The sequence below is a fragment of the Coffea arabica genome, chromosome 2e, assembly GCF_036785885.1.
Source record: "Coffea arabica cultivar ET-39 chromosome 2e, Coffea Arabica ET-39 HiFi, whole genome shotgun sequence".
NCBI classification, from domain to species: Eukaryota; Viridiplantae; Streptophyta; class Magnoliopsida; order Gentianales; family Rubiaceae; genus Coffea; species Coffea arabica.
In genome coordinates this window covers 69,669,947-69,730,894 of record NC_092313.1, presented here as the reverse complement: position 1 = coordinate 69,730,894, position 60,948 = coordinate 69,669,947, and the positions used below count along the sequence as shown (strand labels likewise).

The 60,948-nt window shown below is 35.4% G+C and overlaps 4 protein-coding genes, 1 long non-coding RNA gene and 2 pseudogenes across 11 annotated transcripts; 1 reads left to right on the top strand and 6 right to left on the bottom strand.

Moving 5' to 3' along the window:
- Positions 1–2,612: 2,612 nt before the first annotated feature.
- LOC140036443 (uncharacterized) lies at positions 2,613–3,855 on the bottom strand. The gene is made up of 3 exons (XM_072077860.1): positions 3,578–3,855; positions 3,304–3,496; positions 2,613–2,765 (listed from the first exon to the last, which is right to left on the bottom strand). The coding sequence occupies exons 1-3, from the start codon at positions 3,853–3,855 to the stop codon at positions 2,613–2,615; spliced, it is 624 nt and encodes a 207-aa protein (XP_071933961.1).
- A 4,409-nt stretch (positions 3,856–8,264) lies between these two features.
- LOC140037367 (uncharacterized) lies at positions 8,265–10,862 on the bottom strand. The gene is made up of 2 exons (XR_011841298.1): positions 10,622–10,862; positions 8,265–9,374 (listed from the first exon to the last, which is right to left on the bottom strand). It is a non-coding gene; the product is annotated as an uncharacterized lncRNA (long non-coding RNA).
- An 11,098-nt stretch (positions 10,863–21,960) lies between these two features.
- Positions 21,961–26,980, bottom strand: LOC113732802 (alpha-crystallin domain-containing protein 22.3-like). Of its 4 annotated transcripts, none has more exons than XM_027258788.2 (4): positions 26,621–26,980; positions 23,861–24,264; positions 22,591–22,899; positions 21,961–22,242 (listed from the first exon to the last, which is right to left on the bottom strand). In XM_027258788.2, the coding sequence occupies exons 1-3, from the start codon at positions 26,635–26,637 to the stop codon at positions 22,637–22,639; spliced, it is 684 nt and encodes a 227-aa protein (XP_027114589.1). In that variant the 5' UTR covers positions 26,638–26,980; the 3' UTR covers positions 21,961–22,242; positions 22,591–22,636. The 4 variants fall into 4 exon arrangements, with proteins under 4 accessions (XP_027114589.1, XP_071936941.1, XP_071936942.1 ...); XM_072080840.1 differs by lacking the exon at positions 26,621–26,980 and adding an exon at positions 26,097–26,168 and having other exon boundaries at positions 23,861–24,274; XM_072080841.1 differs by lacking the exon at positions 26,621–26,980 and adding an exon at positions 26,007–26,140.
- Positions 26,981–28,892: 1,912 nt separating this feature from the next.
- On the top strand, positions 28,893–30,600 carry LOC113729635 (increased DNA methylation 2-like; annotated as a pseudogene).
- Positions 30,601–35,244: 4,644 nt separating this feature from the next.
- LOC113732801 (nuclear transcription factor Y subunit C-2-like) lies at positions 35,245–42,322 on the bottom strand (annotated as a pseudogene).
- A 1,134-nt stretch (positions 42,323–43,456) lies between these two features.
- LOC113732800 (nuclear transcription factor Y subunit C-2) lies at positions 43,457–46,868 on the bottom strand. 3 transcript variants are annotated; one of them, XM_027258786.2, is made up of 3 exons: positions 46,454–46,868; positions 45,985–46,073; positions 43,457–44,742 (listed from the first exon to the last, which is right to left on the bottom strand). In XM_027258786.2, exon 3 carries the CDS (start codon positions 44,713–44,715, stop codon positions 43,933–43,935), a length of 783 nt encoding a protein of 260 aa, XP_027114587.1. In that variant the 5' UTR covers positions 44,716–44,742; positions 45,985–46,073; positions 46,454–46,868; the 3' UTR covers positions 43,457–43,932. The 3 variants fall into 3 exon arrangements, with proteins under 3 accessions (XP_027114587.1, XP_071936939.1, XP_027114586.1); XM_072080838.1 differs by lacking the exon at positions 45,985–46,073 and adding an exon at positions 44,837–44,968; XM_027258785.2 differs by lacking the exon at positions 45,985–46,073 and having other exon boundaries at positions 46,454–46,867.
- A 1,454-nt stretch (positions 46,869–48,322) lies between these two features.
- Positions 48,323–56,750, bottom strand: LOC113729405 (cation/calcium exchanger 5-like). Of its 2 annotated transcripts, XM_072080837.1 has the most exons (3): positions 55,909–56,750; positions 55,570–55,827; positions 48,323–49,499 (listed from the first exon to the last, which is right to left on the bottom strand). In XM_072080837.1, exons 1-3 carry the CDS (start codon positions 56,506–56,508, stop codon positions 48,735–48,737), a joined length of 1,623 nt encoding a protein of 540 aa, XP_071936938.1. In that variant the 5' UTR covers positions 56,509–56,750; the 3' UTR covers positions 48,323–48,734. The 2 variants fall into 2 exon arrangements, with proteins under 2 accessions (XP_071936938.1, XP_027109505.1); XM_027253704.2 differs by having other exon boundaries at positions 55,570–56,749.
- Positions 56,751–60,948: the final 4,198 nt, after the last annotated feature.

The window sequence follows — 60,948 nt, the reverse complement described above, 5'->3', positions numbered from 1 at the left end:
TTGACAGTATTGTTGAATGTTGAATTTGCTGGACTTTACCAGTTCTTGAAACTTTTGTGAGCTTTTGAGCCATGCATGAGCACATTATTCCTGTTTGCTCTATTTTTGTTTGATTGAGTGGGTATCACATATGGTATTGGCATTCTAGAACTTGCTATTTTGTACATGTCGAGACCACATTTTGTTGAACTGGATGCATTTGAAATGATAAGGGCATTTAGGATTTAACCTTCTTTAACTTTCTACAAACCATGCCTTCATCTTGTCTCCCCGTAGTGAACCTATTTGAGCTTTTATCCTTCGCTATTGTTTGATTAGCCGTGTTTGATAACCCATGACCTTTTTAGACTTTCTTGTTTAACCTTGTGTCGTCAAGAGATGTCTGAATTCCGTTGTTTGTGCAAGGCAAATGAATCTACGGTGGCAAGTGTTGTCGGAATAGAAGTTGTATGGTGCTCTATGCATCTGAGATAAAAAAAAAAAAAGGGGAAGGGGGAGAAGTCGGCAATGAGCTGGTGGGCAGAAGACTCCAGCCTGCAAGGCGTGGGCACGCCTTGCAAGACATTTGCTCAAAAAAAAAAAAAAAAAAAACTCCTGAGCAGAAGACTCTGGCTTACAGAGCATGCCCACGCCTTGCGAGCCATTTCGTCAAAAAAAAAAAAAAGACAAAAGATAAAAGAGAAAAGGGGAAGAGTTTCGGCACTTGCACAGTGGAAATGGCAAATGAAAATGCCTTGCCCGTGAAATTTCTCTGATGAAGCGTTGTGGTGATGTGGTGGATATTAGACATTCTCTTGACACACTACACCCTATTTTTACCTTCTTATCCCGCCTTTTACCTAAGCCCCGTTACAACCCTATTAAAGTCCCTTTGATTGGTGTATTCAGTTTACTTTTGAGTGGTAGAGATGTGATAGATGTGCAAGTCTATGGTAATGTTATTCCGTGATGTTGATTTGAGCGCTCCTTGTATCCATACACTCTCTTGTAGGTGACGAATATTCCTGTTTATACCTTTTGAATTACCACCTGTCCGGTGTATTCTAATTTTGGCAACATTGTCAGGGATCTAAGATACTTGTGTTAGTATAGATTACTATATGACCTCTGCTTTCTTGATTGTGTTTCTGAACTCCGAAATGCTTGAGGGCAAGCATTGTCTAGGTGTGGGGGGATTTGATAGAGCGGTTATTTGGCACATTTTGCACTGTTATTTTGTCCTAATTTTGGCTACTTACTGTGCTAAGTATTGAGGTTTTGCTCATATTTCATATTTGTATGAATTATAGGTGGTTGGTGTAAAAAATGCTTTCACGAGGCAAAATTTCAGAAGACTCTCTATTTTATGGCGTGATCACGCCAGAGAACAAAAGAAGTATATCAAAAGGACGGACCCGCGGGATTAACATGAGGAAACCAAAGGTGGTCCACGTGAACCAGACGCATGGGATCGGACCCCTGAGACATGGCCTTAACCTTTTGTGGATTTCTACTGCGGCGGCTACAAATAAGAAGAAGCCAGATTTACGTCGAATCAATACCTTAACTTTAGTTTTCTTTTCCCAGATCTGTCAGACGCTTTTTCCCTTTTTCTTTCTTCTCTTCGGTAGCAATTAGAATAGGCCAGACGGCTATTTTCCTTTTTGACTTTTACACTTGCTCTGGACAATTTCGGTTAGCCTTTTGCTTTGTAATTGCGGCTCCAAAACGAAGGTGGAGTCAGGGCATTCTCGGTTGTTTCTTCACTTAATTCACCTTCCCCAATTCTTCGGCAATTAATTGAATGAAATCAATCAACTCATGCGAGCTTGATACGATGAGGAGCGGCTAATTTTCTCCTCTATCCAAAGGTTGACGCGAGGGCGTGGTCCATAATATCTGTGAAATCTAATCGAATCTTCATTATTTCTTTCAATTTATTGCTATTCGTGCGTTTCCTGAATTAATTGTTCATGTGTATTTTATTAATTGAATATCAACGGCCGGGTATTTGATTTAATTTAATAGCCTACTGTCACATTAACTAAATTGAATCCGTAATTGTTCGTTTAGTTGATACCTAGTGACAACCACCATAATTGGCTTTATGTTGGGGAAACGTAAGATTTAGTTTAAATAAACCCTCTTAGCGTGTTTATTAGTTAGGGTTGTGTTTTTCTAGTTTTAATGCAATTGGATAATTAAATTCCTACGGTCGTACCTAGGGTTGTTTTCTGGTTAGAGAAGCAGTCAATGGTCGTACCTTGTCTGTCGAAAAAGTAAGGAAGAGCTGGTTGTCAGAGCTTGTTGATAACTATAACCAACCTAGTGACGAATGGATGAAATATCTTTGCATCGATGATCATTTAATTGGACCGTGCCTGAGCAGTTGATCCTTTGGGTAGAATTTTATTAATTGCTATTTTTAGTAAATTGTGCTTTATGAGTTAGTTTTGAATTTAGTTTGTTTTATTTCATCTTTATTTGCCTCCTATTGAAGACCCCTCACTTGTCTTGACTCGAAAGGAAACGAATTATCCCCAGTCCCTGTGGATTCGACCCTACTCACCGCTATATGTAAAATTTACATTTTTCTCGAGTAGGTATTTATTATTGTACAGGCTCGACACCTGTCACAATCTCTCAACATCCTGTTTCATAATTGCAATTTCCTGCAAAGATTTTGTGTATCCATTTCCTAAAGCTTTACTCACTTTCATTATTGCTTGCGACTTGGTTCTCTGGTAATTTGATCCTGCAGCTGTAAAAGACCTTGTCATAGCATCCTGTTCAAGAAGTAAGAGCTGTGTCGCGATGTTTACTGGCAATCTATTATTCTTGAAGGCATGTTTACGTACTTCTTGTGACTATTTATTGTAGTCAATGACTTTTGCATATATTGCTTCTCTCTTCTTCCATCAGGTTTGGAGATACTTGTATATAACTTTAAGGCAAATCTCAACCTGAATAACATGTCAGTCAAACATTCGCGAAAAATGAATAAGGGATCGAACATATTCTTGCTCTATTCCTCTGGATTTGCCTAAAATTTGGGCAAGCATTTTGAACAGACTAATTGAAATGTGAAAAGTGAACAATTTCACTTGACATGACATCTTTCTATGCATTTCTAGGGATCTTATGCCTATCATACTTGATAAGAGAACTACTCCTTTTTCCTTTCTCCCTAAATATAAGAAATCAGGCAGAGTTGCATACCTTGAAATACATATCTATAGCTCTGTAGAGGTTGTCATGATAGTACCTAGCATTATTTGGCAATACTTCAATAAGTAATTAGTAACTTGTTGCTAGAAGATTTACATCTCTTGCCCCTAGCACAAGAAACTCATCCACCCATCTTCCAATGACAGTCAAATTTGATGTCAAGTTGCTGGAAACTTCAGCAAAATAAACTTCCACAACTTTAGTCACAACATTGACATCTAAAAGAGTAGTTCTGTGCTTACCTAGAAGATCAGTTGCCTTGTAGCTCTTCGAAACTAAAGCTACTCTTCTTTAAAGTTGGCACAATAATTCGGAGCTTATTTTCAAAATATGACCAATCTTGACTAGATGAAGAAAAAAATTGCAGGACACTGAATTTTCCTCCACTGCTAATATCCTTATCAGATATTCAATTGTAACTCTATGCAGTTGGGTTTCAGAACTTTTTTGCCTCATAGTGCAATCTGCATCTTTGATTTTGGAAAGCCACTTTCTTGTCCAATGACCTATACAAGATCTCAAAAGCTCAGATACAATCTTTTTTCTTCTCATTGGTGCAACCACTTCAACAAACTGATATATACGAAGAGATGAAACATTTTCAAACCACCGATCCTCTGGCAAGTTCCTGCAAACATTCATCAACATTTCACCTTTGTCAAATCCATTTGAATTATTTTCTCTACAAGCCTTCCAGACAATTGTTGCTGAGCGCCGTCTTAAAATTTGTAAATCCCTGGCCCATGTGGAGATGGATTCTGTTGGAAATCAAAGACGAGCAAATTCGGGTTACCTCGCTCCGAAGCTTTGGTCACAACGAATTTTTCTGAGCCAATATTACAGCTGAATCACATGCTCGTAGTCGGGTGTGAATCACAGTGAAAATCACACACTTGCCACCACCCAAATCCTAGGCTGTATTTGTTCTTCTTTTAGAGGAGGAGAAAATTGAAAGAAATACTAGAAAACTCTCTGTTCTTCTAGCTTCTTCTATCGATTCTTATAGAGACATTTGTCAGTTTCTATTATTTCTTGAAACAGTGAGACGGTGGGGCGGTGGAACAGGTTTACCTGTTCTCCCATTTTCCTTCCCTTTTGTTTTGTTTGAAAGTATTGTTTTGTTTTTACTTTCAAGTAGAAACCGGGTCGGACAACCCATCATGGGTGCCCATCCATTTCTCTCACATTCTTCCACTCGCACATGATGGGATAAAGCCATCTAAAATCTCCTCAAACTCTATTTCCAAGAACACCACAACCTTCATACAGGAAAATGGGTCGTGCGACCTACGAGCATACTTGTACTTTGGGAGCCAAAAATCTATGCACCTGTTAGAGAGGACATAGCGGCTTCAACCCGAAAGAAAGTACAAGAATACATTATCTTGTTGTGCCCCAAACTTATTTTACCACACCATCATAGTATACCCAATCTCTCAAAGGTCATACTTGATATCCATCTTTCACAATGCATTCACAATTGTATTACACCTCAAATAGTAAATACAATTGGTCGACCAGTGAATACATGTGAACGGTGTAACCAAATCAGTCTTCCTATTGCACATATGTCACTTGGTAACACACAAATGACTTTCCCAGTCATGCCCGGAAAGTTGAATCAATCATAACCATAAGGAACATGCTAGAGTAGCAAACATTTATTTATCACCTTGTAACATTGTCAAAAGTCAGATAGGGCACAATTGAAGGAACTCATACAAGTGAGGAGGTAGAGATTTCTCAAATGAAAACTCACTCACTTTCCTTCTATGGTCGTCATAGCACATGTGGTATGAATCACATGTTATGGTGGGTAACTCTTTATAAACAGAGCATATGTCTTTACTTTTCAAATATATCACTATATGAATCTTGACTTTGGTCAAGGCGACATTTCTGTTATACAGTCATAAGCGACATGAAGTTGTCAGCTAATCAAAGAGTGTAGTTTAGTCTCATCTCAACTCGCTTCCATAGCGTCTGAGGTGGTCACTCATATGAGAAAGTCGACCAATGCTTGGAAATATATTCAATATCAGTGCTAACAAATATAAATAACAAATAACATATCTATTTCATAATAGATATGAAATATTTACATTACCAGTTCAAAAAATCATACAACATCTTATCATAATCTACGCAAGCCAAGAGTCTTGACATGATACAAGAAGACATCTCTAGGAATCGGCTTGGTAAGAGGATCTGCAACCATCTTATGCGTAGATATATGTTGCAAGATTATTTTCTTATGCGCTATAATATCTCTGACAAAATGATATTTAGTGTCTATATGTTTCGTTTTACCATGATATTTGGAATCTCTAGTATAGTCAATGGCTGCTTGACTATCGCAATTGATCACAATAGGCACAGAGGAATTGACACCAATCCACAAATTTTGTAAAAAGCTCTTTAGCCAAATATCCTCTTGTACAGCTGCAGTACATGCAACGAACTCAGCTTTCATGGTAGATAAGGCTATGCATGTTTGTTTCTTGCACCTCCAAGATATGGCGCCATTATTTAGCAAGAATACGTATCCTGACGTAGACTTCCATTCATCTAGATCCCCACTCCAATCTGCATCAGTGTAACCTACCAAATGTAGATTACCACCTTGATAGCACAAAACATAATTGGAGGTACCTTTAAGATATCTCAATATCCTTTTTACTGCTCGCCAATGAATTGGTCTAGGATTTGACTGATATCGACTTGCTATTCCAACCGCATAGCAGATGTCAGGACGAGTACACATCATGGCATATATTAAACTTCCCATAGCACTAGCATATGGAACTCTTTCCATATTTTTAATTTCTTCTGGAGTCTTAGGACACATTTCTTTATTAGGGAAATTACCTTTCATTACAAGTGTGTCAACAGGTTTGCAATTCTGCATATGAAATCGTTCGAAAATTTTCAACACACAAGGCTCCTGTGAGAAGGCAAGAAATTTCTTCGAACGATCTCTAAGTATTTTCACACCAAGAATATATGCTGTCTTGCCCATATCTTTTATTTTAAAATAGGAAGATAATCATTGTTTAATGGCAACTATAACATTTATGTTGTTTGCAGCCAATAGAATATCATCCACATATAGTGACAATATTGCAAAGTTATCTTCAAGCTGCTTTATATAGACACAATGATCCTCATCAATCATCGTAAACCCATAAAAAATTATGGCTTGATGAAATTTTAAGTACCATTGTCTAGATGACTGTTTAAGACCATATATTGATTTAAGGAGTTTGCAAACTTTGTTCTCCTGATCTTTAGTAATGAAACCTACAGGCTGTTGCATATAGATTTCTTCATCCAATTCTCCATTGAGAAAAGCAATTTTAACATCCATTTGGTGCAACTCAATGTCCAAATGGGTAACAATAGCTAAGATAAAGCGAATTGAGGCAAACCTTACAACAGGTGAAAAAGTTTCTTCATAATCAATACCCTCTTGTTGGATATATCCCTTAGCTACCAAACGTGCCTTGAATTTATCAATAGATCCATCTACCTTGCGTTTTATTTTGAGAACCCATTTGCTCCCAATAGCCTTACGCTCTGGAGACAGATCAACTAGATGCCAAACAAAATTTAATTTCATAGATTCCATTTCTTCTTCCATAACTTTCTTCCATTCTACTTTATCAATCGATGAAAGAGCTTCTTCAATAGTTTTAGGTTCTCTTTCATCATGTGGTGCAATCATAAAAGCTTCTCTTTCAATCTCAAAACGACGACGAGAAGTGCTCTTACGATTGCTTCTACGTAGTTGAATTTCCTGTGGAGTTGATTCATTTAATGAAATGTTACTCCCACTCGATTCAAGAGAATAAGGAATCTCCTTATGTCTCATATTAGAACTACTTGGGGTGCTGACATTATCAGGATCTTCCATTTCATATAAACCAAGATCCTTGTCAATTTCACCTCTAGTTGGAAATTCATTTTCCAAGAACTTGGCATCTCTTGATTCTATTTCAGTTACACTTCCATCCACGTGTTCACCGATGAACACATACCTTTTTAAATGTTCAGAGTATCTTATAAAGATACATTTCTTGCCTCTAGGACCCAATTTTCCATATATATGATTTGGATCATGAACATATGTTGCTGACCCCCACGGTCGCAATTTGCTTAGATCCGGCTTTCGCTTTGTCCAAAAATCATATGGAGTAGAAGTAACTAATTTAATTGGCACACGATTAAGTATATATGCGGCAGTCAACAAAGCATCTCCCCAATAGGAGATTGACAAATTTGTTTGTGTCATCATTGACCTAATCATGTCTAACAAAAGTCCTATTCCTCCTTTCAGCAACACCATTTTGTTGCAGAGTACAAGGAATGGTTAATTGCCTATTTATTCCTTTTTCATCACTAGATCTTTAAATTGATCTGACAGATATTCACATCCACTATCTGTTCTCAATGTTTTAATCGTTTGGTCTAATTGATTCTCAACTAAATTCAAATACCGTCTAACGCAATCTAATGCTTCTGACTTATGGAAAATCAAATAAATATGACCAAAACGAGTAAAATCATCAATAAAAGTGATGAAATAATAGGCTCCATGTTTTGCCTTGACGTTCATTGGACCACATATATCAAAATGGACTAGTTGCAGTGGAAGTTCTGTTCTAGTTCCTTTACCAAATGATTTTCTTGTTGCTTTTCCGGCCAAACAATACGCACATATTGACAAGTTTACTTTGGAGATATCACCCAAAAGTCCGTCTTTGGCTAGCATATTCATTCTTTCTTGTCCACTATGGCCAAGTCTAGCATGCCATGTATTTGCATCCACATTATGGCCATCAGAAGATGCAATCAAAGAAAAGCAGTGGTCATAATTTATATTTTCTTGTACCACATCTAGCACAAGAAAGTTATCCAAAAGGTGAGCGGAACCAATATATTGAGCACCAAGATATATATTTACATCATAACCATGAAGACTCATGCAAAAACCCAAATGCATAAGGACAGTAATTGAAACCAAGTTTCACCGAATATCTGGTGCGTATAACACATCATACAGGAATAAGGTTTGGCCATTTGTCAAAAATAATTTACAAGTGCCAATACCCTTAACTGCAACTTTGGCATTATTTCTTACATATACCCATTTTGTGTTTGATGGGATTCAGCGATACTCGACAAAAGGTCCTCTGTCTCTAGCTACATGGTCTGTGGCTCCTGAGTCTAGAATCCAAGGAGGATTCGTTTCAGCGAGCATTACAGTGGTAGAAACAAAACTATAGTTAAGAAGAGAATTGAACAATACCTTTTTAGGCTCAGTGCATTCACGAGCATAGTGACCTAATTTGTCACAATTATAACAAGATTGATTGCTCTTGCCATTCTTCTTACCACCGCGCTTACTTCTCTTGCGGTTGCCAGTCTGAGTTTTCTTATATTCTGGGATAGCTTTCTTGGACGACTTCCTTTTCTTGTTACGTTTGGAGTCAAAGGGCTTACTTTTGTTTGACTCAACAACATAAGTCTGTCTAAAAGATCTAACTGCCTCTAGACGCTCATCTTCCAACTCAACATGATGCCTTGCATCTTCAAATGCTTTGATGCTAATGTTGTGGGTCATGTTGACTTTCATATGCTCCCAACTCTGGGGAAGCGATCTAATGACAGCTTGTACTTGTTGCTCATTAGTCAATATATGTCCAGCAGACTTCAACTCAGTAATCATGTTTGACATTTCTCTCAGATGTTGCTTCATTGAGTGATGTTATTTTTTCACATAAATGTCAAACTTGATTGTAAGCTGTCTGACTTTAGTACATGAAGTCACTCCAAACTTTGCCTTCAAAGTGATCCACAATTCATGAGCTGTTGGATACTTCTCATACTCAACCATCAGATCATCTTGCATACTGCTCAGCAGCGTGATGTGCATTACTATTTTTCCTTTTCCAAGCTTGATAAGCCTCTAGATTCTGCTGATGGTGAGGAGTATCCCCATACTCTGGTTCACTCATGGTATGATGGAGAGCCTCCAAATATTCTTGCTCTTCAAGAGTATACTGAACCTTTTGATGCCAAACATCGAAATTGTCTCCGTTCAGTTTCTTCCATTTGTTTAATTCAGCCACAATATTTTTTGTCGCAATAGCCATTTCTTAATCAAGCTACACATAGACAAAGGCGCAAAAAAGAAAAATAAGTAGCACTGAAAACATATTATTCATTTGCAGTCAATATTACTGAAATAATATTTACTAGAGGTAATTAGTACAAGATTGAAAGTTCGCATAGCATCCAATCATCTCTTGTAAACTAAAACTTCTAAAGTAGTATTATTCCAATATTCATGCTAATTTTGGGTGGGAATTTTAACTCGATCAACCCATGGCTCCCACTTGAATAAAACATATACAGCAATGACATAAAATGCATACATCGACATACATTTAGTATGCATCAATATTCATGAGAATAAATAATGCAAAAAAATGCTTTTTCTTAAATAATAGCATGATTCAACATTTATTCTCAATTATTCATAAACAAAATTGAACTAGGCATCCCTAATTAAAACATTCCAAATAGAATGTACACATGATTTAAATATAAATCATACCAAGGAAAAATGAGGGACTTAAATTCAAGCCTTTATTCCAATTTTCTTTAATTTCATGAATATGCAAAAAAAAATTTTTGAAAGATTTTCAAGTGGAAACAAATAGTTCAAATTATCATATATTCCAAGAGAGCAAAAAATAAAAAAAAAATGTGGCGCAAGAATCACATTTTTCTGATTCATAGACGATTTTTTGCGAATTTCCAAAGAAAAACTCATTTTTGTTGCATTTTTCTGGTTTTTTATCAGCTAGTGCAGCCCCAGCCACACAACATGGTGTGTGTCTTCACGTGCATGTCATCTTCTGCATTAGTTCACATAAGTCGATGAAGATAACTATAAGCTATGCGACTAGGGACTCTAGAACTCAAATTTCTCATTGTCTGAGCATTCGTTTTGCACACATGATATAGCATTAGAAAGCTCTTTCAGAGTACTACATAAATATGTAATAAAACATATTAATTCTGCACACACAATTCACAGAAAATTCTCCGAAAATAGCTCCACAACACATATGTAAACTTCAAAAAACTCAACAACAAGAGAGAATTAAACCATGAAATTTTGCAGGTATATTCTGACCCACATGAGGAACATATTCCATGAATTTCATGGCCTGAAATTATGTGTGCCAAAATCGGCCATTAAAACTCATGCTCTAAGCTTTAACCAAAAAATCAGCACAAAACACTTCTCAGAGCATGGCTGAGCATGAATTCAACCTTAGAAGCTCTGATACCAATGTTGGAAATCAAAGACAAGAGCAAATTTTTCTGAGCCAGTGAATTTTACCTCGCTCTGAAGCTTTGGTTGCAGTGAATTTTTCTGAGCCAATATTACAGCTGAATCACATGCTCTTAGTCGGGTGTGAATCACAGTGGAAATCACACACTTGCCACCACCCAAATCCTAGGCTGTATTTGTTCTTCTTTTAGAGGAGGAGAAAACTGAAAGAAAGACTAGAAAGCTCTCTGTTCTTCTAGCTTCTTCTATCGGTTCTTATAGAGACATTTGTCAGTCTCTATTATTTCTTGAAACAGTGGGACGGTGGGGCAGTGGAACAGGTTTACCCATTCTCCCCTTTTCCTTTCCTTTTGTTTTGTTTGAAAGTATTGTTTTGTTTTTACTTTCAAGTAGAAACCGGGTCGGACAACCCATCATGGACGCCCACCCATTTCTCTCACAGATTCACAACTTTTCAAAATCTGAAATATGTCTTTCCAGGATGAAAGAATCATATAACTCAAAAAGGATTATGTTTCAAACATGACTTTTCCTTGTTGATGATCATCAGTCATTTCCAAGAAGTGTGCAGCATAGTATAAAGGAGAAATATTGGGTGCTATAAAACTGATTTTTCAACCATAAGAAAATTTTACCACTAATTCAAATACTTTAGCAACTTTAGGAAGATTATCTATACAGACAGTTGGATTATTTCCACTACTACTCTATATTGCTAATCTCTTTATATGTCTACTTCTTGGGACCATAGGAACCTGAAAGAATTTGATCATCATAATGAAGTTTTAACTCATTTAGAATTAAATCCACAAGTATATTGACATGAATTATTAGACATCATTTAAGTTTCAAAAATCACCTTATATAAGTGAAATGTTTCTTCTCCAACTTGTATTATCAAATCACTTGCTACTTCGGCCTTGATCAACCTGTGATGACCAGATAGAGAATAATCAACTAACACAGTCAATTATGATAAATAAGTAGCAATATTGTACAAATTACCAGCTTTTTGTTTCTTTTTTCCAAAGATTCTTCTACAATACTTGACTTAACAGGAAAAATTACGAAACGATTATATTTTTCAACCAATTTTGATCCACAAGATAGAATTTCTTTCTTTAAACTTTTAATTCGCATAGAAGCCATCCGAGAACTGAGGATGAAAAATTATACTAACTAGTTATTTCTTGAAGAACATAGCATCTAGGCACACTGTCTGATCCTTTAATAAAAAGCAAAAGGAATACTCACGAACCACGAGTAGAGTTTCTTAGCAGAAGGTCACTTTCATACCCTGTTCCAATGATTGTGTATCATCTAACAATGAATTAGACCTGTTAAATTATGTTGTAGCCTTCTTCAATGTTTTTACTGATTGAATTTCAAGATCCTATTGTCAATGCGGATAAATATTAGCCTCACATTAAAGCATAGTTAATTTTATATTAACAACTAAATTAGTTGGAGCATGATTGAAAAATTTGATGAAGGCAGTATTTCTCTATAGGTCCCTATGTTACATCAGGTAATGGAATAGAACCAGTCTCTTCATAGATATACCTGGACTGAAAATGATGGAAAAAAGTCCGCAATTTCCACAGCTAGTTGGATTGATGAGGCTAGTAGAGCAAATAGCTTTATGTTTATTGATTCCTGTTATCCAAATAGCAAAAAATAACCATCTCCCTTAATTGCCTTTTAGTCAGCATCTATTATAATATTTAGCATTTATGCAGAAAGATTTGGGTTAATAAAATTGATCTTTCTGCTAATATCCCATAAGTTATTTTATTAGAAATACACCTAAATTCATATAGTTTGTACTAAACTTTAGTTTCTAGTAAAATGATTTCCATTTTTGGAATAACACTTACATTTTATTATGTTTCAATGATGGGATTGCGAGTGGATTTAAAATATAATTTTCCAATCAGTATATTTAATCATGGGACATAGGGAGGACATAACCAGGATCATTTGCATGGCAGACACAAACAAAGTACAATGAAAAGGAAAACCTATAGACTTCACATTCCCAAGCCTTCTTGCCATTGAACTTTTTATCACAACTATTGCAAGAAGATTTGTATTTACTTTCACGGCCATACTTAGGGTTCTTATGACTGCTAACTTGAATGGTGCTATCAAATTTCAAGCTACTATCCTTGCCAAGTCTAGGAATGCATTTAGGATGAAAAGACTAATCACATTCTCGACAATGATATATCCAAGTCTTCGAATATAGTTCATCTTCGCAAACCTCACAATAAAGTTTATCTGGATGATCACTGAAACGGCAGATACATCAAGAGAAGAGGTGTTTGTCCCATCTATGCTTGACTGAACATGGTAAAGTAGTACCGCGTCCATATAAAGAGAAACCGCAACGACAGCTATAGTAATGAGTCATCTTTGTACTTATCTCTTCTCTGCAGGCATCACAATGCAAAGATGAGTTTTTTCAATAACTTGAATCGGACAAAATGTGTTGTTAATGAAGTTTGTAAACCATATCACCACAGGATTAAAAGATGATCCATTTAAGATGAATTTGGAGATGGCGCTCTTCACAGCTGAAGAAAAAGCCATTACCTATAGTATCACACCACGGGCAACAAAAATACTCCAACTCATCTTTAAATTTTTTTCAAAGTAAAATCATAATAACCTAGATGGTGCAATTTCTCAGGCATATTGGCATAAGTTAAGTGCAGCACGTACTTACACTGGGCACAAGTGTGGTATGGAGTTGAAATTGGTTCAATGTATCTATCGAATAGCATTTTCTGGTCAGTATCTTTTTCATTCTCCATTGACAGAGTTGAAAAAAGAATTAGCGGGTACTCATGACTAAAATATTGAATCTCTGGCAACAATTTTAAATCATCTTGTACTATTTTCTCTATCAAAGGTTTGATCGCTTTAGTGAACATATTATTGTAGGAAAGTCTCAGCTTATTAGGATCAGCTTCATCATCTCTATGATCATAATGTATGCCACTCCTAAATCCTAATAAATATTAGTCAATGCAGAAAAGAAGTCTAATGAATATCATAAAACGTCATTGAAGGAAATTAAAATGCAGTAATTCAATACATAGATCAAAAGACAAACTTAACATGGATCCTTAGGCAATAGACATGGACGAAGTATCTACAACGATCACAAAAATAAGTTTATTCGATTGGTTTCAATACTTCGCTGCAAAATTCACACTCAAAATCATAGCTTTGAAATTCAATTGGAAGCTCGTAAGCTAGGTTGAGGGGGTGATCATGGTCATGATACTCACATCCTTTGGTAGTCGGTAATGAAGCGCAATCTTTGTGTATCCAAAATAAGCAATTTTACATGTAAGACGGGGTATTAATGCTACTATATAGAACAAACATCAAGAGGTCCCAAGCATAGCACCTGCTTGACTCATTTTTTTTTTACAAGTGTCAACAGATGTTGGTGAAAATCGTGTCTGATCATTCGTCGATTTTAAACTTTCAGAGCATATTCTATGTTATATACAGATTACATTTAGGACAATTGTAATTGAAATCCGAGAAATCTTTCCAACAAGCATCATATCGATGCTGTGATTGAGCCAAAGTGATGAATTTAAGCAGATGGACTGAGTGCATTAGATGCAGAATCTCCTGAGGCAACTTTGCACATACCTCGTGGAGACAGGTGCAATCACAATGGTTACAAAAGTAGGTCAAAAATTAATTCAAAAATGAAATTAATTTTTGACACATATTACAATTATAACTAGGCAATTTTTCTTTTTCTTCTTCAAATGTTCCCTCAGTCTTGAACACAAGTTGATGCTTATGGCTGAAATGTTTCATCTCCATTCCTCTTCTGCCTTATCATGTATGTCTTCTGAATTTATTCAAACTATCTACAAAGCGCTGATGAATATGAAATTGAAAGTTCAGGGTTAACCAGTTGAACTTATAACTATGTAGATAATACTCCAACATTTAACCAGTAGTGAAGGGCATATTCCTTGCTTGCTCTTAAAATTAACTAGTTTAATTCATCATGTTAAATCCCTTTTTCATTCTTTAACAATATATTTGTTTGTATTAAAAATTTTGTTGTTCACAATATTTGATTCAGTTGATCCTTTTTCCATTTAATAGTATTGATCATGTACTCCAAAGTGTAGATTCTTTTTTTAAAAAAAATTTAAAAGAATGTCCCCTCTTTTCCCAGTTGTTATGCAATTGTTTTTTGGCACAATATTCCGAGTAAAGTGAAGCAGATTTATGAGTCCAATGTTCTATTTCACTAGTTTAAGAAAATAGCAAATTATATCTTACTATAGATGCGGATCATTATTGCAACAATTTAGACATCTGACATGAGCAAATTATCTGTTCATCTACATCTATAGGAAAAGGTATTGCAAGTTTTATGTGCATCACATAATAAATTTATACTAATTACTAATTACCAATAATATTTTATTGTCAAAAAAATAAAGTATATTTCACTATCATTAAATGGTGATAGCTTACTAGTTCTTGTAATTGTCATATCTAATATTCTCCCATGCCAACCGCAACAGTAACATATTATTGTAACATTCAAAATTGTAGTCTGTGGAGTGGGATGGTCATGATGGTCATATTTTCGTCATTACTAATAAAGTTGAATAACATTCATGAATATGCACAGCTAATACACATAACAAAGGCTTGATGCATGGCATAGATTGCCTTGGATTAGGTGATTTAATTACAAAATAGTGTTCCTCACTCGCATTAATTAGCACCATTTTTTATTGAACATGGTACCTTCCTCTATCTTTACTATCAATTTTATCCATGCCTAATCCTCTTTTCCTTTTCTTCAAGATATCATTATCATTATTGTTTGAATTGTGACCCTACTTTAAGTGGAATCAATAAGCTCACAAGGAAAAAGGAAACGAAATGTCTCAATTCCTCCATTAGGATATACAGTGAGACTGATTCTTGGACATTTGTTACTTTTGATAAAAATAGAATTGGCTTATAATTTTTCTCCAGATTGGACTAAGAATACCAGTGAATGCTCATGGTCGAAATGTTTCATGAATATCTTAATCTATTTGAAACACTGCCTATTTTCTTCTGGAATAGACAACACATTAGTTGTTACATGTATATCTTTTATATTCAACTTGTCAAACTATTTATATTGCACATGAAAATCCTAAAGCTCATCAATAATTATTCAAGAAAGTAAAGAGTAAACAAAAAGAGAAAATAGGCAAATATTATATGGATAGAAATACAAGTAAATTGCAATCTCTAAATGATACAATTAGTTTCGTTACTCGGATCGATCGTCTAGACTAAACATTCAAATGACTTTCCAGCAAATTGTGTTAAACTTTGAGAAGAAATGATCAATTCAGATGAACCAATAAATTCCTATCAATAATGAAACTATCTTATTAGGCATGGCTTTTATAGCTCCATTATTGTAGTTAGCACATATATGTAAATGGAGAACAAACTATTCATAGTGGTCTTTGAGTGTTCAAGCTAAGGTGCAAGCTACTGTGTCCACTTCACATTATTGCACATAGTCCTCTTGTGTATCCTAAATCTGCTTTCTCACCCAAGTATTCTTGTTGTCTAGGAAGGATTCTTTTCTCATGTGGCTTAGCAGGAATATTGCTACAAGCACATTTATAGTGTTGTGAAAATTTACAAGTTCTACATTCATAAGCCTTATAATCGCTCAAATTCATAACACAATGAGCACATCTGGATTTATATTTACCTTCTTAAACAAATTTCAGAAGGTGTTGGCGATTGTCAACTCGAAAAGTGTAACCAAACTTAATATGATGGTCATTGCCCAATTGAGGAACGCAAAAAAAATGAAATGATTAATCACAATCGTGACAATGATACAACCAATGCTTAGGATGCATCTTTTCCTCGCATATCTCACAATATAATTTTGCTGGATGGTCAGTGAAAGGTGGAAACCTCAAGTTTAGTTGGTATTTGTCCCATCTATGATTGATGGACTCAAGGCAGAATAGCGCATTGATAATGCAGATAGAAATTGGAGCAAAACCTATCACAGTGGTACATTAATCCAGAAATATGTTTCCCACAAGCATTGCACAACCTGTATGGATCCCTTTTGTGTAAAACTCTTTTCTGATCCAAAAGATACTTTTATGAGCTTAATGTGCAATAGTTGTTGGCAAAATAACACACCTGAGATCAAGTTGGAAGTGACAAGCTTTGTATTCATGGAAAAATCCGTTGCTTCTTGCATGACAAATTCTGCAATAGAAGTACCCATAATCTTGTTTGAGTTTTCTCAACAAAAGATTATGCTCTGGGTGACTCTGGTGCTACAATTCTGTTGGCAGATGGGCATAATTCACATGAAGCAAGTATTTGTACTTAGAGCAATAGTAATATGAAGAGGAAATTGGCTCAACACACTCATCATATAGTATTTCTTTGTTGGTTCTTTCTTGGTCAATTTGTACATTTTGTAGAAGTACTGGTGGATGCTCATGGGTTGAATGCTCTCTCTTCCAATGGTTGTATCTCAATTAGCCTTTTTTTCTTCAGGAGAGGTCTTATCACATCCATAGATATATCATTCTATGGTAGTTTGATCATAGCATGCTTAATACTTCTATCAGTTCAAAGAAAAAATTAGCAAGTGTTAAAAATATTTAAAGTGATCAACTTTCACATGAAATTCATCAAAACTATGAATTCAAGAATCACATGTATATGGAATGATGAAAGACATGTAGATAATTTAAACTGTGAATGTTAAAGATGCTAAATTAAAAACTAGATCTTACATACATGGATTCGTTGTCATTACTAGTAATAGTGCGTGTCTTCCAATGGCATTTGACATGGATAAAGAAGTGACATGGTCCATAATAGTAAATCCACATCAATGGCTCGAAAGCCTTGCAGTAGATATCACATTGGAGGTTGTAATGATGAAATTCTACCGAAAAACAAAATGCCAAGAAGAGGAGGAGGTGATCATGAAGTTCGGTATCCTTTGTAGCAGGTAAGAAGGCACAAATATTGTGGATCCAAAATGAACAAATAGTACAAACATAAGAGGAAAAATTGGACCCTTCTACATCACAAATATTGCAATAGAATTCTGCTTTTCTCGGCACAAACATTAAGGGATACGGGTGATCATCGTGTTTGAATATGCCCTCTTTCAAAATACGCAAAGTACATTCAATACATATCTCGAATATACAAGGTAAGAACTTGTAAATATAACATTCATCGGACATATAACCATGACAATTGCTACAATATCTTGATGGTTCCATTAGTTTTCAATGACCTTTATATACAAGGGAAAGACGATGCTAAAACTGCATGGAATGTGCAACATGCGGAGGCAATTTTGCACACTTTCTATGGAGGAAGATATCACACTTACTGCAGAAATATGTAGGTAACTCAAACACTCCCTTTCTGCATGCAAAACAACTTCGTAGTGATTTTTCGTCATCTTTCCTCTGATTCTTCATATCGTCATCTTTGAGTATCAGCAGATGCTCATGGCCATGAAGCAAATCTTTAGTTTCCATCTTTGTATCTGATAAGATAAATTATAATAATACCTTTGGGATTTCTCTAGATGCCTTGAAATTTTTCTAGAGACAGATAAGAGAGGTACTTAAATATAGTAAGTTGGTTCATGATTTTAAGCATATTATATTTCAATGAGGAAATTCCTTTCTTAAGCATACTATTTTGCTTCCATAGATCTTCATTTTCTACTCTTTTTCTTTACAGCATCTTCTGTTCTTCAATGTTTTATGGTTTTGATAATACTTTTGGCTCACGACCTTCAATAAAAATTAGTATTTGTACTGCCTTATTAGTATAAACTATATGGAACTCCTCATTTTGCCTGGATTATAAAAATATCCAAGACATGAACCAAGGTTGCATCTAGCCACGAACTAGCCTTGATGATTAAGGTTGAGATATTCCAACTTGAAAACTGTAAATGAACAAAATTTAACTAAAATTCTATTAAAAGACTAGACCACGAACGTGCCTTTAGGTTTTACATATGTAAGATATCTAGTTGCCATGATAATTGTTAGATGCCAGACACTGTTGAATTTTTAGACTTTTCATACAATAGAATAATTAGTCAAGCTGACTTTTATTTTCAGTTTCTTTCCATACAACAAAATTTTTATGAATTATTGGCCTAGTCAAAATGTGGATTGAAAACTACCTAGCCATAATAGCCAATAGGAAATAGACGTCATTTAAAAGAAGCCCATTAAAAAAAATAAACCAAAGTTTTCATTGTCACGCACCGAGCCCATATGCCTATAAAGCAATCAAAGTCTTAGCAGCCAAATCCAACTATTTGGGTTCCATTCTCGCTAGCCAAAAATAGATATCCCAAGTTAGACTTGAGTTTTTAGACCTTTTATACAACAGAATAATTAGTCAACTAATTTTTAATTTCAGTTTCTTTCCATACAACAAAAATTTCATGAATTATTGGCCTAGTCAAAACGTAGATTGAAAACTACATAGCCATAATAGCCAACAGGTAATAGACGTCATTTAAAAGAAACCCTTTAAAAAAATAAATTAAAGTTTTTATTGTCACGCCCCAGGCTCGCAAGCCCATGATGCAACCAAAGTCTCAACAGCCAAGTTCAACTATTTAGGCTCTATCCTCTCTAGCCCAAAATGGATATTCCAAGTTAGATTTGAATGTTTAGACTCTATATAAATAGAGGTTTATAACACATCACTATTCCGATGTGTGACGGGGAATCTCATTCACCCTTCTTTTTTTAGGCTTTGCGTGGATGCAAATCCCAATCCAAGACACAGTTGAATCTTTAGACCTTTCATACAACAGAATAATTAGTCAAGCTAACTTTTATTTTCAGTTTCTTTCCCTACAACAAAATTTTCATGAATTATTGGCCTAGTCAATATGTGGATTGAAAACTGCATAGCCATAATAGCCAATAGGCAATAGACACAATTTAAAAGAAGCCCATTAAAAAAATAAATAAAGCAAAGTTTTCATTGTCACACCCAGAGCCCATGACACAATCAAAGTCTCAGCAGTTAAGTCCAACTATTTAGGCTCCATGCTCATTAGTCCAAAATGGAACCAAAGTTTCAATAGTCAAGTCCAACTATTTGAACTTTGTTCTTACTAGTCCAAAATGAATATCCCAAGTTGGACTTGAGCTTCCTAGATTCTAATTAAGTATTGGTTTATAACACTTCACTATTTTGATGTGGGACAGGGTATCACATTCATAATCCGCAGGAAAGAGTTTTTTTTTTCTTATTTTTTGAAGGAGCACTTCTTTTTCCTTTGTGCGTCCTAGTCCAGAAATTGATCAAAAATTGGGAAGGCCATTTACTTAATCGCGAATCACTAATCACAAGAGCTCGAATATTAGTTTATGACTTCATTTTCCTTAGTTTGTATTTGTTCTAAACCAAATCAAATGGAGGTACTTTACGCTGAGCAGAGGTGGAAAATAACAATGAAAAATTTAAATATGATTTATTCATACTATCCATGAACATAAACGTAAACGAATACTACAATTTAACAAGTCAAATCTAAAGATAATTATACTTGAACCAAGATGTTCAAGCAAAAACAATACTTGTGCTTATTCCATTAGTAATTGAACAATCCAAATTTAAATACAATGATATCATAACGAATTTTCTATCATACTCTCTATACCACTTTCTACCATAGAAAAAGAGTATATTGCTATATAACGAATCTTCTGTCCTCTTCTTATGCCACTCTCTATCACAAGGAGGGAGTGTGCGTCTCTCTTTCCTTCGCAGTTACACTCGCTTTGTTCGTGAAAGAATTTCATTGCTTCAACAATTCTGAAAGTGGCTGGGCAACGTTAAGCGTATTCGGCCAAGTAAAAGCCCCATGTATATCAGTATGAAATTAGCATTTCTTTTTAAATTAATCTCTGGACTGGACTAATGAAATCCACTGCCACATAAGCCAATACAAGACATTCATTTAAGTGATCTTGGCTTTGGCCCAAGAGAAACTAGGTCCATGTATTAAACCCTACTGCTGATTTTGCTCCACCTCAAACATTTCGCAAAATGTAAATCAAAATTTTCAAAATCCACAAGTCTGAGAAAAGCATAAACCTGCAACGGTCTCTTTTATTTTCTCTGGTATCTTTCTCTCCACCTTTTGCTTCGAACATAGATCCTGTTACCTTCTCATCTCAAAGCCTTCTTTTCTCTCTCCCAATTCTATTGCAATATGGAAATTTTTCTACCCCAAAGCCTCGGTTCAACGAACCCCTGTCCAATTTTTGTCCCCAGTAGCCATTTTTTACTCGATCAATACACATTTGTCTCACATTCTCCTTGCCATTGTCGCTCATTTTCCCAAGAAACCCGGATCCAGAAATCGATTATATGTGCAAGAAACAAGAAAAGGCAGCATTTGTCTGCAAGATCAAGAAAGTTGGTGATTGAATCAGCCTATCAGATTGCATCAAGACTCAAGATTTTACCAGAGCCGTTGGATTATTTGATCAGGGAATTTGGGATTGGCGGTGCAAATGGAGGTGGTGGGTTTCGGGCCTTCTGGAAAGGGTCCGGATGGGGAGGTTTTGATGGGTGGGGAAGGGGAAGAGGAAGGAGGAAGAAAAGGAGTTTGGAATTCTTGGCCATTTTGGTAATTTCAGGTATTGGGTTTTGGTTGGTTTTGGGCAAACAATTAGATGCTGATCTTTTCTTGGGGTTTTTGGGTTTGGTATTGTTTGGACTTTCAGTGGATGGTTGGAGGAATGGGATCAAGGATTGGGCTTTGGGCTTTTGTTGCTGTGCTTTTCTGGTAGGTTTGGTTTTGAGGAGAGAAGATTTTCCAGGAGGGGCCAAGAGTTTTGGGACTATGATTCTGAGTAAAAGAAGAAGAAAAGGAAGAGTTTTCTGAGGATGGGAGTTGTGCAGTTTAGAGCTTTTATTTTGTGGAAATTTTGTTTTGATGAGATGTAGTTTTAGCGGAATATGAGAGTTCCAATTTGAGAAAACTTATGTGTTATTTGGATTGTATTTTTTTGAATTTTTTATAAAAAAATTACTATAATGATTTGATGTATGTGCAGTAAAAAAGTGATTGGAAATTATGTTCATTGAAAACGTAACAACTTTTCTTTGAAAGATTGCTTTTCATTCTTTCTTCTTCTTTTCCCTATGACAACTCGTTTTCTTTCATTTTGTTCCTTTTTTTTTCCTCAATTCAAGTGTACCTTTTAGATTATTCAATCTGCAATGGTGTAAAGTGGCAGAAAGCATGGTGGAGAAAGCAATTACCAGATTGTGCTAACTGCAAGAACATGGATAGGTCTGGACTAGTTTATATCTAAAAGATAATCTACAAATGAGAGGGTCTAAAGTACAATGGTAGTTAACAATGTTTTAAGAAGCTAAAGTACAACAGCATTTAACAATGTTTCAAGAAGCTAAGAGGCTTTGCTGTCTAATGTAGAGTATTTAAAATGTAGAACAACAAAAACAGATGTGAGCTTGCAGTAATCAATTGCCTGTTTATAACCTTAATCGCTTCTATCAACCATGTTGTTATCCATCAGTAAAGCAGGTTCATTTTCCTGCAAAGTGAAAAAGGTAAAATGAAACGGAAAGTTGTCAAGAGACAGAACAATAATCGGTGTTTCAGAAAAAGAATCCAGAACTCTAGTCCTCAAGGCAGAAAGATGGAGGCTAATGACAGATCCCAAACAATTAGAATACAGAGGTGAAGATATCACGGACAACTACAAATCTGCAGGATCGAATTCAGAGAAAAAAAAAAGCCACGAGGGCTCACTCTTAATGAACTTGAGCTGCAAACAGTACGACTTAGATGATTGAAAAGCATTAAAACACGCCCATTAACTAAATCCTAGTTCAAGAACAAAAGATGCTATGAAGCTTCGAACAACATAAATTAATCGAACCTGAGATGCCAAACTAGATAGTACGTTGGCCAAGATTTGGAAGGATTCATATCACTCTTCGTCCTTTTGATGGCCTTTTCTTAACAGTTGCTTCAAAAATTCCATCAGATCCAAAGACACCTTTAATTGGTTTCTCATAATCAATTGGCCCTGGTAGCTGGAATGAGATGGAAAATTCCCCGGGTGGACATAGATTTTGTGTTTGCATCTCAAAAACCATGGAGTCCCTCCGAACCATTTTTTCTCCAGTTGATGTCAGTCCTGTTATTGTTATTTCCCCATCATGTTGAACATCACATGTGAAATTTTCTGCATCCCAGTGACAAACATACACAAATTACCAATAGAGCAAAAATATTCTAAATTAGTCAAACAGACAGCTCATAAACTAAAGCAAAATATTCTTAAGATTTTCCAGTTACCAAGGCTGGAATTCTTTTCATGTCAGCACAAGCATATCCTTCAAATTATAAACTGGTACCACTTTGATGTCCAGGACATAATGGCATTAGCTATTTCAGTCTTTGCAACAACTAGTCAAATTCAGAAATTCAATTCAAAAAAAGGGTGGAAAGCTGCTAGCAGCAGCTCAAGAACTAACACAGACCATACAACCGGTAGACAATTTCTAGCTAGGAACTGGTCAGAGTAAAGTTCTACCGACTGAATATTCAAAGATTAAAAAAATAAAAAAAGAAGAGAAAAAGGCACAGTGTTTGAATGATAATGGTTAAATGAGGACAAAGCAAAAACATAGTATTATGGTGATTTCTGGAGAATAGGTAACTTAATAGATGTGATCTTAAAATATAAGGAAGTACATTATAAATAATAAATAATGGAATCGCACTCTGCCAAAGTAACATGGCTGTAAGATAAAGTAAATCAAACCAACAATGCCGTAAAAGCCAAACTACAAACTCAATTGAATGATGCCAGTTATTAATGGACATGAAACGATGAATAGCTGTTCATTGTTTGGATAACCTGATAAACAAATAATAATTTGATCCATGCCAAATATTGGTTTGAGAGAAACAATCACTTGCATATGAATAAATATGTTACTATTTTAAGTTTCCTGTGTAGCAAATGAATCTAGATGCTTAACATTCCCCAAAAAAAAAAAAAAAAAAAAAAAAACTCAATGGAGCGCAAGATTCTCTAAGACTTTCATCTCTGAGAAAATATAATGAACATATAATGACAAAGACATGACTAATGCAACTTTAATGAACATATAACGATAAAGTCCAATAATGCAACTTACTTTCATCTCTAACAGCACCAGGGAGGGAAACACGAAATAAATATTCATCCTCAGATTCACCAATGTCCACTGATCCTATGGCTGGTCCAACTTTTCCCATTGCAGCACTTCCAGTAAGTGCCACTCCACTTTTAGTGGCAGTTATGATGTTATTCCACTCTTCATTGGTTGGAAGGGAAGAAAGAAATACCATAGCAGGAAGTTCTCCAAAGGAAGGGCCAGGATTGATTTCAACTGATGATGAAGAATCATCACTTTTGGTGGTTGAAGTAGCATTCATATTTGGAGGAGGTCCAGATGGAGCTAAACATTGAAGGGGGAGGACATCAAGAACAGGCTGTACAGGATCCGATGGCCTAGAGCCATTATTTTCACTAAAATGACTCCAAGGTGGGTAACAAGCTCTGAAGTCCACTGATTGGAAACAAGTTAGATTCCATGAGAATAGAAACACTATATACGAAAATCTTGTCCTGTACAAGCATTTTAGTCTACTATAAAAAGTAAAAAAAATTTGAAACAAAACAAGCATGCTAACGCACATGAATATATTGCAGGCTTTTCTCTAGTAGGATCATACTTAACTAGTCAGTGCACAACGTTAACAAGCAGCATTGAACATCATTACATAGCCTATTAGAGCAAAACCACCATAAAGCACTATCCTGAGGTTGAAAGAATTTAATTCCTTCTTTGTGTTAGTCACAAAGCCATGTAGATGCGATACTACTAAATTAAAGAAAACTTAGGCTGCTATTTATGCTTATAGAGTCTTTGAACAAGATACGTATTACTAATGTAAATGGGAGCCCCAAAGCACTTGGAATTTGTTATTCTGTTGGAAGAACTATATTTTCTTCAGCGTGATTTCATTCAAATCTCTGTTTCTCTAGGCTAGCAGATATCATGAATGTATTGCGTTTCACCACCTTAACAACACAACAGCATTCTTTAACTGAAATAACCAAGAAGCACTCCCAAAAAAATAAAAAAAAATAAAAACTCTTGATAGCAGCCAGGATCATTACTTTTTTCCTATTTGAGCCTCAAGTCTTGCTTCTTTCTATGAATTGAATCATAGCAACTAACCCTGACAGCAACCAGTTACCATAAATATTGAATCATACAGCACTAAAATGGCTACAAACTAATTTCGATTAGAAAATACTAAATTCATTATGACTACACTTCTCTGGTACATTGCAGAATGAAAGAAGAATATGAAGAAAACCAGATGCAACACAAGGCACTAAGTGTGTGCGTGTGTGTGTGTGAGAGAGAAAGAGAGAGAGAAGCATCACTGCCCTAAAACTCTCCTTCCCTCTCTCTAATGGCTCATCCTTGTTGAAAATGTAAAAAGTAATGACTAACTAAAATAGAAACATTGAATTTCCTGGTAGAAAAGGGAAAGGCAAAGAAGTCAAACAGAGAACTCCTTGTCCCACACTTTCTCAGCAGAACCAGAACAAAATGTCTATCATAGGCAAATATCAACACTGACGAAGGAAACAGTCTCAATCTTCCTATGCATTTTCGTCTAAAATGTTTTTCTGTTCGTTTCCTATTTTGATTTTCCTTCTGCTCACCATGGCTGCTGCCACTTTATGTACAACCATGTTTTCAGACTGAAAATGTATAAATTGCTATAGTCTTCAATCAGAAGACATTTCTGTGTGAATTAAGAAAAGCATTGCATAAGCAAGCTTAAGAAAGAATAGATGTGTATATACATGTAACGAAAGCTGCAAACAAGTTAATCTATGTAAAACCCCAACATAAACTTAGACATGAACGGTGAACTTGGGACAAGCTTTATCTCCTAGTAATCCTTCAAGAGAACAATATGGGTATCCTATTCCCAGCAGCATACGCAGTTATATACATGCTGTGGCCCTATCCATAATAGAAGACTTGTGAATAATCATTATTAGACTGGGATTACAAACCAACGAGACAATTGAGATGAGTTATTTTTCTTTGAGCATCTTATATCTGCACAAATACCAGGCATCCTACATCTGATACAAAGCCAAAATTCAGGAAAACTGGATTTTCTAAAAAACAGGTTATTCTGCAAAGTTAAATAAACCCCCAATTTTCCTCACAGGATTAATGATTTTATGTACTACAAAAGAATAAGAGTTACATGCTAGCTTGAAGGAAAATGCTAAAGGAAAGGAAGATATTCATTTGCAGATATTCTTCTGTGGTGAATTACAAGCCTAATTAGACAGACCATGATGACTCTGCAATACATCTTGACCCTTGACAGATGAACTCATGCCTAAATGCCAAAAGCTGATGTCATTTATAGTCAAGCTGCAATAGTAGAACAATCATATTGCTTGAGACGCCAGATAGTTTCTTGAAGTAAACTCTAGAATGAAGGGTATAGCATTAAAAAAATAAATAAATGAATAGACATAACCAAATAAAATAAGAAGACACCACTCACAAAATAAGCCACAGACTTGATCATTGCATAATCTGTGATTGAATAAAAATTGAATCTTTAACAATAATGTTCCAGTACAATAATAGAGGAAAAACAACATATGTAATGGGCTGCAAAACCAAGCATACACAAATGAAAATGTTAACATATGGACACAAATAAGCTCATTCAAACATGATAAAGTAAATAGAATGAGAACCCAGATAAATTAATCCTCTAATCTTGTCATCAATCTTAAGAGTAACCAAGATATACAGACACAAAGAGGAAATATCCGGGCGGAATGAAAGGGTGAAGACAAGTACCTATTATTTGAAGCCATCAAAGTCTGAGAGCTAAAAACAGGAATTGGGACAAGGATTCTTGTTCTGGTCCTTCTGGACTTGGAGAGGTGGAGAGAGAAGAGGGCAGATTTTGTTCAGAAGTACTACTAGACTACTAGTAGACAGAATCTTGCAGAAGTACAGTGTCTGCAGGCAATGAACTGATGGATGTGATATGTATATACAAGGAAAGAACTTCAAAAAGGAGCGGTAAACTCGTCATGATTGTCAATTAATGCTACCCTAAACATCAAGATCCATTTAAATGGATCCTACTAATATACCTAAATTACACATAAGTAATAGTAACGGTCGCACTTGTTCAGAAAAGCGTACAACCTCTGTTGATTATAAGAATATTAAAAGACGTATAAATGCAAGATGATCAATTATGAAAAGTGTATAAATTTAAAGAAAATTAATAATTATTAGTTTATATATATATATACACGATAGGTTGTAAGAAGTATATGTATATTAACGAATGTCGATTGGCACATGTTACAAAATTTCAATATATAAATTTACATGCTTGTAATTTTTGGATTCTTTCCTAAATTAATTACACTTTTTCAGAAAATGACATCTAAGACCTCTTTTAATGACTGTCATTGGACAAATAGGCACCAATAGCCAAATCGAAAAATCAATAAGTTTTTAGATTAAATTAGGAGTAATAGGCCCAAAAAAGCAGAGCTTCTGCATTTTCATTACCAACCAATTCCCTAATTGGCACAAACTTCACAGTAGCACATGGGACAGTGATAAATTCTTTGGTGCTCATTACCGCTACTTGGGATGGCAACACATGGCTGTAACCCAAAGCTGAAACTGAAGGCCCAATGCCATTTTGCTAAAATCCCAACAAAATAAATTCAGTTGCCTGTCGTGGCAGTGCAACGCACTGCATGGTCAACGTCTCAGCAGTTTTTTTTTATTTTAATTTTTTGTAGAAATCAATGTCTCAGACTCTCAGCAGTGGAATCTGAGCTGAACACAAAAGCCAGAATGTATTTTGTATTTGTCAATTACTACTACTTACCATCTTCCTTCCTTTTACCATGCGCTCTTTCCTGTTTTCTCAAAGCTGATGAGCCATCTTTGAGGTACGCATTACTGATTGTATCCTTTTTTTTTTTGCAGTTAAGTCGGTGGTTAGATACTTAGATTAATCAAGTGATTATACATTGCTTTTTAGCTTGTTAAGTGTTTTTTTTAATCTATACTCTTTATATGGTATTCATATGTCCTTGTTACCATAAAAGCTGCCCAAAAGAGAGAATTAATGCCTCTTAGTTGTGGAGAGTTGAAAGTTGAATGTTTTGTTTTGCTTTTGATTGAAACTCTAAGTTCAAAAGGCTGTGCTGTTTGGAAACTTGATGCTCTAGTGTCTTCTTTGGTACGTGTGGATACTTGAAAACATAAAAGAGTAATTTTAAGGAGTTAATGGAAAAAATTCTGCATTGACTAGTTGAACTAAATTGGGGAACATATAGGTAATTTTTCTCTTCGGTTGTGTATCAAATATTTGGAGAATGAGAACTTAGCAGTTCGAAGTTTCCATTCAAAGGAAAAGTGAACATTCTTTTATAATGGACTATATTTGGTTTAAGACAGAGGGAGTATCCGCATTTGTGTTCACAGATTGCTACTGTAGTTTTCTCTGTGTAGTAAAATATATGTATATCGTCCCCATGAATCAGTGCTGCAGAGTATCAAACTTACTTACCAACAGACAGGTGACATCTTTTGATTTACTTTGCTCAAAAGTTAGAACTTTAAAGCAGACAATTGCTAATCTTCTTAGTCCACCTAAAACTTCTTGATTCAACATAAACCAGGGTGAATTTCTCTTTTACTAATCTGGAAATTTCGATTTGGGGTGACAATATGTGAGGATACAAGCATATTACAAATGTAAAGGGTAATTCCCATGCTCTAATTCTAGATGCTAGATTCTCTGGAAAGTCTCAAGCTTTATATTTTCACATATCTGGTGAAATGACCAGTTGTACATTATGGATAAGTTCTTTCTAGGTCCTCTAAGCTTTCCAGAGTAACTAATGTGCTTTGATCTCAAACATAATATATCTTATAATTAAATTTTGCAGGCCCCGATGCTTATATCTGTTTAAGCTGAATAGTTCAGTGGAAGGTTTACTGCAGTCTGTGCAATGCACAAATGCAGTGAGATCTAGAGTAGAGAAGTTGCTTTAAGAAAGAGCCTCCTGTTGCGGTTGAACCGGGACTAGATATGGATAATCTATCTACTGATCTGATACCAACGGCAGATCAGTATTTCGTCTTGTACTTTATCATAGGGATTTACTTTGCACCTGATCTCAAGGAAGAAAAAATCCGCAAGCCTGTATTACAAAGATATGTTGAAGGTCTTCCACCATACATTTCCAATCAATTGGCTGGTTCATTTATGAGTATGGTAGAAATGGAAAGGGTGTACTACTGTGTAGTAAGAAAGGCAAGTAGATCTGTCATCATGAAACCCCCAATGTTGCGCCTGTTCTTTCAAGGAAATCTTCCTCCCCCGGTTGAAGACCCCAGCTTGGCTTACCCACAATTTGATGATCTCTTCCCTCCTAAGTTGCATCCCCGTACACAAAGTGGAAACCAGTATGATATGGTTCAGAATATTGTTTTCATCAACGAGCCAGACATCTCATACATAAAGCCAGAGGATATTGACAGGTTTAAGAGGCTGACAGGACTAGAAGAGTTCCATCGGGACGGAGAGAGTGCAATGTTGCACAATGCTGTAGGGGGTGAGATGGTATATGATCTGGTAGAGCAAGAAGAAGATCAGTCTGAAGATTTTCTACACTGTGGTTCTGCGCAAAATTTTAGTGCTGTACCATATCCTGGTACACCAACTGAACATAATATGCCATCTAATGGTACGCTACCTTTAGGCAATAACTTTGCTAATCCTCTAATGGATGGTGCCACAATTCCATCACCCACAAAAACTAGTTCTGCAGATGACTATGAGCCAAGAAAGATATTCCTTCCTTCTTTTCCATCAAGGGAGGTTTGGAGTAACATCATTGCAGCCACTAAGAATGGATTTTCTGTGACTGGGAGTGCAGCAAGGGGACAAGTAGGGCCTGTTATAGGACTCATAGATATCGGCGAGAGCGATGATTCGTACCTATTCCGAGTGTCACTTCCTGGAGTGAAGAGGGATGAAAGTAAGTTGTACAATTTACTGGAAAATCCCACGTTATGACTTGCTGGATATGTTCAACATTTTGTTTCAATGCAGACAACCATTCCATGGACTTTATACAGACACTTCAAGACTTAATGTAGGATACATGCTAATATACAGATATCAAGGGGTAGTTATCTGTCATATCAGTATCCACCATCTGTTTTATATATGTTTGGCCTTGATTGCTTCCTTTAACAGCTGTGCTGGTTCTTTTCTTTATTTTCTTATCAGTCAAGGAGGTTAATTAATTTCTGTCTCAATACCATTTATTTGTTTATTTAGTTTTTTGGTAAGAAAATTTTCACTTTCACTATCTCATGCCTGCAGGAGAGTTCAGCTGTGAAGTGGAGAATGACGGTAAAGTGTTAATCAAAGGAGTTGCAACAACTGGTGAGAAAACAGTCCACAAAATACTCTCAAGTGTTTGAGATGCAATCTCAGAATCTTTGTCCTTCAGGAAATTTCTCCATCTCTTTCAATCTCCCTGGTCCAGTTGACCCTCGTCAATTTTCTGGTAATTTTGGTACTGATGGGATCCTTGAGGGAATTGCAATGAAAACTGGAAAATGATGACAATAGCACGAAAAAGCTCACTCATTGGCTTTGCCATTTTCCGTGAGTGTGCATCTCTGAGATATCCTTGCCTTGTACATGTGATAGAAAATGTGACTTTTGGACATAAAAATTCCTGTTAATTGTTGCCCAATTCGTTGCATAGTTTGTACTCAGGATGATATCATCCCTCACCTTTGTTCTTTTTTTTTTTTTTTAGAGAAATTTAGCAGAGTTTTGAGTTTGTTTAGGTTCTTGATTCTTTTGAGGTCTAATGGGTTGAATATGAAATAGCTGCTAATGCAAGCCAAATTGAGCTCTTTTCTTGTTCCAAGTCTTTTTTATTGCGAATTCTCCATTTATTTTTCAGCTTGCATTAGCTGTTGTCAAAAATCAATCAAAAGACTCAAGTGAGTCTTTGCTAGGCAATCAGCACTTTGCATGGCGGACTGAATCTAAATTTCAAGCAGGAGGCTCAGCATTATTGATCTCACCTGTTTTTCAGCAGGTGACAACTCTATGCTAGGGATTGCTAGCAGGCTTGATGGACCCATATAGAACTTGGTGGGGAACCCCTTCGTCTAGTGACTAAATGGACTCAAGAAAAGGCCACATATTATCAAAGTTATTTGTCATTAGATGGTTATTGTGCAGCCAATGGGGGTAGTGTCACGTGGGATCCTCAGTGCCACTTTTATATTTATATCAACTGTCCTGTTTATTTAACTTGTTATGTGCTATTTATTTAAATTCCTTCTACCATCACGTGATAAGTAGAATTGGCATTGGATTTGATATCCAGTAGTAGCATAGAGGATCCCAACTAGCGTAGTATATATACTTGTAAATGCTATATAGTTCACAAGCTGCTCAGAGATGAAGTCAATTTTGGAAAATTGACCTTCAGTGCTAAGGTTATACTCTTTTAGGAAACTTTGAACTATATGCAAAGGTTACGTATTTCTAGCCATATCAATCACATTATTCTGTACTTAGACCTTGTTTGTTAATCCAATTCATAAATTTAATGAATTTAGATTTAAATATGTTTTGATAACTAAAAATTGAACATCTGAATTAATTAAGTGGCACTGAATTTTTTAGATAAAACTTGCTCCCAAAAATAAGTAATAAACTATTCACTTATCACTGAATGTGATATATACTCAAATGTATTTGATTCAATATTCAACAATTCAATAATTTAATAGATTCAGACTTTAGATTTCAGATTTCATATTTCAATTGTCAGATTTCAGTTTTATCAAACGCACCCTTAGACAATTTAGATTAACTAATTTGCTATATCCTACAAAGGATTTATGCTCTTAACTAATCACTAGTTACGTCTATAGCAATTAAAAGAAAGATACTAATACACACTATTTCCTGAAAAAGTATTTACCCTCTTAGCTAGCCAAAAGTTAAATATGTTGACATTAAGAGAAAGGTAATCACTGATAGCCGAACATCTGAATACCTTCAATTTATGGTTCATGAGTTCCATTAGGCCAAGAATGGAAAGGAGATTAACCAAACTAGTCAACTGAATAGCTTTTCCAACCTGGTTTAAAAACTATGCTTTTTTTTTTTTCTGGTACTTCAAAAAAGAAAAAAATATAACCTATTATATCGTCCAAAGCAAACTTGCGATACATAGTCCAAGTGAATCAATACTTAATTAAGGTTGGTATATTTTTACATTTTTAACAGAACTCACACCTTTGGTGTTAAAAGTTTCTGTTGCTCAATATATTGTCTAATATATCTTTCTTCTTTTAGACATTTACAACCCACCTCCCATTTTTCCTCTTACCCGCTTTCCTTTCTTTCTATCAATGATCTAACATAAACCTGTGACACTCACATAATATTTTAAAAAATGATAACGATAAGTCGCACAAAATTTTCTCACCCTTTGTTCTTCTAATTAATTTGGTATTCTTTGTCTTTTTAAAATTTATTTTCATTATTTTTTTCTACAATATGCATGCCTAACCCACTACTTCTATCCCTATTTTTTTTAGGAACTCTCTCATCTGCTGCATCTTATGTTTCTCTTCTTCTTTTTTTCATGATTGTTGGCAGTTGAACCATCTTCCTATTCCTTTTCGGTGTTTAATCAATGCTTTGGATTTTTTTTTTTTTTTTTTGCTGTAGATTCTACGTAATCTGGTTGAATATTTACATCTCCTGAGCATTCAGCTATTGTTCATTATTGATCCCAACTCAATCATAGTAACTTATAACTTTATAATTTATATGCGATACAAATATTTTTTTTTATTGATATAGTTATCACATTGCCTCTTATGCAAGGGTGTAATTCATATCATAATTTTCCTACCATTGTACATCTCTTATTGAATCGTTGCATATAAAAATTATTTTTCGAAATAAGTTTTTACCTTCTTGCCTAAGTTTAAAGATTTGTTAATTTATTATACTTTCTTCGTCGATTTCCAAAAGAAATACCAATGCATTTCTAAAACCCTTCCCAAACAATTTTCTTCCGATTCAAAATTGAAATTCACAAGAAAGTTGAAATACTTTACTTGAATCTAATTAATATCTTCAAACTAAAAGCTCCATGTCGATATTATATATATATATATATATTCTGTAGCAAGTAAGAAAAGAAAACTTAATTTTGGGAAAATTTTTTTTCATGAACTTGCAATGAGATAATTATGGTAACCGTGCAGCCAATGCAGTATATAGTGCTTAAAAATGACGTCTAACTTTGGAAATTTGGCCTACAATGCAAAAAGGTCATACCCATTTAGCAAACGTTTATATGCCTATAGCCATGAATCATATTCTATACTTGGATAATAATTAACAAGTGTAGGTTTCAAGACATGATACTGTGTAAGTAATTAAGGTTATTATTACTTTACCCCCTTAAACTATATCACTACTTTCAGTTTATCCTTTAACGTTATCTTTTAATTACTTCACTCCCATAAGTAATTCAACTCAACATGTTAAGAAATTTTGGACTAAAATACCCCTTTATTCTATAGTATTACCACATTGTTATTATTATTTATCCCTTGAAATTATAGTGATACAATCGCTTTAATTTTTAATATTATTTTCTAGACATTTTATCTCATCTTTAATCTAACTAGTATGGTAAAAAATTTTTTTAAATATATTTACCCTTTTTATATATAATTAAAAATAAAAAACTTGGAATGGTTATTCTTCCTTTTTTTCACTTTAAGAGATTCAAAAACATAAAAATAAAAGAATTTTTTTCAAAATTTTTTCACACTTATTAAATCTAGGAAAAGAAAGGGTGATAGGAAAGAAGAAAACAGAAAATTAGGTTTTGCAAAGAAAGAAAATAAAAAAGAGTCTAATATTAATGTATTACTTTACGGTTATCGGAATTAGGATTGGATTGGTGATAAATAGAAAAGTGAAATAATTTTAAAATATAAAAATATAATTCTTTCTTATTTGTATTTAAAAAAAAAGAATTGAGCTCTTTTTCTCTCTCTCTCTCCCCCTCCCTCTCCCTCTCCCCTTTTTTTAAATTTTTTTTTCAATATTAATAAAATTGTCAAGAAGAAAGAGATTGACACTTTGACTTTTTTCTTGATACTAAAAAGGAGAAGAGCCACTCTAAATTTTTAATTATTTTCATTATACAAAGAGGAGGATACTTTCTTCTAAAATTTTTTAACTTGTTAAGTTGGTTTAATAGTAGGATAAATTGCCTAAAAAATAACTATATGAGGTAAATTGATAATGAAGCTATAGTTTATGGGGGTAAAGTAATAATAATTTTAAGGACTAAACATATCTTTTCACTTTAATTAACAAATTCTGTTAAATTTGATCGTTAGTTTTGGGAGTAAAGTGACTAAAAAATAACATTGAGGGAGAAATTGGTAATGATACTCAACATTGAGGGGGTAAAGTAATAATAATCCAGTAATTAATTGTGCGAAGATGTGATTGCATCTCCATCATTAACTGTTCAAAACGATTGAGGCCTAAGTGTTGATATCTCAAATCCCTGAAAGGCAATATTAGCTTTTCCTAGCTGGTTTAAAAACTTTGCTCAAAGCAATTTTGTATGTGAAATTTTGACCTAGGGTGAATGGATTACACTCTTTTAGACATTTATGCGGTTTTTTGTCTTAGGAAATGAGTCTACATGTCAAGACACGATGTAAATGAAAATAACTACGTTAGACTCTTCAAATTGTAAAGATCGATGTGAATCACTGGAGCCAAGCATTCAAGAAAATTGAAACCTCAACCATTGAGACCCCACATCTGTTTCAAAATTCTTACGAACTCTATTAAATTTTTACTGTTTATAAAGGAGATTTCCCCCAGTTAGCTAGCCCTACACGGTTGGATACCTTAAAGGGTGTAGGAAGTTCAAAACTTTTATCAAAAAAAAAAAAAAAAAAAAAATCTGTCTACTTGAAATTATTATGCCCCCTCAACCCTAGAAGGGAGAAGAGAAAGCAATAATAGATGTAAAGAAGAGCAAGAGCAAGCTTTAATGAGGTATCTTAGAAAGGAATGCACATACGACCTCTACAACCTATTAGCAGTATACACCATGTTGTGCATGGAAAATGGAATATAGGCATTTGGTATAAGAAAAGAGAATATTTGGCAAGATCTGAAGTGTTCAAAAATCTTGTTTGATTAAATTAAACTATTTCTTATTGAAGATAATTGATGCCTCAATGATGATTTCCTAGCATTACCAGGACACCAGATACAACTTTGGTATTACTGCAAAGGTAATTCCCGAACACCACAAGAAATGCAATTCCATCATAAGACGTTGTAGTAAACAGGCAAAAGAACATGCTTTCATTGGTAGCATCTACATAACCAGCCTTGGGTGTTAAAACGGTACGTTTAAAGTTTATATATGGTTATCACATACATAAAATATTTCACATCAGGATAGACGAGCATTATGGTATTTAAGTTCACATAACAAAAAACAAATCCACAAGTTCTACATTACATCATCCACTTAATAAACTTAAAGATCCTAAGTTGCTGTTCTGACCACCCTCTGATCTTTCTTGTTTGACAAGTTTTTCCCCAATGATTGTGGTAAATCTGCATATCAAATCCAGGTCCTTTGGGGAACAACCAGGAGCCAAAATCTGCAACAGAATACAGTATTGGAATGCAAGACTTTATATTCAGCTAGCAACATGTGTAATTAAGATGGAAACAAAGCTTTGAGTTGTAAGTAGACAAGCCATAATTAATAAAATATACAAGCATTAGTCCATGATAGTTCTCTTTACCGACTAAGAATCGAAAGGTGATTGAGGCTGCTGTGGTGCGGGTGCCTCTGACCATAAGTGTGGAGCTATGTAGGGGTGAGGCTGCTGTGCATACAGAGGAGGATCTATCACAGGCCTGTTCGCGGCCAGTCCAGCAGCAGGAGCCCCAGGCAGTGCCATCGGCTGCGGTTTCATATAATAGTAATTAGGCACAGAACCAGACGATTCCCCTGATGGCATTGCATTTCTAGGGACTGATAATAGTGCTTCATCTTCTTCATCTTTCACTACATCAGCCAAAAAGTCAAGAGGTCACTTCTTGCGATTGCTGCAGCAATATCATTCTTTTGAATCATCCTCCTTTTGGTTTCCTCAGCCTGATTCCAAGCTCACAAAGTTACGTCCGAGATGAACATCTCACACGCCTTGGCAAACACAATTGGTGACACCATTTTCACATCTTCATCAGCCTTCATAATCTTCTTAATCCTTGCGTGGGGAAGATTGTGATTCTTGCAGCCAGCAAGCCTCTCAATCCCTTGGCGCTGGTTTGCCCAGAACGACTGAAGTTGTTGCTCCAATTCTGGTTGCTGCTGGTGCTGGTTCGCATGCTGCTGTTCTCCAAGCTGAACTCCTACTGCTTGACCACTAGCCTGGTCGGCAACAACTGATGTCACCAATGATCCCTGAACAGGAATTCCAGCATATACGTTTGTAGCATATTCAAGCTGAGGCATGCTACCAACAATGCCACTGACCTGGGGCTGGCTGTGATCTTGCTGATCCATTCTATTTGCTTGACGTAAAATAGTTTTGTGGCAAAAAGAAAGACACAAAGTCATTTGACAGGACGTCAAAAAAAAAATCTAGCATAGTAACTAATAATGATCCATTTTACAAGCAAAAGACATAGTACACTAGTTTCTTTATATTGCCTTTGTCAATCACACCAGTTTTCTCCCTTGTGGCTAATCTACCATGCCAGATTTTGGTTATGATCATGAATATCCCAATAATATTACGTTTGCCATTAGCGCACCTCTTACACTGCTATATAACTTCCAATCCAACCAAGAAATCACTTCCTGATTTTCTAGAAGCACCATCTATTGATTGTAAAGTGATACTCCCCCACAACAGAAATTCAGGCAGTACTAGTGATTCTTCTTCATTACAGCATCTTAAAATATAAATAAATGGAATTCTATAAATGGCGAAAGCTATACAAACAGTCCTAAAAACCCTGAAAAAAAAAACTGAAACAGCATTTTTTAACCATGTTTTACCCCATTTTATTTCTTCCAGGCTTCTGTTAAGTCTAAAAATCACTTAAGGATCAGAGATATTTATGGTAGTGTGGCTAAAGTCCTTATCTTTTTGGTGTTAGAATAAATGTCCAATTATTCAATTTTCAGTCATCTCATTCCCACTCCTGCTTCTTCCTTGCCACCTTCTCAAATTCATTTTTGTTCTTTTCATTACTAGAAACCAATTGTTTAAAAAGTTACCTTGCCCAATAGTCCTACAAAAGCCTTCAATCAAATTCAGGTATTGTAGCCATTCCCTCATTTCCATCCCCAAGTATCTTTAATTTCCCATTTATCAAAAAAATCTCACTATTAGCTCATCGCGGATGTCACATCCAAACACCCCCCCCCCCCAACAAGGCTTTATCGGTGGTGGATTATCTAACTCTCACGGGGCTCATTTAACTAACACAATAATCTATTTATTAAAACACAAATTATTTTATTGAATTTTACAATGAAAAAGTTACAACAAGTTGTAGCCGAAAAAACGAAGCACTCTTCACTCCTAGTCCTTTTACATGAGATTCAACAAAAGTTCAATCTATTGATTGCTAGGGCACTTGTATGGCATCTCGACATCCAAGCTAGCATTTGCAAATTTTGTTAATATTGAAGTGAGCTAACATGACTCCATGAGACGCATGTGCTTAAATTTTAGCTACATAGATAGATTTGATATAAACAATACTCGACAAGTAAAGAAAAACCAAATAAATCACAACACAGTAGAGGATACGACATTGATTATCAGCGATGACCCTATGCCACCTTATACCACTATCACGATTTCAACCTTCTACCCCCAATCAATAGGTCAGCTTTTAAAGTGTCTTTCACTCTTGACTCAATAAGTGGACAATCTCCTATCCAAATACAACGCTGCAAACCAACATGTGCAATGACATTCGACATAGCCCTTATTTGCTTGACAAATCAAGGCATAACACTAGCATAACTAATAAGTGTGTATTTTTATGTGTTTCAAGTGTGTTTTATAGCTTAATTTTTTGTGTGTTTTAATTATTTTAATAACTAAATAACTAGCTTTCTAGTGAATTTTATATTTTGTGGTTTGAGTAAGAAAAATTGCATTTCTATGGATTAAAATAGTTTAAACTTCATGTTTTTATAGGTTTTAATGATTCAATCTGTTGACCTTGGTCGATCAATCCTTGGTTTTGATGATTATCAAACCAAAATGTAGATTTGGGCTAATGTTTTTATGTGAGCAATTTGTTAGAACAGATTCTTGTGGCACAAAAGAAGAAGCAAAAACAGGGCACTCATGTGGGACGTCCGAAAGGAAGCTATCGGACGTCCGAAAGGATGAAGAACATCAAGAAGGAAATTCTGTCGGACGCTCGTGAGGAAGCATCGGACGTCCGGATGGATCGGACGCATGCTTCGGACGCACATCAATCTCATCGGACGTCCTAAAAATTCCACGAAGATTTGATAACTCTCTGGACGACGTTCGGACACAGAAGCTCGGACGATAAAATCCCATCGGACGTCCGAACAACAACTTGACTGATTTTTCGGACGATGACTAAGCTGTCGGACGTCCGACAGGCCAACGGCTAGTTTTGACAGCATTTAATATTTGACCGTTGGAGAGCCTTTTGGAACCATTTCTCACCTTCTATAAACACCCCAAAGCACAAGAAGACAAAGGACTTTTGCCAACACAAAATACAAGCTTACAAGTGAGATTTTTGAGTAGAAAGATTCTTTGTTGGTTGTATAAGGGGTTGGGGAAGTTGGGTTGTGAGGTTGCTCAAGTGAAGGTTACTCTTTAGGAGAAGTAAAACCTTGGTGAAGGTGAACCTATCACTTGAAGTGGTAAAACCTTGGTGAAGGTTGCCTCATTTGTATAAAATAGTTCTTAATTGGGTGAGTGATCTTTTAAGTGTAGGTTGTTGAGGGTTATCTAGAATAGTTGTAAAACTCCTTGGCTCAACCAAAGTGTGTTTGGGGTGAGGAAGGAATGAGCCTTCACATGTATATCTTGGTTAGCATCGCCATCTATTGAAGAGGCTATTGGATTGATATTTGGTTTGCATTTCTTATCTTTTCTCTTTAATTAAGTTTTCTTTATTGTGCTTAAATTTGATATATCTTTGTGCATCATTGTGAAATTGTTTGTACTCATTGGGTTGCACCAGGCCTTACACAATCATCAAATGAAACAAAGTGAGAAGATATTTGGATGATTCTTGATGATTTGAGGTGATTTAAGATGAACATGAAGTGGAAAATGATCAAAGTATGAAATGCAATAAAGTTCAAAAGAAGAAAAGTTCGAAAGTTCCAACGCCTCTGGTATTTTGGCTATAATTTGAGTGACAAACATTTGATTGAGATGATTCTTGAATCACTTTGAAGTTAAGACAAAGAGATACATTTATTATGAGATATCGAGATCCAACTGATAAGTTTTCATGGTCAAAAATTTAAAATACAGTCATGTCAAAAATTGAAATAGGGGTCTGAATAATTAAGGGTATTTTTGACATTTATCAATCTATAGAGCTCCAATGAGATGATTCTTAATATATTGGAAAGTTAAGTCAATTATCAACAACTTTTATGTGTTGTGCAAGAGATAGTTCAACTTCTATCATCGAGAAATCTGCAGCTCAAGTTGATGCAAAAATAGAACAATTTCCAGAAATTGTCAAAATGTGCCAAACCTGTAGGGGAGTAGTCACGTAGAGGTGTTACACGACCTACCCCGCATAACCATTTTGTGGAACCTAATTTTGGCTTTGCAACTTACTCTGTAACTTACAGTTTGTCCACACAACATTTTTGAACCATTTTTTGATCAAATTTCAGCAGGAATTGCCCATGAAATCATGGAGGCTTGTAGAATCAACTTTTAGTGATTTCAAGAAACATTTCACATCAATTTTAATAACTCATTTGGAGTTTGAATTCATCTATAAATAGAGGGATTGAGGACATATTTTTATAACTTTGGAATCTAGAGAAACTACACAAAATGTATTCTTTCACTAGATTTTTTTAGTTCATTAGTGTAGTATAACTTAATATAGTTAGTTTCATCCAATCATTGTATGTAGCTGGACATATATGAAGTTAAGGATGAAGTAGGAGAGATTGGAACTCAAGTAACATAGGTGACATCTCTTCGATCACTTTATTTCTTATATTTAGTTATAATACAAGTTTGGTTTTTGTTTTCTTAACTTTTTATGTTTTGGTAGTTTGTAAACCTAGTGAGTGGATGAACTTCTATGATTGTTAAGTGAAGTTTTTATGGTTATTTGAACTTATTCTTTGAGCAAGTTATTTGGCATTTTTGACGCTTTTGTTATTACTATCATGATTAATTTGGTGCCATTAATAGTGATTATCTAAAGGTGTTGTTTTATCAATAATGATTGTGACTCTATAATAGTTCATAAAAGTGTTAAAACTAAGGGGTTAACTCACTAATGTAGGGCTACACTTTTGTGACTTTAGTGATTTGTTTAAGCAATTTCATAGAATTTAATGCATCTATAGCTAGTTTCATACTATCTTAGTAGATGTAAGATAGTTATAAATATGGTTGGTACATTGGTGAAAGTATGTATCACGTATATTTGAAAATTATGCTATAACTAACCAAGATGGTAACACTTAATTAACCGATAACTTTCAATTGCAAGGGTAGTTAGAAATTTCATAACCCTAGAAATGTCTTTATTGTCATTTTCACTATTTTTATTGCATGACTGTAAAATTTATAAGATTTTAATGGGGTATAAAAGAATTACTAAAATCTTGGGGGGCAAGTACAATTTTTAGAAAAATATAAACAAAAGCTTTAATATTGTAAGGAGCTATTGAAGAATTTTCGAATTCTTCGGTGGTGCATCCGCCAGTATCCGTTTCAAAATATTTCTATTAAGTTTTTACTGTTTTAAAGGAGAATTTGAAAGAACCGAAAGTCCAACCAAACCAGGGGCGAAGCCAGAAAGAGATCTTAGTGGGGGCAAAAATAATGCTAAATTTTTTTTATTTACTCTTTTTCTAGTTTTTTTAGCAAAAAAATAAATAAATTCACCAACAAGTACAAATGATACGTATAATCCATGAAAACCGCAAAAAAATAAACTCAAAATTATTAATGTAATAATAATTTTATTTCAAAAGCAAACTAAACTATTTACAATTGCTCACGACGAGTTTTTATATTTTGATGACGGTTTACAACTTTCTCATTTTGAACTTCACGAAGTATATTTTTCTCAATATAAGTAATTAAACAATCAATCATTCATCCAAGTGTCTCCCATTCTATCTCGTAACCGATTCTTCACCATATTCATAGATGAAAAAGCCCTTTCTACTGTAGTTATAGCAACAGGCAAAATCAAAGCTAACTTTAAGAGCATATAAACCAATAGATACACAATATCTCTCTTAGTCTCTACCAACCTTTGAGCTAGATCAGAGATTTTCCTTAAATCGAGAAATTCCTTAGCTGATTTCAAGTCATTAATATAAGTATCCAATTCAATGTCAAGTGCAAGAATATCCAACTTATAGAACCTAATCAAGTCAATTAGATAAAAACTCAAAAGAATCCATACAAGAATATTTTAAAAGTTAAAATATATGTCAAATGGCCCTCTATTCATCATTACATTAACTCCAATATAAGAAACTAATCAAGGAAAATAAAAATAAATTATATATCCATAATCCATAAAAGCACCATTTCACAAGTTAAAATATTTATCAAATAACCCATTTATTAGTTGTTACATTAACTAATCAGTTTTCAAATTTATTTAAAACAGTAATAGTCTCATGCTCTAGAAATATATTTGCCAACAAATTTAAAATAATAATAATAAGAAGTAATTGTTTAGAAGTTAGAACCTGATTTTGATGGTCAGATGGTCTTCTAAAATTGGTGGAAAGAATTGCAAATCAGTGGTAGAGTTGTAGATGATCTCCCGATTGTGGTTCTGTTGGGGTCTTGAGGGGAAAATATGAAACCAGAAATTAGAGGACTAAATTGGGAAGGAAAATTGGGAATAAGAAACCAAAGGACTAAATGACGGAGAAAGGAAAACGGACTAAATGACGGAGGAAGAAAATTGGGAATAACAAACCAGAGAACGAAATGATGGAGGAAGGAAAATAAGAACCAAGAAAGAGACGTCGGGTGTGGAATAAGAAAGGTGGGAAGTGGCCAAGTGGGGACAAAAACAGTGGGACCAATAAATTGTGTAGTAAGAAAGAGAAATGTCGGTGGTTGTGGCCTGTGGGGGGATAAATTGGAACAGAGTAGAAAATAAAATTTGGAAAGTGGCAAAGCGGGGGCATAGTCAAAACTAAGTTAAATATGTATATATATTATAAGGATTTAAGGGGCCCCCAGTGCTCCCACCTTAAATCCGCCCCTGAACCAAACTGATCCTCCTTGGTATTGTCCCATTCCTTTCTCTTTTCTTTCCCTACCAATGGTTACCCTGGTGTATGCTAGTTTAAGATGGGGCATGTTAATGGTGGTTCAAAGATGTTTGAATCATTTTTTTTAATGATTTCATTGCTGAATTAGATGGTTCACAAATGAGAAATATGCCATCCTGTGCCTCTGAGCAATCAGCATAAGCCTGCAATGCTCTAGTTCATGCCCATCTTCCCAAAGAATTAAGGAAGGAATGTGTTCTTGAGCTTAGTTTCATAATTCCAACTAGTCTTGCCATGCATAGAGGTTTCTCAAGCAGCTTTCATACCTTTTCCATTTCTTCCCTCGTCTAGTAGACTTTTGACGTTCATTCTCAAATCCTTGTCAAGAAAGATGTGGATATATACGTTCGTAGCTTTAAACAACAGTCAAGCTATAAGAATGTTCATTTCTATCTCAAAAATATTGCCAAAAAAGTGAATGGTTTGTTTAAGACGATAATCACTTTTGTGGACAACTGGCCTTGGACTAAAGCAAAACACCACTAATTTCAAATGGTATCCCTCAAAGGTGACTGGGAATTTCAAGAATATTTATCATGAAAATTCTAAGTCCGCTTGTAAACTAGAAAAATTTATGTAGACATGCAAAATTTATCATTCCCCTCAACCCTAGAAGGGAGAAGAGAAAACAGGTACAGATGCAAAGAAGAGCAAGAGCAAGCATATAAGAGGTATTGGAGAAGGGAATGCACAAACGACCTCTGCAACCTTTGAGAGCATATACAATGTTGCATATAAAAAAAACAGACCACAGGCACCTAGAACAAGATAAACAGTGGCTAGATCTGAAGCGTTACACCATCGCTTATTCAGGACAACTGATGCCTCGGGCTCTAAATCGTCTCACAATACTTGGCTATCTGTTTACCTTCCTGTTCCCAAATGAGGATTTCCTAGTATTAACTGCAAACCAGGCACAACTTTGGTATTACTACAATAATAATTCCCAAACACCTCAAGAAATGCAATATCATCATTACACTTTGTATCATAGCATCTACGCAACAAGCGCTGGATGTTCAAAAAACGCATCTAAATTTTATATATAGTTATTACATACATAAAATAATGCACATCAGGAAAAACAAGCTATATGGTAGTAAAGTTCAAATGGGATAAACAAAATACATAAGCTCCCCAACATCATATGCACATAACGAATTTAGACATCCCAAGTTGCTTTTCTGACCACCCTCAGAATTCTGATCCTTCTTGTTTGACAAGGTTTGCCTCGGTGATTGCTGTAAAGCAGAATATAAGGCCTAATGGGGAATAAGCAGGAGCCAAAATCTGAAGCAAACCATGAATACAGAGTGCGAGACCCATTTTCAGCTGGCAGTGCAAGTTGGAAACAGAGCTTTAGATTGCAAGTAGAGAACCTATAAGTAACAAATCGTACTTCCATCAATCCATGATAATTCTATTTACTGACTAAGAGTCAGAAGGTGATTGAGGCTGCTGTGGTGCGGTCGCCTCTGACCATAAATGTGGAGCCATGTAGGGGTGAGGCTGCTGTCCATACAGAGTAGGATCAATAGCAGGCGTGTTCATGGGCAGTCCAGGAGCAGGAGGCCTTGCCGGTGCCATCTGCTGTGGTTGCATATAATAATAAGGCAGAGAACCAGAAGATTCCCCTAACGGCATTGCATTTCTAGGCACTGCTAGGAGCGCTTCATCTTTCAGATCTTCCCTTGGTATTATATCAACCAAAAAGTCAAATACATCAGTTCTTGCAATTGCTGCAGCAATATCATTCTTTTGAAGCGTCCTCCTTTTGTTTTCTTCAGTGTGATTCCAAGCACGCAAAGTCAGTTCCAAGATGAACATCTCACAGGCCCTGGCAAAGACAATTGGTGCCTCAGCAGATATCATTCTTACATCTTCATCAGCCTTCATGATCTTCTTAATCCTTGCCAAGGGAAGACTATGATTCTTAAATTCAGTAAGCCTATCAATCTCTTGGCGCTGATTTACCCAGAAGGACTGAAGTTGTTGCTCCAATTCCTGTTGCTGCTGCTGGTGTATCTGCTGGTATGCACGTTGTTCTCCAATCTGAACTCCTGTTGTTTGACCAGTAGGCTGGCTGGCTACAACTGATGTCACCAATGATCCCTGACCAGGATTTCCAGTGTACACATTCGTGGCATACGAAAGCTGAGGCATGCCACCAACTATGCCACTGACCTGCGGCTGGCTATGATCTTGCTTATCCATTCTGTTTGCTTATCATAGAATAGTTCACTGACAAAAAGATAAACACAAAGTCATTTAATAGTTCATAAAAAAGAAATTTCTTGAAAGACAAAAAAGCAATGCATTTTATGTCAGCAATGACCATTATTTCACTTCTTTCCAAAGAAATTCCATCTATTATCAGAGGGCCTTTTAGAAACATATTCTGATATTTCCCAAAGTAAAATTCTGTTCACTGAAAACCACCTTCATAACATCCTAATTCGCACCACACCTGCATGTGGAAAGAACTTTTCAACTGACACAAAAAGAATAATACATTAAGCAAAAATGTTGCCTTATCAGAACCCTGAATGTAATAAATGCAGGAAACCCATGTAGGTTTTAACTGCAAATCCCATCCTACAATCTGCCACAACAATCGAAGCAAAACTCACAAACACATACAATGACAGAGTCATGTGCAACCAACCAGAGTGAGACACACATACACCGACAATCAATCCAGACGTCAACTGACTAGAAAATGAAAAAGAAACCATACAGCAATCAGAAGGGGAGTAAATCGACAAAATTTTCAAATAACCGTTGTATAAGAGACTTCTTAGTTTTTACAACCACTAACCTTGAACATAAAGCCATTCCAAATCAGGCAAGAAGCAAAGAAGTGGCTACCAACTGCAGATAATAATATTCCAGCATAGCACATCTAATAGTATTCAATTTTTGAAGCAAAAGACATAGTAGATTAGTTGCTTTAGATTGCATTAGTCAATCAAACCACATTTCTCCCTTGTGGCTAATCCACCATGCCAGATTTGGGTTACGATCACGAACATTCCAATCATATATATATACCGTCAGCGCACCTCTTACACTGCCATCTAACTTCCAAATCCAACCAAGAAATCACTTCGTGATTTTCTAGAAGCACCATTTATTGATTGTAAAGTAAAACCTTTTGCGGCACATCTTTTACTTTTCGCAGCACAATCTCGGCCTGGTAAAAAGCCCTTTCTCTTGTAGTGATGCACAACAGAAATTCAGGCAGCACTAGTGATTCTTTTTCATTTCAGCATCATAAATAACTGGAATTCTATAAACGGCAAAAGCTATACAAACAGACCTAAAAACTGAATGAGAAAAAACTTAACCTGCATGTCATTTTCCTACCATCTTTTATTCCATTTTATTTCTTCTATGCTACCATTAAGTCTAAAAATCACCTGAGGATCATAGACACCTATTCTACGGTACTGTGGTTAAAGTCCTTTTTTTTTTGGGTCTTACACGTTTTCGGTTCTTCAATTTCTTAGTCTTCTCTTCCCCATCCCTGCATCTTCCTTGCCCCTTCTCAAATTCTTCTTTTTCCCTTTTCCCTTTTAAACAAAAAACAAACAGCCAAAAGTTACCTTAACCCATCAACATCAAAGCCAGCATAAAAAGAATTGTACGGTGAGAGTCAGAAAATTAATCCTAACGGAACCACACAAATTCATAATCATGAATGGACAAAGCAAAACGTATTATACATACATCAGTCATGCACGTTGGAAACTACTAACGAAAACATAAAATCACACCCCAAATACAAGACAAGGACAATAAACAAAATTCAAACCCGAATTGTAAAAATCAATAAATCACAATCCCACAAGCACCAAGAAAATTTTCCAATACGGGCTTTCTCAGTTTTTTGTAATTTATCTTTTTTCTTTTCAAGAAAACATAAGAACACAGAGAAAGAACAAAAGGGTACCTGGTGAATCGGAAATTTTTTATGCGGGCTGCAGTGGTGTGAAAGGACAACGAGTAGAAGAAAATCTTCCGCAAAGACACGAGGTTAAGAGATGGTTCCGTACGTTACATAGAAAAATGCAAGAAAGTCAGTCCGCTTTTGAGGTTTCGATATGGTCTAGGTTCTGGTAACTGACAACAGGACAACAGAGGCGATCAAATGATTGTCTGGTTCTGCAACTGAAAGAGAGTTCCATCTCTCATGGATTCTGGAGGACCCCAATTTTTTCATTTTTTTTCCTACCCTTTCATTTCTTTTTGTTAGCCCCCTTTCTAGCTTTATGGCCTTTTTGGACCTTAACTACACAAAAACTAGTTTCTTGGACCTTGGTGTGCGCTTAATGTAAAGAAAATAACGTAAGATGCAGAGGCTTAGATTACAACATCTCTCCCTCATCTTCTATAGATAAACGTACATCTAATGTGTGTGTAATTTATAAATTATTATTATTTTTTACTAATTTGTAAAATTTTATTTTTGCACAAATAAATTTTATAAGAATTTTTCATTAGCAAACTTCAATTTATAAGTAATTTTTTCTTCAATTAAAAAATAGATAATTTGGTAATTGCAATATTTAGAGTAGTAATGAGACAAATGTGATCAGGTAATTAAGGTAAAAAAATTAATTTTTCTAAGGGTAAAATTAAAAACAAAAAATGTTTACACCAACTGTCAATTGTCAACTGTCATTGCTTTCCTTATATAAGGCATAAATAGTAAGAAAAAAAATTGATTTTCAGTTCTTGCCCCATCTGATGTGGAAATATAGACGTAGAATTGCGTTTGTGGATTTCTTTGTCATTTATTCGCTCAAATCCAATGGTGTCAGAATGGAAGAGTACACATAGCAGAGATTCAGCCACTAAGCCAAGAGAAGTGGTACAAGGTATCAGTAGTGTAAATAACCTAAAATTGTCCATTTGGTTAAACTATATAAAAGAAAAGATTCGATTCGATGGAGTCTCTACTCATATTGAGTCCCTCTCCTTCTAGATTAGGCTAGATTACGTTATAAGAATTCTATCGTTGCAATAAAAAAAAATTCAATCAAAATATTTTTCACATGATTTCTTCCCCTCCAATGGTACACAAGGACATCTAGTTTTTTTTTCCATCGAGGGGTGAAATTTAAAAAGCGGGAAGGATAAGGGTAAAATCCATACATTATCCCTATACATGTAATGTAATCTATCAAAATTAGAAACACCACATGGAAAAAATTTTGTCTGATATTTTAAAGTAAACATAAATAGTACAATAGAACACATTATTTCTAGGTTGAACTACAATATATCTGAAATAGGATATTTCAATTAAGGCTTTGTTTGGATTGCATTTTTCTGGACTTTTTGTAAGAAAAATTACTGTAACAATTTGATATATGTAAGATAAAAAGGTGATTGAAAAATGCGTCCACAGAAAATGTAACAATTTTTCTTTGAAAAGAGGCAATCCAAATCAAATTCAGTTGAAAATGTAACAATTTTTCTTTGAAAAGAGGCAATCCAAATCAAATTCAGTTGATTATCAACCAGTCGTATATTTATCTAATTCTGCAACTTTTATGTTTTCAAAACTTTAGTTTCAATATTCAGATTTCAGACTTCAACTTTGAGATTTAACAACAAATTTACCAGCTGATACTAATACCAAGTGACTTGTAAAGGTCAAATGGAAAATTAGATGGGACCATTTCACCTCGGAAAAGGGTCAGAATAAAGAGCAAAGGCTGAGTGTTTCCAACCAAGAACAACTACAGATGGATTATTCATCATTTACTATAAGATTCCACCATTCACGTTCAATGTAAATAACAAAAGAAAGAAAGAAAGAAAGAATTTTCTTTGATAGGCATCTGCATAGGTGGCTGCTATACTTCTCGTTTACCTTTGATTACAGACGTGGCGCTAATAAGGTATGGTATTTTGATACAATCAAAGCTTTTCCTGTTAATCTTGCAAGAATGGAGGGTGACTAGCAGAAGTTATTAGTAAGGAAACATAAAATCAAAAGCTGTTTCTCTTCACAGGAAAAGGAACCCACGGTTCTGTAATACTTCGCACTCAATCTTTGGTTAGGCGTAATTCTTCAAAAATGATCAAACGTAAGTCTCTCAATTCTTGCTCGATCCTCCTTTATCTTCATGAGAACATGTCCTGTAAGTGAGTTCTTTTTGACACATCTAACCTGTTCTGCAGATGGTATGTGCAGCAGCTTAGATTCTTCGCCATCATCAGAATCATACCCAGAACATTGCAATGATCAGGCTCAGTATCATGAAAATAACGTAAAGCCCCACAAGGCAGAACCCCCAGAATCTTGGAACACGGAATCGGTGCCAAGTTACCACCAAAATGGATCCCATCAAGCTCAAAAGCAAGAAAATAAACGCCATAACGATACTAACATGGAAATGGAGGGCATATGCGTCTGGATAGACGTTAGCTGCTTGCATCACCAAAGCTGTACCAAGCCCAAACAGCATGTTAAACATTGGACAAGCAAAGCACCCGGCCATAGCCATCGCTGGCTGGCCAGCTTTTGCAAGTGCTACATCAGCAACTAGATCACCAACAGAGTTTCCCCATGCAAGCACTGTCAACCCAAGGATTGCTGGGGGCAGTTTTAGAAGTGCTCCAAGAGCTGCAAGGCAATTCAGGAGCTCGCCAGCAACAGTTGAGATCCAGAATACACTCATCACAAATGCTACAAGTACTACAGGTATTTGCTCAGTTTTGGGGGGTTCCTTTTCGACTATGAAATGAAGAATAGCTAGAGAGCAGCTTCCGCAAAGCACTATAAGCCAAAGAGCAAAATGAACATTTGAAAAAAGAAAAAGAACAGGATGATCTAACGGCATAAATGATCTGCAAGAATACAGAAGAGCAAGAGGACAAAGTGCAATATTTGCAGATTGATAGAATCTGCTCCACTCAGAAGGTGAAGTTTGGGGAATGGTGAGTTTGAGAAGCACTGAGACCGGAAGCTCCCATACTTGCGAGATCTGTGAAGAACGAAGAAAATATCACACCATAACCCACATTAATGTCTATAAACTAAATATTTCATACTCTCATATGGATCTGAAGTACAAGAAAACTACAAGGAGTTATACACAACTTAGTACTTGCTCTACATCTACAACACATGGACATATTTTTTACAGAACATAATTGGAAACTATTTCCATATCCATGTTGAAACTATGTATTTGCTGACCGGGATGAAGCCGTGCAAATCCAGCTAATTATTTCTGAAAAGAAAAACAAAAATTTTCACTTAAAAGGACAATTTCCCCATAAAAGTTTGCCAATACAAACCTCAAAAAGCCTTTAGATGAATAAAAGAGGGTTTCAAGCAACTGTTTATGTACTTCCCCGTATTATGTTTCAGCAAAAATGACAAATACATCACTAAGCATATAAATGCTGTTTTAAAATTAATAACTTCTTTTCTTAAGGAAGTAACGTATTCGACAAGATGCTCCGGTATCTCAGTGTATTTATGTACCATATAAACCTGTTAAAAGCTAAAAATGTTTCAAATAAGCTAAATGGTCACTACTGAAATGGTAAAACCTTATACAATAGCAAACTACAATGTTGTGCTACTTCTACTTCCTTTCCTACAATTTTTGCTTCACCTACAAACTGAAGGCAGGTGCAGTAGTTCTTAGGACTCAACTCTCAGAAAAGTAGCTCATTGCCTGGGTAGATAATGTTTTACCTGTATGCATCTCCTTTCATCCCTAAGCCCAAAAGAACTCAATCCATGCATTTCCCAATGGCTTCCTCCATGGTAGGGCTGGGCTTAGATTGGATTAAGCTAGATTCCCTGTTTTTGCTATTGTTTCCACTCTTCCACCCCTAGCTGAAACCTATGTTACATGGACTCTGGCGCAGGGGTTGGATATGGGTGCGTGTCGAAGTGTCAGATTTGCATATTTGAAAATTGTAGGATCTGGAGATATCTGTCCAATTTTGGGTACAGGTGGGGGTTCGGGGATTGCACTCCTTAAACTCATAGATGGATAACATTTTTAGAAATAAATCATTCTAAAATTTATGCACAATGATGTATAAAGTGTATTTTAATAAAAAATTTCAATTAAATGTGCAATTAGGTTGAAAAGAACCATAAGCTTGGTTAGAACGGTAAATTTTTCAAGTATGAGGGGCTGAAATTATATTAAAAAGTGCAAAATTGTAAAGAGATAAGTTACTTGTTGAAAATGATAATTACAGTCAAAATACAGGGATTTAGTTGCAAAATAAATATCATTGTCAATCCCTATATTCCTCATCCCTCATTCAGCTGTGCCGTCACCTCATTTACAGAGCATTTAAAATGAATAAGCACCTCTTCTCCGAAAACAAAGCCACTCTTACTCTTGGATGCCATCATTACTACAATCCCATATCTGCCAATGAAAGAGAATCAACAGCTGGTATATTTTAAGTGAAAATATAGCGGGTGTTGTGAGTATTTTTCTATTCAAATCTCTAGCAGCTTTCTGCTCCTTTCTTTCTCCCCCGCAGAGCCACCCTTCTTTTCCTTCCACTCTCTTACCACTTCTTGTCCATCTCTCCTCCTCCGCAATCAACATCACATCTTGCACATCTCACATTAGTCAACGTATCCAAAATTTTTTTACCATATCAGGTACGGATTCCGTACCTGTACCCATATCGTGTCGACACGGGTGCTTCTAGGGTGAATGGCGAGCCCGTGTAACATAGGTTGCAACTTGTATTGCTCATAAGCCTCCATAAACAGTTTCATGAACTATGCGGTTACAGCCATGTACTATACTCTTCTCTAAGATCCTATCAAACATTTCTCGTTTCTTAAGATTTCAATAAAATTTTTTTGTTCCCTTTACAATAATTTGCTTCCATTACCTTCATTCCTAAATCTAAAGGCCAACTTCTTTCATCTAAATATGCCCAAAGCTATCTGAATCCAATGATCCCCAGCCAAAATCTGTACCTTATCTTCAAGTTTCAACAGGGATTTCTGTTAATGGGAAATCCAACTTTGTATCTTTTTTTAAATCATGTATAGAGACTTCTAGTACCAGAAACCAATGCAAATCTTTTTCCTGTTTTTAATTAAACCAACCAACAGTTGTAGCACTATTGGTTTAGGCACTCAATCATCAGTTGATTTGTTATGAATCAAGCACAGTCAGACAAAGTACAATGATTAAATCAAGATAGTGCAAGGTAAAGATAGGGTCACAAACTACAGAATTTATAGGATGATTCCTGACTAGTCCTATCCTCTTCTGTTTCAATTCAACAACATCACTTGAAAATAAACTCCCCTTTATATTCAATTGAGATCAATACTCTCATAACAAAGAAAGAAACAACAAACAGATATTTTAGCAAACGGAAAAGAACTGGTAAATTCATTTCCAGTGATACTGGAAAGTTGAGCATGACAGCTCAACTATCGGCAGAACAAAAGAAAACATTAAGTCAATGAGTCAAAAATAGCTCGATAATTTAGATTGTGAAAAGAACCTTGAAAAGCTACTCACAAATATTCATAATTCAACACCAAGCACGTAATCCCTAGTACGTCACCCAGGAACAACTACCTATTTGCTACCTGTTATTGTGAGAAAACTGAACACAATATGACACTGATCAGATGGAGATATACATGATATATATATGTATATATAAGTGTAATCTTTCTGCCGTTTGAACAGTGAAATTTGTTGCTATACCAAAATTACAAACCAAAGAAGGCATATACCTACAGCTATAGCTTCTCAAGAAGTTCAATGACAGACTATACAAAGTGACAATAGAATCAATGTGTCGCTCGAGGAAATACAACAAAGAGGTTGTTATGTTTTCAAATCAAATTTCCCCCGTTGGTATTTCTCCTCCTATTGCTTTCCATCAATATAGTCGATACAAGTGCTAAAGGAGCAATATAAGGTGACAATCTTCTTCCTTAATTTGCATGTAAAGCATTCAGTTAATGGACTGTTCTCAATTTCCCCAGGTTCTCTTCAGAAATAACTGCATGCCCTATTGCTCACATTAAGCGGATGTAGTTCGAGATATAAGCACACAAACTAGAGACATACACTTTATACCAGACAGAACCCTTCAAAAGGCTATCTTTCTTCCAGAATTCACATTTTTGTCTACCCAAGCTAGACAGGATACCCCAATCCATTTGCTCCAGTTATTACACAAATTCGGGTGCCCCCCTTGACAATCCCTATTCTCCCTCCAATTGGTGGAGTTCCAACTTCTTCATGCTATCCAGTGTACCTTTGACCGCACCTCAGTCTCTTCCAGAACTCATGGTCCAGGGCTTCTTTGTCACATCTCTCCACCCACTCTTAAGGAAAATGACTGTCATCAACTCCAACAGCTTGCCTCAAAGAAACCACGTCCACTATCAACTGGACATCCAAGCGAAATTTCAAGAGACAAGGACTTAACACTTTGATATGGTATGCATTGATTTTACAAAATGCTGGCTAATTTTCCCCCTCAGACCCCCCTATCCGAAAGAAGTCACGCTCAAACCGTGACTTTTACCAGATTGACTTCATCTTTTAAGGGCACATAATCTAAGTTTGTCCCATCAAGAACATTAAATGTATTTCCAAGATTTTCCTGCTGTCTTTAACCACTGTTCTTTTGTAAATGTTATTAAGCCTTAATCAGTGCTCTTCCTCGTCTACTATTACTAAAAAATGGAATCCCATGTCAACAGCTTACCTCTTAGATTCCTCTGCAAATAAATAGATTCCCCTGCATATAAGTAGTCAAACTAGCACCATCTATTTCCCCAAACTGACTTCTTTTCCTGTACATAAAATTCTACGGGTACTTGCCACTGACACATACTTTGCAGACTTTGAAGGTCCTACTACAGTCCCATGGCATTCTATGACCGAAAAGATAAACTTCCATTCGTCTCCTCCCCATCCCTAACCTATCTTCCTTCAATATTACCCTGCCTTCAACATGCAAAATAATGAAACATTAGTCTCCCCACAAAAAATTGCAGAATGGCAAGTTTTACGTTTACTTTAAGGTTACTGAATAAATTGAAGGAGTTTGCAATTGTTTTCCTCTCGATTTGGTAGCAATAATCTTAGGTCCCGTAAACACTATGAGCCCACCAATTAGTCATAACATCTTTTACCATAATTATAGATGTTGTTAGCTTTAATTGTTGACTTGCTACCCATATAATTTTCTGATAAGTGAGTTTTCAAATTCATGAATGAGAACAGTTTTTTCTCCATTTCTTTTGAAAGGGATAATTGGGACTAATGAGAAATGTCCACGATTGTGAGTCCTGAAAGGTAGTAGTAACTTGTATACTTTTTGGCTGAGATTTTACCAGATGTTCGTGCTTTATGATTAAGTTCTTTCTGTCAACAAGCCCCGAAAAAAGTCACACTCTTAACAAGAGAAGGTGCTATACTATGCCTAAAACCAAAAACCATCCAAGGAGCATGGAAGTGGTAAGAAAACAGAAAGATTTCAACCTTGTACAGAAAAGGAACAAAGAGAATAACATTACAAGGCCTTTAAGATTATAGCTTCATAGCTTATAGGCATAGTAACTTGCATGAATTTTATTGGAGATTCCTTTGGCATTAGTGATACATTTTATTGGCCATGAAATCTTTGCAAGTTCTTGATCTGTTAAACTCTAATTAAATGAGAATTCTTATTTTCACAATGTCATATTTCCCAGGATTGGTGAAATTTCAATATGGCATCTCAAAATACTTACCTATTCCAAAAGCAAAACTAAATTTATTCCATCTCATAACTTAACAACTAAAGTACACCACTTTTTGTCACCAGCATATATGTCATTTTTTTTACTCACTAAAACAAATACAACATTTTCTCTTAGGCAGCAATCAACATCAGAGTACAAGTAGTGGGTCTGACCAAAACAAAATAGGTAGTTCTCAGTGTCTGCATCCAATCGTTCTAATTTTTCTACTAACAAAACCCTACCAAACAATACCTCTATGCTTCCCCTTGCAGTTGACAATAAGAAGCAAATGTAAAGAAGATTAAAATCCAACTATTGGGCCACTACCTGACATCACTCCCTTGTCACAAAATGTTACTCAAATTTCACCTTTTTTTCTTTTTTGTAAGCTCTGTTTTCATTGATCAAGTGATTTGAGTGTACAAAGTGTGAGGGATCCCCAATACACATCAGCAAAGTGCTGAGCATACATCACTGAGCAGGCTATGATCTATCTTGAATTTACAAGGTTCATTCCTAATGCAACACATGTCCCTATCTAGCTGAATTCCACTGTTTATTACATGACAAATTTCAGATAGTTCCGTTAATTCAATATGATAATACAATTTCAGAAATGTAACTAAAACTTGTAACACCCATGGAGAGGTAAGACCATTTTTTTCTACTTAGATGTCGCTTGCTTTTTTGGATTGTAGGAATACTATTTTCACAGGAAAACCATTTTGCCTCCCTATTCTCCCAGCCGCCCCAAAACTGCTTATTTATCTCTTCATCATTGTTTATGAATGATATATTTGTAACAGCCTTTGAACCGTTTCATTCCTATGCTGCTGTTAGCTCTCTCTTTGCAAATAAATGATGCTGTTTAGCTATTGATTGTGCTCTTTCCACCTTTGTATCCTCTGCATTTCATAGTCGGACTAAAGCCCTGAACTAAGCATAAGTTAGGCAAACTAGTGCCACTTCGTCTAGATCCCATAAGTAAATTTCAGAAGCAATCCGATCTCTTACTACATTTGTCATCTTTTTCATTACCACTATACATTAAAAAAACAGCACCTTATACGTCCTTCTAATCACCAAATCAATCAAGAACCAGATTTCATACTCATGCGACAGTAATGACAGGAGAAAAGCATCTAAAATAGAAAGCACAACATCAACGTCCATCAATTATACAAATTTCACTGGTAAATGATAACAAATATCTTTCTTAAAACAGGACTCACAACTTTCTATCATTATCAACAAAATGGAAAAGTAACAAAAATCTATCCAACTAGAAACTGAAAACATACCTTTCCGAGAACTCGCCAAAACCCATAATTCTGCTTCTTGCTATCTTCAGATTTCATTAGAACTTCTCCACTTTCATAATCCATCTCTATCAACCCCTTCTGCTCCTCCCCATTCCCAATCAGCTCCACCTCACTCCCATCGCCACCGCCACCCCCGCCACCAATCCCCCTCCTCTTCCCCTTCCCGCTACTCGTTCCCAAATCCATCCAAAACACAATCCCAACAAAAAACAAGTAAAATCCAACAAACCCAAGCGCCTGCCACAAAAAAATCTCAGCACTCAAGTAAACATAGAACAGAAACAATGCAGCAATCAAGTAAAACAACACATCCCTTACAAAAGGCCCAGGATCAACCGCGAATGGCGCGGCGTAAATGGCCACAAAACCAACAACAAAAGCAGAAACAAAAGTCCCAGCTGAGAGAATTGCGCCAAAACCAGTCCTAGCTTGTCCTCCCCTCACTGCAGCCACTGAAGCAAAAACATCAGGGGCACCATTACCTAAAGCCAAAAGGGTCACAGCACCCATCGAAGGAGAGAGCTTCAAATGAGTACAAAGCTTTGTGACCACCACAGAGAACCGGTCTTGGGCGGTTTTGACAAGGATATAGAACTGGAGAAGGACAGAGAGAGCAAGAAATGGGATGGAAAGAAAATGGTTTTCTTGGAAGAGGCAAAAATGGAAGGAGAAGTAGTTGAATAGGCCATTGGTGGATGTCAGATTGGAAATTGAGCATGATGGGATAGTGGGACTGGTGTAAAGTGATCTATGGGGAAAAGGTGGGATTTTGAAGGGGTTCTCTGGAGGATTTAGGAGTTGGGTTGGTGGTGAAGGGATGTAGAGGAGGTAGAACAAGAGGGTTGTGAGGATTGTCAATGAAATTGCTGTGGGTTTGAAGAAATTTGATTGTGAAGATGGTGAGAAGAGAAAGGCCATGCCATTCCAGAAAAAAAATGGAAGCTTTCTTTTTTATTTTGTTTGGGAGCTGCTGAATTGGGAATTTTCAGTTAAATCTGTTGGATTTAGAGAGTAAAAGTTCAGTTCAGTGGCTTTTGGAGTTCAGAGAATCTGTGGGTCTTTGATTAGCAAAATGCAAATCTTCTTTTCGTTTCTGTTTTTGTGCTTTACGCGTTTTTGAGGCCTTTTGGCTTATGATCGGTTGCAGGATGTCGTTTGATTTGTTTCATGGAACCTTCTTTATTTAATTTAATCTTTGCGATAAGGAGTGAAACTTCTTTTGGTTGTGCAAAATTAGCTATTCAACCTTGAGATTAAAATCCGAAACTTCATTGTTTAGTTCGAAAAAATGAGATAAATTTGAAAAGCATCTAAACGCGTGCAAGGAAAAGAATATACATGATTATGTGTATCCGTATGGTAAATTTGATATAGCCATTAAGAAAAAACACAAACACGTAGATTTTGTGTGCGTATTTGCCATAAAAACTAGCAACTTGGATCGTTATATTTTTTTTTTTTCTTGTTTATTGGTTAGTTTGCTTTTCCAATTAGCTTAAGCAAATATGAAACTAGTTTATAGTTTTTTTTTCTATACTATGGGGAGGTACTGGATATTAGAATATAGGTCAAGAAATTCGATCTCTTGACCTACAATCAACTCGAGTCTTAAAACTTTTTTGATGACCAATTACTCTAGAAGTATTAACTAATTTATCGTTCAACATACTCAAAATGTCATGTTGGTACAAGGACTGCTAGCTTGTTTAGCCATTTGCAAGTAGCTCGTGAGCAGTTTAGTCATATGCTTAGTTCGAGTTCAATTAGCTCGATGTATCAAGTCTCAATTTGTGCTACTCAAGTGCTCGTCAAGTAGTTTGATTATTAGTATATTATTTATATTAGATTTTTATTTTAATTATAAAATGACTAATAAGGGTTTATATTTTAATTAATTTACCATAAGTGTTGCCTACTCAATAAAATTCATAAATGCAAAAAATGCAATATTGTAAAAACAAAAAAAATGAAGATTTTAGATAATTTATCATAAATTTTTGAGCCTTTATTTCGAACCTTAAAACTTGTTAGTTTAGAGTTTTTAACGAGTTGAATTCGAATTTGGAATATTGTCGAACGAGAATCAAGTCAAGTTACATAATTTTCTGCTCGTTCAAATTCAAACTCGAACTCGAGTAGGCTTATATAACATCAAGTTCCAGTTCAAACATAGTACTATTCGATCTCGACATGACTCATTAACATCCTAGTTGGTACGTTTAGAAATGAAAAAGACAAAAAAACAAAAACAAAAACCAGAAAAAGCATAATCAATAAAAGTTTCCAGTTGGGCATGAGATCAGCAATGTCGCTTTTTCCATGCAGAATGGACCATACGTTCTTCCCTGTGAAGTGTGAAGTTTCAGGAGTGAAGGCAAATTGACCAGCGATTTGAAAGTTAACTGGGCCAACACATTCTTGCTCCAGGCTTTTCATTAGGGATAGACAATCAGGCCATCATTTTCTTTCGGTGTCTGATTGGGTTAAATCGAGTGGACTGGGTGCTGCCCAAAAATAATAGACTATGGGCTTACAGGCTTAGGAGCCCAATTCTCAACTTTGCTTGACATTTCTCCATTCTTTTTTTTTTTTTTTATAATGGCATTTCTCCATTCTTTGCCATCAGAAGTTCAGAACTAGCAAACTGGATCATAAGCATTTTCTTTGTTTATTAGGTAGGCCATTTTTCCATAGGGATAATTTTGGAAACCTCCCCTGAGGTTTCTTCTAATATCATTTAATATCTCTAAAGTTTTTGAAATCTCACTTACCTTCTTTATCAGTTTCACAAGGATAGATATCCCTTTCAATGGTCAAAAATCGATGGCACTACCTTTGCATTCTATTAGGTTGCATTTTTGTTATTAAAATTATGATTGTTTTCCCCTTGATTTTTACCAAATATTATGTTAATTGCTAGATTCTACTCATATATTGATAATTGGTATTGGTTGTAGGAATTCAGAACAAATAAGAATTAAAGATGTGATTTTCACTGGACTTTTATGTTGTTTAGCGTGGCCACATAAATGTCCATGACTCCATGTATTATCCTGCATGTCTGGGAAGCTCGGGATTTGGCACGTGAAAAGATCTCCAATTCTAAATCAAAGTCGTGAGGATCAGATTCTCTTCACCGAATGGATAGTCTTTCACTTTTAATAAGATATTAGTCTAATCTATCTATCTTGACCTTTTGGAAATAATCATTGGCCAATCGGGAATCTGATTTCGTTTAGGAAAGTAATTAGAGTAGGAGATAAAACGAAGCAAGAAACAATTCAGTTCGTATATTTTGGCTGGGAGCAATGTTTTGAAAACCGGACCGGACCGGACGGTTCGACCGGTTGAACCGCGAACCGGCCATGGCACCGGTCCGATTCAATGACATTGTTGACTTTGCTAGAAAACCGGTCAAAGACCGGTTGAACCGTGAAAACCGTCAAACCGGATTGAACCGGCGGTTTTCCGGTTTTCAGCTTTCCCTCTTTTTTTTTTTTTTTTTTTTTTAAGTTTTGCAAAATGCAGCTATCAAGATTCGAACCCATGACTAGGGCTGTCAACGGGGCGGGTCCGGGCCGGAATTCATTATTCCGGACCCGGACCCGAATTACTATACCGGACCCGGATCCGACCCGTTTACCCGACGGGTCTTTTATTCTATGTTCCGGATCCGGATCCGGGTCGGGTCTACCCGAACAAATTTAGCAAAATTTATAATTTCTAATAAAAATGAGAAAAAAATATATTTGTAAACTAATTTCTAACTAATGCAAAGAAAAAACCAAATAAGAAAAGAAATCAAATTGACTTTACTCAAATACATCACCCTAGTCAAATTATATTGATAAATATATATATTTTAAATTATTAATTCATTTATATCCGGATCCGGGTCTAATACGGGTCGGAATACTATATTCCGTATCCGACCCGTTTTTTTGTTTGACAAAACGGATCCGGATCCGGATCCGGGAAACGGAATTAAATCCCTATCCATACCCGTAATAATTTCACGGATCCGATCCGGATCCGGGTCTAGACCCGACCCGTTGACAGGCTGACCCAAGACCTTTGTAATAAAAGACCAATGTATTAACCGTTGCACCATCACATCTTATTAATTTTTTTTGATAACTTATTTATATAAAGCAAACACTCATATTTCTTTTTTCCATTTTTCTTACAAAATCTCATCCCCTCATGACTCTTTCTTTTTAATTTTCAACTCTCTCTCTCTCTATCCTCTTTTCTTTTGTCACTCCCTTTTTAATCAAACCTCTTTATTTTTAATTTATTGATATTTTCTTCCATCTTTTAATTTTATTTTTGTCCATTAAATTGAAAAAAGTTAAAAAAGAATTTTTTTAACCCAAATTATTTAATACCACAACCACTCACTTTTATCTTATTTTTTGTTTCTTATCAAATTTACATTTCTTTTTTCGATTTTCTTGACTTCCTTCGAACTCCAAATTTTTTTTTTAAATTGCAATCTCTAAATCCCAAAACATAAATTAAAATTTAAGTTCATAATATCTAAATTCTCAGAGACATGAATTTTGTATAATTTCAAAATATTGTGATATTTTGGGGTTGGATTTAGATATAATTGAAATTGAGATGAAATTTATTTGTTTTAACTTATAATTTAAAAAATTTATTTTTAAAAATCCAAGTTATTAAAAAATAGTAAACTTTTCATCATATAAAATATTAAATTAGTCCATTACATGTCTTATTTTGTACATATATATATTTATATAAATTATTTTTAAAAAAATTTATTGAACCGAGGTTGAACCGGTCCGACCGGTTGAACCTCGACCCTTTCACTTCACCGGTTCAATTAACGGTCCGATTTTTAAAACATTGGTTGGGAGAGGAACGAGGAACAACGTTTTCTTTTTCCTTTTTCCTCTTGACACTTTATTTGATAATCGAAGAATGGCTTGGTGATCAACTCAACTATTTTGCATGTGATTTCTTGAATGAAGATGAATTAAGCTTTTCATTCTAGTCAAGGAACAACGGAAGATTTGATTTAGCTAAAATTGTGAAATCGAATTGACTATATTTATTTCTTTTGTTTATTGGTATTCATATGTTCCCTGATTTAATTTCTTATTACATTATTTGATATCTAGAGCCCGGTATTTGAATTAATCAAATAACCTAGAACCAATTAGAGCAATTAAATCCATAATTATTTAATTGCTTGAAAATAATGGTAACTGATATGATTGGGTTTGTGTCAGGGGGACATATGGATTAATTTAAAATAACCCTCATAGCGTGTTATTTGGTTAGAATAGGATTTCTCTAATTCTTAAGGCAATTGAGAAATTGAATTCTAAA

Excerpts from the sequence above, each read along its gene's own strand:
- LOC140036443 (XM_072077860.1), bottom strand. The coding sequence starts at position 3,855 with ATGTTGATGAATGTTTGCAGGAACTTGCCAGAGGATCGGTGGTTTGAA. Across the intron at positions 3,497-3,577 it reads GCAGTGGAGGAAAATTCAGT|AAGAGTAGCTTTAGTTTCGA; the intron begins GTCCTGCAATTT and ends CCAACTTTAAAG. Across the intron at positions 2,766-3,303 it reads TTGTGCTAGGGGCAAGAGAT|GATGCTATGACAAGGTCTTT; the intron begins GTAAATCTTCTA and ends CTTCTTGAACAG.
- LOC113732802 (XM_072080839.1), bottom strand. The coding sequence starts at position 24,404 with ATGTGCGTTAGCATGCTTGTTTTGTTTCAAATTTTTTTTACTTTTTAT. Across the intron at positions 22,900-23,860 it reads TGGTGCTGTTAGAGATGAAA|AAAATTTCACATGTGATGTT; the intron begins GTAAGTTGCATT and ends ACTGGGATGCAG.
- LOC113732800 (XM_027258786.2), bottom strand. The coding sequence starts at position 44,715 with ATGGATAAGCAAGATCATAGCCAGCCGCAGGTCAGTGGCATAGTTGGT.
- LOC113729405 (XM_027253704.2), bottom strand. The coding sequence starts at position 56,508 with ATGGCCTTTCTCTTCTCACCATCTTCACAATCAAATTTCTTCAAACCC. Across the intron at positions 49,500-55,569 it reads TTTGGCGAGTTCTCGGAAAG|ATCTCGCAAGTATGGGAGCT; the intron begins GTATGTTTTCAG and ends CGTTCTTCACAG.